Raw genomic sequence first — 72,089 nt, 5'->3', positions numbered from 1 at the left:
AATTCTTTGTTGCCACAATTATATTAGATTACAGGCTCTTTGGCTCGAGATCAGAAGAATTTGCACGGTGCCAGGCACAGACCCGATTCTTGTAAGACTGTATACCAAACATTGAATAGGCTCTAGAAACAATAAGACTACCACACGTGTTCGCTGATTTACTCTTTATATGAAAAGGTTTAATCTTCATAGCAAGAAAAAACACACATTTCAGACTTTTGAATTGATGATGTGTAAGAAAAAGCAACATTTAATATTGATCAGTGCATGGTGTTGGAGAGAAGGAAAAACAAAACCTAAAATATCACACCAACAGTTTGCTTTTGATATGATATGGCATGTATAACGTGCCTATGCACAGGTGTTTCAAGGTGCGAACGAGGCAACGAAGGGGAAAGAAAGGGAGGACAAAGACAGTGATCTTACTAGGCCTAGTGACATTGAGATCGCGCAAGAGCAGGGGAGAGGGGAGGGGAAAAGTGGCAGGGAACGGGGAGAAAAGGGCAAGTGCAGGACACGGCATCAAAACAAGTAGTGCAGCTGGCAGGTGGCAGACGACAAGTTCTGGGACAACCCTGAATGACATTCATTGTTAATGAGTGTAACACACCACGAAACAAGTTCAACCTTAGATGTGCCCCCACCCCGTTTAGTGTTAACTTAGGGAAGAGATTAGGAGAGACACCCTATCTGGCACTTGGCTATGAAAGCAAATGCAGTACAGGTAGCTTCAATTCCCACTTACCCCCTGCTCTTAGCTAAAGTTGGGTTAGTGTGGGATTAGATATTATAGGCTCCCCTGCATATCAGAACAAACCCCATAGCCGAATTTGATTTAGGCAACTACATTTATCCCTGGGTACTTTAGGAATAAAGGGAGTAACACCTTTTAGGTCAGTTTGGCACCTTGCCAGACCCTGCAAGCGAAACACAGCTAATTGTGTCTCTATTATTACTTCACTTGTAACTCTGGCAAACCCAGCAACCTTCTGGTCTGCCTGCAACCTGGGCTCCACTCAGTAGCAGGCCCCACCTTCCAGCTGACAGGATCTCAGGACACTGTCTTTGCAGACCCACAAATGCATCATCACTCTCCCTCTCTGCCAGCTGCCAACAGATATTGTCTCTGCTCACAATTCCGAGCTCAAGGTCCCAGCGAGGCTTGGCCCAAAGCCTTATGCCTGGGAGAAGCACAGCTGCCAAACGAGACAGCCCGGCTGTCTCACTTGATGCAAACAGAGTTGACAGAAGCTCATCACCTCCCTCCAAAGACCTTGGATTTATTTGTCTGATAAGCTCCAGAGCTCTTCAAAATCCAGCAACCAAAGCCCCAGGCCTTGTTAGAAGTCAGCGTTTATTAAACTTCAGCCCAGTTTTAAAGTTTCAGCCAGCCTAAGAAAATCCACAGCTCCAAATACCCCTCCTTCCAGCTGACAGCCACTAACATCCCTTCTCCACAATCTAACCCAGTTTGCTACATCACATATTGTTTCTGAAAATCTTTTCCAACCGATTTGATGATGCCAGCTGTTACCACTCTTACCTTTTCATGAAGTCACTTTCAACTTTATCATGTGGTGGAATGTTCGAGAATCTTCCAGGGCCTTCTAGCACCCATTTAACCCCCAGTTCACACCTCTTGGTTTTTGGCAAGCTACATTCTTGCCCATCATTTCTTCGAGAAATGAAATATCTCATCCTCTGTTCCTGCGCTCCTGCGCGAACAATGACCATGCGTATTTCCAAGGGTCTCATCATCTTGTTAAAGCACTGCAAACATGCTGCTCACCATTCAATTTCTGCTTTCCTTTTCTTAACCTAACCATAGCCAGCAATGATTTTAGTTCATGTGTAAGTGCACACAGTAAAAATCTAGCCCCTCCTACATCAGCTGTTTCGTTCAATATATCACCCTTATGCTACAGTTACCACCCTTACCAAATTTGCAGTTGAAACTAGGTGGATTTGATCCCAAGTACAAATCACGACAAAACACTGCTAAGGATTGTATTATGTCTCAGAGGGATGCTGTTTACCACTTCACTGGTTCTTTTCAGCACAGAGCTCTGCATTAAGATGGTGTTGCTTAAAAAAATACTCTGTCTCTAAACAAACATAATTGCTCTTTTTTTAATTGACAAATTTAATTATGCTTCTCTACCATCTGGATCCGTGGACAGATCCGTAATCTCGAATCTACCAGTCAGATTCTGCAACCGTGGCATGTGTATCACAGGTGCTCAAAATATCTCCATTTCAATGTTGCCATGTTTTATACATTTATTCAGTATTTTAATAAAACCCACTGAACAGATTTGTACCAACCAAAATGAGGAATGTGAGTCAGACCAAATTCCAGCTTCTCACACAAAGTTTGGACCTAATCTCCCATGCAGTTTTTGAGAGCAGAAATTACCAATGCGAGTTTAGAAATTAATGGAAATCCAAATCTTGACACCATCCCCTCCAACCATTTGGATCAGAGTCGACGTCCACACTGATCACTGTACAAAGCCCTCTGCTTAATATGAATGGGAAAGCAACCCAACTACTCGCATGGGAAAAAAAGAAGCACGGTAGGTAGTAAAACCTCAGCAGTCTCACTCCAATTAGTGGAACACAAAAGGGGAAGGTAGAGTGACTACAACAGACAGTAAACCCTCCAGACAAGTCACTCTTTGTCTTTGAGGAAAGTAGATCTATACCTTAACCCATACAGAACCAAACCAGATACCTAGGCTAGATATTACTTCAGATTCCATGGAACAGACTTCAACCATACAACAGCACACAGACACAAGCCAAATTAAACCATAGTCAGCAGGGTCCTGGCCTGATTGCACAGGGGTGATAACTGTATTTGTGTTAGGTTCACAATGTGAAACTGGTAATGGCATGCCTGGAGAGGGCAAAAAGGGGGAGTACCAAGCAAAGGCTAAGAAACAGGGTATTGGTCACACAATAACTGCAGGAAGGTTTTACGGAAAGGCCACAAAGTTAAGCAAAGTATAGAATGGTTAATTATATGGTCAGGAATGAAGGCTACACTGTAGCCCACGAGATGGCAACCATTAGGGGTCACGAGGCATGCCCATGGCATCACCTCTGGATGGACATGTTGGATATGTTGTTCTTAGCCCAGAAACGATGTAACATGCAGAAGGGGTGCAGCATTTTGGAGCACACCCTTCATAAGGGCTCTATGGGCCATAGAGCGGCCTCTCTTGCTGCCTTGCTATGATTCACAGCACACGGTTTGTCCTCTGTAGATTCATGCCATTTTAGGGGCAGCCTCATCCCTCTATTAGTGACTTCTGTGTACTATGCATTGTGAAACTGCACAAATTTATGCGGGTCTGTGGCGGCCTGCGTTCAGACTGGTGATGATCAGTGTGATGCCTTAGTTTTGTCAAATTTGACGTATCCCCAGATGTGGTTACTTCTCCCTTAGTGGGAGCTCCTTCCCATGAGGCCAGGGAGGCGAGGCTGCTACCCGATAGTAACCCTGGGGTTGGTACTCAGCCGGTGGATCTTATGGGGAGAGAAGCTCCCTATGGGATTAGTGATGACCTGGGGAGAACATTGTTTTGCCATAGCCCACCTAACTATACCACACCCTTCATCCTCCCTTCCACCAACATTCCTATATGTTTTTGGCATCCCACCAATATAGGAATACTGGGATGAGGAAGAGTGTGGACTCATAAAGGGACATGTATCCCTGAAGTATTGAGATAACAATTGATGCACTGGAAGACCTAAAGATCAGTACTCGGATGAGGTCGTATTGCAGAAGCATAAATATCACTCATGAGAACATGACTGAAAGAGTCTAGTTTTTCCTGAAATCTGATTGGGCAAAACCAATTCAAAACTGAAGAGGGAAACAAGAAAGGGGAGAGTGGCCCGCCCTGGAGGAACCATGACCGTGTGTAACACTCGGCTCGGTGAAGAACTGAAACAGCTGCAGGAAAGCTTACCAGGCAAGCGGTGGGGTTCTTACCTGGTCAGAAGTGGAAGGACCATCTGACCAAGCAAGGCAGAAAACGTCCTGCCAAGCAGAAGGACTGCACGGTCGCAGGAAGACACACCCGCTGAGAATCTGCAAGTGCAGTGGAGATGCTGCAGCAGACCAGAAGAACCTAAAGAGACCAGGGCTGCCGAAGTGGTTTAAAGAGGTACAAAAGGGCACTGGCAGATGCTGGAGCCATGGTACTGCAGCATTAGGGAAGCCCCTGGGAGAAAAGCTAACCACCCTAGCAAAAAGGAACTGCAATACCAGGAGGAGGAAATCTTGTGCGTCTGAGACACAAATCCTTCTATGAAGAATAACCTAAGTCATCTTCATAGATACAGTACCTGGTAGGATAGTGAACCAGGACTACTGCACCAAGCCAACAGGAATACACAGGTCTGGTACCTGCGCCCATAAGATTGGGAGCTCATGCGAATTGGGAACATTTTGAAAGGCAAAAGAAGCCTGAGGAAGGGAGGCAATCCCACTGGCAATATTGTACTGTGAATTGTGAAGTGTGAGAAGGGCTTCTGGGAAGGGAGTCATTCCACCCAGCCCCTTTGAACTGTGAAGCCAAGAGACCTCAGGATAAGGATATAATACCTCCTGTTGTCTTCCCTGGAGATTGTGTATTGTGAAATGTGATTAATCCTGCAGAGTCCTCACAAGGCCCCTAACTAAAATTTCTGCCTAGGTGTCCAGGGGAAGGCAGCCACTACCTGTACCTGACCCTGGGGTTGTATTAGAGCCTGGAGGATCACAAGAGAAGACAAGACAAGAGCCCCAAGGGAACAGGAAGGCTCAGTTGGGAGAAACGTGGCATTTGTCTTCCTCAGAGGGAGACATGTTAGTGATGCTAAAATATGTAATAGCTTTTGGTCTGCGTGAGGTTTCCCTTCCCAAAGCTATCCATTGTGTTGGTTGTGAAAACTGTCAGAATCAACCTAGGAAACTGACCATTAACACTTTGACAGAAGGCAAAGGTAATGAGAGATGTTGGGCTAATTGGGTGGGAGGTAAAGTCAAGTCCACCTCCTTGCACGTGGGTCAGAGCTTACGTGCTGCAGACAACATGTTTTAGAGGTAGGCATATGTTGTCCACCTGACAGTAGATAGCCAATGACAATCCCAGCCCATATAGAAGTATAACGTATCACAATCCCTTGTAGGTTTTTCTCATTTGCCACATCGTATGACTATTTTTTGAATATAAGGATGATTTTTTTTAAAATGCGTTGAGAGCTTGAGCGAACATCCATTGATGTCCGTAGTAACTCCCTGTTTTAGATAATTGTTAATAAAGCAGCACCTTTGCCATCTTCCTTAGTTGGTTTGATTATTTGGTGACTGAGTTATTCTGCATCCACATCCATTACATGCACAATATCCAAAGAGCCAAATGCTCACGTGGTAGCAGTGCGGATGGTTCAAAAAGATCCAAACTAGTTTGTCACCAGATTTTCGGACGATCGGGCATCCTTCATCATTAGCTGGAAGATCGTGGGGTTTCCCTGGAAAGCGGCTGATAGAAATAAACTTGCAGGAAGAACCGAGACGGTGGGCAGGTTACCCTTTGATGACATCCCTGCCCGGTTTCCACGGGCGCTCTGCGGATGAAAGGCGGAGTGGTCAGATTGGAGGAGGATTCGATACCAAAGACCTCAAGTCGATTAACGAATGAATGGTGAGTAGACTAAGGGGATGGGATTGTGATAATTTTAAAGTAACAGGAAATATTGTGTCAAGAAAAGGTAGCGTCTAGAGTCCTGGCTCAAGGGAGTTTCAGAAGGAGACGTTTCAAATCCCAACGGGGGTAGATCAGAAACATATAATGCATAAACAGGTTTCGATACGTGGATATAGGCGCAACATATCAGTTCTTTGGTAGTGGTTGTAGTGGATGGTGGATGGCATCTAGTGATGAATGGAGTAGTAGGTATTGTTTCTTGAGGGTATGGTCTTATATTTATTTGGACGACCATCAGGGCAAGTGTAGGTAAGGGTGTTGGGTCATTGGTGAGTTATAATTCTCTGACCAATGCCTTGTCTTCGGAATGTGGTTCAACTGGGTGCTTCAGGAAGAATCTGAACGTAACATTCGTGAATTGTCTCTTGAGGTGAGGAAGTGGGAAACCTAAAGAGTCTGAGGTTAACTGATTCCAATTTCTTTCTGTTTCTGCTATCTTACCAGTTTCTGGCATCTTTATACTGCATTTTCACCATGTAGTAGTTGCAAGTTAGTAAGGAGCAGGAAGTTATGGTAGGAGGAGATTGGAATGGTGATATTTACATTTTGATTTTTTTGGGCCACCATTTGTAGTTGGTTTGTTTTAGAATTTTCTAATTCCTCTATGATGTTGAATATGAACTCTTCTGAGAGTACTTTAGCCTACTAAGCTTGAAGAATAGACAGGTGAGATAGTTTATCAGGAGTCACCTTTTCGAAAGGGTTCACACAGGGCAGCAGTGCATGCAACTATGGTTGTATAGATTCCAGTTTAGAGGTGTTGCATGTGTCTGGGACTCTATTTATCTGTAAGGGATTAGTTTCGGTGAGACAGGCATGTTGAAGCAGATTAGGTAAGAGCATTAATTGGTGTGTCGTTTGTTCAGGAAAATTTAAATGAGCTAAAGTACACCCAGTTGTATGATCAAAGGTTATTGAAAGTCACTGAGGAGTTTCTTTACCATATAGAAGCACAAGACCACCGGCTGGAGAGTTTACATTGCTTGAGTGCTGTAAAGGTCATGTTTAAAAGTATTCTGATTAAATTAGTGTTCCATGCTCAGCAATATTTTGAGAAACTCTTAATATTTTCACAGATGCATATAAATTTGACGGACATGCTTAATTCATCAGGTGATTGGTGCTTTTCTTATGCAAATAATCATATTTGATTGGATGCCATTTTTTTTCATGTACAGTTACATTTTATTTTGGATTACTTACACGCCAATAAAATAGACTCACGATGGAATACAATATCTATCGAGTGCAGTTTTATTACATTTTATGGACTGCTAATTCGCCGACAAATACGGCTCTTGGGGGAATAACAAATCTACTTGATTTTACTGATAAAAAGCAGAGCAATTTTGTAGAAATTAATAAATGGTGCCATGGTTGCAGCAAAACAGGAAAAATCAGTAATGCATAACACTCATTTTCTGCTTCATTCCAACCACACTGGTCTGTATAACGAAGGGCCTCAGAGTTTGAAGACCAATGATAAATTATGTACTTAATAGTGTTGAAGATGACATGTTTTAGAGGTAGGCATAAGTTGCCCACCTGACAGTAGAGAGCCAATCGCATTCCCAGCCTGTATAGAAAGTATACTTAGATGTTCCCCTTTACCGCATCACTATCTCACATAGGTTTTTCTCATTTTCCACATAGTATGACGTCACCGCTGAAGTATTTTTGGCATATAAGGATATATTTATGAGAAATGCACTGAGAGCTCGAGCGAACATCCATTGATGTCCGTTGTAACTCCCTGTTTTAGATAATTGGTAATCAAACGGCACCTTTGCCATCTTCCTGCGTTGATTTGATTATTTGGTGTCAGATTTATTCTGCATCCCCATTCATTGCATGCACGATATCCAAAGGGCATATGCTCAGCAGTTTGACTGGTCTGTTACAAGCATTCACATGAGGGTAGTGCCATATATACAGTTGAACTACTGTAGGAAGTTTTTTTCTAAAGGTGAGATGTGGAGCATGTCAGTGGAGCAGTGGCACTTCTTACTTCAGAAGCTAGCAGCAGTTTTGCTTACCGGTAAGTCAGTTGAACGGTGGATAGCTTTGACATAGGTTATTTGATCCAATCTTGGGTGTTGCCCTAGACTCTGCTGAATGGCAGATTGCACCATAAGGATCTTGTTGTAGCTGCATGGGCACACATTTTTAGTGTGTGTATGTTTTTGTTCTCCTTATGCAATGAGAGCACTGCAAGATATTAGTCTATATGCACTCTGTGACGCAAGGAGTGTAGTATCCATTATCGAGCTAGCAGAGGTTGCCCATGGTCTTATCCTTTTTGCTGGAAGACCTGGGGAACACTGTTCCCTGTTCTTATTAGTTTTGTTAAGCTAACAAAAGGAATTTACAACAACAGTGTGAATCACAAGAGGAGTCCAGTAATGGGTGGAGTACCTAGGTTGATAATTGTATTTCGGTTGCATGTCCCAATGGCATATCTGTCATGACCTATTCAAGTGGTGTTCAGGTTGGCACCAATGGGATGGTTTCATTTGGGCCTCATGCAGCATTGTCAGATCGGCGGAGAAGGTGGAACATATAAGTGCAAGGAAAGTTTTGTCAATAGGCCTACTGTGGATTTCGTATCCTTGCATATCCTTCCCTATGTTTCGAGTTGTACAATAATCTGAGAAGTTAAAGGGGATATTGACAGGAGTTAAGACACATTTTCTTAGGCTAGCATTTAACATTGTCATTTATCTTAAGTAGTGGCTTATCTACCCTGCGGTGGTATCCAGAAAATAGGCTGCTTTATATCGAGTTTGTTTAGCTTTTCAAGTAGAGGAGTATCGTCCTTATTGCTGCTCAAGGCTGCTTTGAGTAGTTGCCTGTAATTGGTGAATTCTTCAGCTTTGTTTATTCAACATGTAATTCATTACTGCGACGGGGTGGCCCAGGACATACCCTATTGTGGTATTTTGTCTTTAGAAAGGATGCATAATTAAGTTGGATGTGGCTGGAAATAAGCAGAGGAACAATAGATGCTTGCAGAGAGTTTACCAGGAGAAGGGATTCTTCTATGTTTTGGCTTGCTGTCCTTAATGGGCAATTTAGTGTGACATTGCATCTGCTAGTCCTACAGGCTTACAGTTTCGTGGTGGCATTGGTTGGCCATCCAGGTGGCCAACCGATCACCCTTTGGTAAGCTTGGAATTTCTAGAATTAACTGTGCTACAGAAACCAGAGGATCTCTAGAATGAACGGTCCTACATTGTTTCTGAGGGCGGTGTGAGAAGCCTGTAGGGTCCTCACACTGAGATGGTGTTGATGGGGACCCAAACAGTTTGGATTACTTCATAGTGCCATCATGTGTTGGAATTTCTAAATGTAGAGGAACAGTTACATGCCTCTGCAGGAAGTCCCACCCTGCTACCTCATATCTGTTGGTAGCCTGAAATCGTGTTGTGTTTGACACCAACATTTATGCCAATACTGCTGCGTATATTCGAAAAATGATAACCATTGAGACAATCCTATCAAATGTATCCCCGAAGAGATGACAATCTGAGTGAGGAACTCCCTGAGGGAATATGAAAAGAGCTAACAGAGAGGCTAATGATGTCACAAGAGACATGTGTGATGTCCTGAGATACCCAGGACCCATGAAGAAGAAGAGGAGAATTGTGTTGCAGCAAGAAAAAGCTGAAATCGTGGAGCTGCATGGCGAGGCTTTCTGGCCCGGCATCAAAATTGGGGCAGCCAAGGTTGGCTATCTATTCTTGAGGGGAGTGAATGTGCAAAGGATGAATCATCTCGTGTTAAGGTGCAGAGAAAGAACATCAAGAGTGCCAAGTTTTAGCGATGTAAGACATTTAAAACCTGCAAAATGGACCAAATTGTGGTCTCCTGCCACGTGAGCCAAGGATGAAAATAAAGTCCAAGTTGGAGTCCTAGATCAACGATAGTAAGTGCCTGCACTCCCACATATTCACAGCGACCAGATACTTTGCAAGGCCAAGTTCAAAGACAATCTTCTTGGCAGAAGGCATGGGCAATGAGAGATGTTGGGCTAATTGGGTGGGGAGATAAGGTCAGGCCCACCTCCTTGCACCAGGGTCTGGGCTTACTTGCTGCTAAGTGAACCGAATGTTCCAGAAATGCACAAGCATGCCAACCAATTGTAGAGGTCCTTATAACGAAGGACCTTATAGTTTGAAGACCAATTGAAAACTGTGTACTTAATGATTTTAAGGATGACATGTTTTAGAGGTAGACATATATTGTCCACCTGACAGTGAGCAGTCAATCACAATCCTAGTTGCTATGTAATGTATACTTAAATGTTCCCCTTAACCCTATCACAATCCCTAGTAGATTTTTCATGATTTGCCAAGTAGTATGACATCATCTGCGATGTATTTTTTCAGTATAAAGTCTATGTTTTGTGAAAAGATTGCTGAGAGAAATTGAGTGAACGTCCGTTGATGTCCGTTGTAACTCCCTGTTTTAGATCATTGATAATAAAACAGTACTTTGCCATCTTCCTGAGTTGGTTCGGTTATATTTTTAACCAAGGGTTATTCTGGGAACCCATGCATTTCGCGCACGTTACTATAGGGCCATAAAGTCATAATCATGATGTTTTCCCTGGTTATGGGTGAGGGTGTGCTCACCTGTCCTGGAGGCCAACAAGCAGGGACAGTGGTCTGGTAACCTGAGTTGTCGATGGGGATATCTGTACAATATAATATCTGTCCCGCTTAGACCTGCAGGTTTTCCATGGCGATAAGTACATGTGGGCATGGCAGATATTTCCGGGTCATGGATAATGCTTGAGAATGAGCTCTGAGGTGGACCCGGCAATCCTACAAAAAGTGTTTGATCTTGATGAAAACATAATTTAAATAAATGCGGCCATTTAACAGCCTGATTGTCTTGCATCAAGTTTGTATGTATTGGTGTTGTAACCAAGGTCTAAGCGTTTGTGTCCCTATGGAGGCGACATTGAGACCTGCGAGGTGGCAACCATTAGGGGTCCCCATGCATGCTCATGGCATCACATCGGGTGGACTTGTTGCATTATCGGTGTGTCCTAGCCCAGGAAACAACATCACAGGCAGAAGGGGTGCAACATTTTGGAGCACACCCTTCACAAAGGCACAAAGGGTTAGAGAGTGGCCCCATCCCTTAGCTGTTGTTTTAGTATAATGAATATTGATGAAGTGTGAGGATAATTATTCGATATTTATATTAGTATGGTAAATATTGTGATAGCTAATACAATCAAAATGGTTGACAGTTTATTCACCCAATGAAGTATGGTGACTAGCGTGATGTGTAGCACTGTTTTCCAAACTGATGGTTTGACTAATATTATGGAATTGGTTACCATTATATTCATCCAATAGATGTATTGTAATTGTCACATTTATGGTCTGTTTTTAAAAGTGTTGCTGCTGGTGTTGATGGGGACCCAAAAGTTTGGATTGCAACATAGTGCCATAATGTGTTGGATTTTGTAATCACAATTGGGTCAAGGCAAGTACTTACTGGTCATGGACAATGTTTGAGGAGGACCTTTGAGGTGGTCCCTGTCAATACTACAAACATTGTTTGTGATGAAAATATAATTCAAATAAATGCGGCCCCTTAACATCCATATCTGTGCGCATCAACTTTGTATGTGTTGATGTTTTAACCAAGGGATACACATGTGTGCCTCCTATGCAAAAACACTAGATTCTGGAGATCATGGGTGTAATTATGGGGCGGAAAGGAGGTTTTGTCCCCCACAACTTCTGTGGCATGCCTTTCTGTCCCCCAACTTTTGGAAAGAGGGTAGGGGGGCCGCAACCATCAATTATGTAATTTGACAGCGTGAGCCCTGCTGGGGTGTCCAGCAAGGCTTGCACTGTCTCATTGCATAATGCAGAGATGCCTGACAGCCGCACTGCAACACATTCAGGTCTGGGATGTCCTGCGGGGCTCAGTCCTTCACCGTGGCTGGCCTGACTCAAAGTCGGGAGCCAGGGTGCTGAACTGGGTTTTGCAGGGACTGACGCCTGTGCTGTCACGCTAGCAGCAGCACTTCCGGGGGCCAGCGGCACAGAACATCACTTTCCGGCTTCGTGTTTGTCCAACACACAGAGAGGAACTAGGAAGCTCATTCAGCTTCCTTGTTTCTGTCTGGAGGTGCGTTAGTGCAAAGAGGTTAGGTCGGTGTAACATGAGACGTGGCCCATGCAGCATTTGAAAGCAGAGCAGAGGTACTTTAAAAAATAAATGTTTTTAATTGTGTTTGTGTATGTTTGTTGGGGAGCTCTGTCCAAGCAGTTTGAGGCAAAATACATGCAAACTTCCTAATTAGCGTATCGATTGCACCAACAGAAGTGACTTCACAGAAAAGGACATTACAAGGCGCATCATCAGTCTTCGATACTTGGAGGCACCATGGAAGTGACTTTAGAATAAGTTGCCATAAATAAGCCAAGTGACAAATAACTTTGTGTTGCAAAATACCTAAATTGCACTATTGTTGTATGTGGAACAACTCTGTAGTCATTAGGCTTTTCCATTAAAATAGCATGATACATTAACATAAACTTTGAAGTGAATCAGAATCACTTAGCTGCAGATAAGGCACAATGTGTTTAAATAATTTGCTCAGGATCACACACTTGGTTAAATGGTGAAACTGGGATGCGGACAATTCACACGGCCATGCACATCTTTCCAGGCTTAGTTGATATAGATATTTATTAAGGTTTCACTTTACATTTCATGTGCTTATTAATTATATAGTACATATAACATGTAATTATTTTTAGCAATGCATTGGAAGCAAACCACATTACATAATAAACTAGCCTTTCATAGTAAACTAACCATACACTATATACGTTGTCATAGAAATATGTTGAGCAGTGGGAGTATGGCTTTAGTTTCATTCTCCCCATCCTGCATGCAAAGCCACAATAGCATCATGCAGATTAATGTGAGCCTAACAAATCCTCCTTGGGTTTTAAAGCCATAGTCATTATTTCATAAAGCATGCAACATTATGCACCCATCTCACTTCTGATCACTCCCTCCCATTCCCATTTCTAAAGGGACAAAAGTACCCCCCCTCCGTCCCGTCAGTGCCTAATGGCTCACATTGTAATACTCTGTTGATACAGAGCAACGTGAGGACACTCCGATGCCCACAGCTCCTTGGGACATTGTCCTGGCAGTAGGACACCTCTACCAATCGGAACAGGTAAGGTGTCCTGCTGCCAGGACAATGAGCGTGTTGTGCAGGAATTGCTCAGTACACATTGTCCTGCCAGCGGGACACCTTTGCCGTTGGGCACCCTCTTTGAGGTGCCGAATGGGAGTGGTGTCCCAATGACAAATGTTCCAGTCTGGCTCTTAAAAGAGCTACGGGGGGGGCAGCTTGACCACCCCCTTGCGACTCTCCCACTCAGTACTCGTATTTGAACACAGGAAAACATACCTTAATTTGAATCAGTCAGAATCTTGTAGAAAAAATCTATCAGCACATAGACATATAAGGTGCTGTGCAGAACCCAAGTTTGGAGATATATGGCATTTAAACATCTATACCAGTTATACTTGGTCACCCACTGCACTGCATTAATCAATGGTTTCTGCCTTTGAATGAAAGAAAAAATCGGGCAAATTGCTGGTATTGCAGTGAATCTCGTCCTTTCGGCCATTGCTTTATAGTTCAGCTAGGTCAAGTCAAAGTAGCCCAAAATTTCAGGTATCATGGGGTGATAAAGTCTGGTCTGCTCAATGGACATTGTGCCACTGTTTCCATGTGTTAATGTTAATGTACATATATATGTTGTGTGCACACAGTGTATGTCAGTGGAGGTGCTGGGTGCATTTTTGTGTGAGTCAGAGTGTGTGCAAGCATATGTGTGTTGACTTTTGTGCCTGAATGAATGATAAATAATGCATTGTTTGTATGTTCTAGTGGAATTAAGTTTGTGAATGTTATGTTGTGTCACTGGGTGCATGGCAGGCCAGCTGAAGATGTTCAGGGGCCTAATTGAATTTTAAAGATAAGCCACGAGTTTTATGAAAGTTATAACAGAGTGTCATGCCTGCGCCATGGGCACATCCATTTATGCTCCATTTGGACTTTGCTGCTTAATGATTATTGTCAACTAACTACGCATACCATAATGCACCTGGCCGCAAGCATTGTTTCCTGGCCGTTCCTATTGGTTTTCTATGGAACTACACCCCCCAGAAGCCTTAGAGTCTGGTCCTGCTTCCACCAGCCCAGGAACAGAAAGGGAGGTGGCCGATTGCCTGCAGGTGTGATTCGCCAGGTGAAACCAATTAGCCTGCCTCTGTGCTGGGCTAGGCAGTATAAAGGCTGCTGCCTGCAGTGGCTCAGCCTCTTGCATTGAGAGTCCTTCCTCCACCTTTCGCGTCTGTCTTCGGATCCTTGTATGCTGTTTACCCTCACTCCTGCTTGGACCCTGCCTTGCAGCTTGTTACACCCTGCTGCCTACAGCCCTAGCCTTTTGGGCTCCCTGCCTTGTTGCTTGCTCCACCCTGCTGCCTCCAGCCATAGCCTTCCAGGCTCCCTGCCTCTCAGCCCTGCTCCTCTGGGCTCTCCACGCTGCAGCTGATCACGCTCTGCTGCCTTCCAGTCTCCGCCCTTGCCCTGCCGGGCTCTCCACATTGCAGCGGATCACGCTCTGCTGCCTTCCAGCCTTCGCCCTTGCCCTGCCGGGCTCTCCACATTGCAGCGGACCACGCTCTGCTGCCTTCCAGCCTCCGCCCTTGCCCTGCGGGCTCTCTACATTGCAGCTGATCACGCTCTGCTGCTTTCCAGCCTCAGCCCTTGTCTTCTGGGCTCCCTGCTCTGCAGCCTACCTCACACCGGCTGCCTTAGCCCTTGTCCTCAGGGCTCCCTGCTCTGCAGCCTACCTCACACCGGCTGCCTTAGCCCTTGTCCTCAGGGCTCCCTGCTCTGCAGCCTTCCTCACTCCGGCTGCCGTAGCCCTTGTCCTCTGGGCTCCCTGCTCTATAGCCTGCCTCTCTCCGGCTGCCTTTGCCCTTGTCCTCTGGGCTCCCTGCTCTACAGCCTACCTTTCTCCGGCTGCCAACAGCCCTTGTCCTCTGGGCTTCCTACTTGCAGCTTATCACACTCCGCTGCCTACCCCTTACCTTTTTCCCCGCTGGGTCCTCGGCCTAGCAGCCCTCTACAGTCCTCTGCAACCTTTTACATTCGGCGGCCCTGCCCCTCAGGGTTCACTCCTTACTGCCCGGCCCTTCTGGGATCCTTGCCGTGCAGTCTGCTTTACTCTGTTGCCCTAAGCCCTTTTCCTCTGATATTTCTACCTTACCGTCCCACTCCTGTGGGCTTACTCATTGCCTTCCTGCTCCACTGAGCTCTCCACCTACCCTTCTGTCCTCTGCCATCATATCCTGTTACTCGACTTTCCCTTCATATCCTTCTGCTAGTTTGCTATCATCTCCTTTCCTGGATTTGTCTGTTGTATCTTCTCTTGTACTGTTTGTAGACCCTTTTGTACAGAGCTTGTCTGCTGGTTCCCATCAGTCAACCTCTGCCCCTTCCCTTGTCTCGTTTCTACATCACAGACACCCATAGCTGCTGTTCCAAGTCATGAGCAAATAGCGTGGGCCTCTGTTATAGCAAACTGTGCAGAAGGCTAGAGTATTTCCAAGGTTCGTGGAATACTCTTTTCCTATATCTGCATACACCCCAAGAGGGTATTCATTCTGTATCCTTTCCCTTGCTACTCTTGCCCACTCTTCGCTCCCTTTCCTTTCCGCTGTGTGTGTTCCTATCTGTCCACTTTATTTGGCACACCACCCAAACCCTTTCTGGGTGTCCTGTGCCACTCTTAATAGAGTGCCATCCCTGACACAGTGTGTCAGCAATGGACTCTTGTGGTGTAGTAGTTTAGTATTATCCCTCAGGTATTCAGGTTGTTTGACCGATGTACAAAATCACAGCAGAATTAACCATAGTCATTTTTGCTGCGAATAAGTTTTTACCTCGGTACAAAAAACCAAACCCCCTTCAAACCGCCAGTACACCCATAAACCCCCCCACTTAACTTTTCTCCATCCGCTACCTCTCCTGTAGCGTCAGATCAATCCCTTTAACACAGGTCGGATCTGATGCTGCAGTGTCCCATGTCTTCTTTTTTTTTTGTTGAATCCCCTGCCACCAATGTTGAGGAAGCGGGGGACACCCCCGCAACCGCCAAAGTCAAAAATACCAAAAATGGGCTGAGGGGGCCACCCCTGCAGCCACTGCTCTTCATGTTCAGTATCTTCGGCTTCGAACTAATGGTGGTGACCTAATTCGGTCAAATCTACCATTCTACCACATTTTCTTTTAACAATTTGGCCGAAACGATCCCTACAGCCACCATCTGCCCTCCCGTCACTCCACCCCTTTCCTTCAGTTGTAATGACCCCCCCCCAACATTTTCAACAAAGTTTCTCCAGTGACTGGAGATTCAGGACAATGACACCAGTAGCAGTATCCAGTAACAAACGTAGCCCACAGAATTCTGCCTACAGCCCGGAGAAGCTACTACAGCATAGCACAACACTAGCGCGGGGTGATATCTAGGGTAGCTCGGGAGTCAAGTAAACACAAAAGAGGATTCACGAAGCAGAGTCAATTTACCAAGAACTACCAAGACCAGAAACACCAAACACCCCAAATGCCGTATTGCAAACAATAAGAGGAGAAACAATATAAACTGTCTTTTTATTCATCATGCATGCCCAAGAAGACATCCGCGCGCTTCTTGATCTGGAACTTGATATAGTTTCTGTTCTGTGTTAGTATTAAATCGCCCTTGCATTATGTTAGACTCGAGCACATGCCATTCAGCCTAGCCTGGCTGAAAGAACACACGGGTGCAAACTCTGACCAAAGCATGTCGATGGCTATGCAAACCCTGGCACAAAGACATATGGATTATTTTGTCTTGCATGCATACATCTGCAACAATATTCATTAAATCTACATGTTTCATGTCAATGTAACTGAATATGGGATGGAGGAATGAGGCCTGTTCTGTTTTTTTCAGAACAGAAGACCTTGCTCCTGCCCTTGAATCACAGTGTCTTGTGACTGAGCATTGAAGACCACGAGCCTCTTTATATTTTCACTGCTGGAAGTCTGCGATGAAGCTTCCCCCAGTGTGCCTGGCGTCTCGCTTCATCTCCCAACCTCTGCGCTCACATTATGGGCTGTAAAGCGCTTATGCTCAAAGCGTTGCACATTTCAATGGAAACCTAAGCAGAGGAAATATCACAATGGCCCATCGGCCCGTGGATCTGAGGCGGGCAAAGCAGCGCGCGCAGCTTCTGTCTCGAGAACATGGCAAGAGATCAAGCGGTGTAATCTCCCCTCGGGTTCTGGGTGCCTCCGTGCAGAATGCGTGAAATAGCGTCATCATCAAAGTGACGTCCAGAATAGCCCCGGAGCTGCCATTCTCTCAAGCACAGCTGGCGTATTCATAGGTCCCTCATGAACCTTTCTTCTTAATTGGGGAATGACGGATTTTTCCTGGAATACAGCTGTAATTCTAAAAATTGCAGGACGCTCCTGAGCCACTAGAAGTGCAGAAGAGCCTGCATAGTGAGTATCTGGAGCTCCGCGGCCCAGCAGAACAACTCTATTGTGGTCCACGGCTCCTCATATGCGATTTTACAACAATGAACATTCAATGTTGGAAACAGGCATTTACACACAGATATTTCTGAAGTCCCTGGTAGAGGTCTCTAAACGACGGTTGCGTATTGAGGTACCGCGTTAAGAGAGTTGCGAAGGAGAGGTCACGGACGAAGGGGAAGGAAGGGGAGGTGTTATTGGGACGAGGACTAATGGTGTAAGAGCAGTGGTCGAAGTGTATGAAAATAAGTAGTGGAACTATGTTCCCTGCCCCCCTGCACGCACTCCCCACAAACCCCTTCACCATGACCCCTAACTTGCACAATACATACCCCCAAACTGAAAGTGCAAGTTCCGGAACGGTTTCTTTGTAAAATAAAAGTATAGGAGCAGTAAAATTGAATGTAAAAACGTAGAGTAGCTCCGTTCCCAAACGCTCCCGCTCAATTCGACCACTGTGTAAGAGAGGAGCATAGAGATGGTTCTCTTTCTTACGGCTCTGTGTATTCTTGATCCACTCCAAGCCGCGACTGGGAGAAAAGGGGGAAATATGACAATGACCAACCTGTCGCATTTGCACAAGGTTACCATGAGTTGTAACATGGTGCAGCAGGCTGCCTTCACTCTCGGGAGGGTGGGGCCACTTAAGCTCACTATCTATGGACATAGAATGTCATCTTCTCCATAAAGTTATGTGCTAAGGCACACACTGAGAACGGTTGAAGGCACTTGGTATAAAAGAATTACATAAACCCAAACGCATTTAAATCACTAACACTCACATGTACAATAGGTGCAATACAGTAGGCTGTTAGCAACTCTTTAAAAGTGTGAAAGCAGTTAATAAAAGTTAACAAGACCCCTAGAAAAGTCCCTAAAAATTGCCCACATCAATGTTAACATTTGTAAATGTTGTCCAAATCAATTCAACCGGACAACGTCTCTAGGTCAGCTCTCATAATGGTAAAAATGTAGGTCGGCATTACTTAAAGGTGACGTGAGATGAAAAGGTTGCACCAGGAACGGTGACGTCTTAGGAATTCACCAACAAACATGTATGCCTAAATTCGGTGAACCAAAGCCCGAGTACAGAAGGTTGCACAGTAGAAACAAAAGCCCACTGAAGTAAATAGTTGGGGGTTAGGGAGGCCTTGAAGAGGGACTTCACTTGGACCTAGGGACACTATTGTTGTGGACTAGCAACACGATGGAGGTCAGAAGATCCAGGGAAGGATACCCAGGTGGATGGATTGTGTTATGGAGGACAAAAAAATCACTGGTACAGAGCTCACGTTTGGCATAATAATTGGGTCTGGTGTACTTCTAGTTCCTGGCTCCGGATCCGTAAAGAGAGACTTGAGCTGTTGCAGGATCAGTTAAACCAGATCACTTGCGAACAATTCAAAAAGTGCAGGAAAAGGTGTCACTGCGGTAACCAGGGAGAGGAAACTTTTAAATTTCCCAGGATGTTCCATTTAAAGTATAGGTACATTTAGTGCAGATTGCCTTTCCCCGGGGGTAGGAGGGGATTTAGGAGGAGGGGTGAGGGGGTAGGCCCCCAGAACACCCGCATACTCAGCACCTCTGGTGGTGACCGATTATACATGCCACAGGCAGCTCTAGTGGACTCATGACAGCTGAAGCCGCTTTGCCAGCAAAACAAAGCCTAACCAACCAAAAAGCCGGTCAATAGTTTACGGGACCACCCAAGTTAACAAAATCAACCCAACAAATGGAGTGTTTACCTACCTCTGAAGCTGCAAAGTGACTTTGCTGCACACTGTGCCAACATTAGCTTTGTGGAAATCTGAAGCAGGTGCTCCTTGTTCCGACTCGTGACAATTCCTCAGGATCTGGCTTCAGCCACTCAAGATATAATCACTGTTCTTGTCCTTCACCAAAGTTCAGTTAAAACAAGAATTGGCAAATCCAACAGTTTTGTCTTCTATAAGTATTATACACTGATATTATATGCTCACGTAATTGCAGAATTTTGAAGATGCTACCATTGATGGGCAGTTCATAACACTCTATTATAACAGTGCCTGGCAAATGGCTTTCCCATGCCTACACAAAAGCCAACAATGTAGGCATTGCCAATGCTTTTTTATAATAAGATCAATTTGATATACACAGGAACTGGCCACTGCCATAATTTATGGCTAGAGAAAGACTGTCATTAAATGTAAGTCGCATAGTGTTAATGACCTACGAGGCATTGATGGTATCCCTATACCAATTCTCCAAAGACATTCATGCAGTCATGGAGATGATGAGTGTTATCTCTCTGGTCCCATTGTGCTTCTACAAGGATTTGGGTTTCGTCTGCATACCACAAGCATCTGAAGCCAGAATGGTGAACCATTCTTGAAAATTGATGGAGATAAATTGTGGACGTGAACACAAAGAGCCCAGGGAACCACATGGTCATTCATTTGAGCAGCATGAAAGGCGTAAAGAATAAACCCCCAATGCAGGTCTCATCAGATAATTCCTACACTGAGCTAGTGCAGTGTCTGTAAGGGCAGCCTGTAGAATTCTATTCTTAAACACTGCAGAAATGCCTAACATCATCAGAGCAATATCAAGGCCACAATATGAAGTCTATAGAGGGTAATAACACCCACCATTAACACAAATTGTGTTCCACACGCTTCTTAAATTCTGCTTGCAAACAAAGTGAATCAGAAGATTTGATTGCCATTCAATGTTTCTGTGACATCAAATTCCAAATGTTTCACTTAGGCTAGTAATACGGATGTAGGGTAATACTTTTCTTGGACAGCAGGATCCTAGGGCGGGAAGCCTTAGGTTAGAGTGGCAATGTTCTTCAGTAGCCAAATCCACTAGTCATGAGACCAGGGAGTGGTTAAATGACTGAACATTCATGTCATTAAATGTTTTTGAAAGGATGTGTGAGAAACCTAGGGGTATTCTCCCATTAAGACCCCGAGAGCCCTCTATTCAGCTGGCCTGGGAGGGGCATCACTCTTGTATCCCAACCCTATGTGTGGATGAGCAAGGGAGCATCACCTGGGTAGGGGAATCCAGGGTTGCCTTTGTGATAATAACCCAGGCGAGGTGCAGTATTCTGACAGGGTGACAAAAGAGGAGGAGGAAGTCCTGAATGCCTTCATAGGATACTCTGACTCCCATTACCCTAATCCAGGTTTCCTGTTCCCTAATTCCAATCCCGTCATCAATGACTCAAGGGGGAGGAAGGAGAGTTGCTCAAGATGGGGAAGGAAGAAAAGACAACTTTAACAAAGCCAGGAGTCGGATGTTAATGTCCATTCATCCTCTATCAATTTAAACTCATGTTTTCAACCATCAGCAATATGGAAGAGGGCAACATCCCCTTGAGGGAAAACCACCCTACAGGAGTTCCCTATGTCCATTGTCAATTTGCTGATAGGAGAGCTGGAAATAGATTTATCCTGCAAAACCCTGCCAACACCCCCTCCCCATTTCCAACCAATACTGAGACGAGGAAGAGGCAACTCAGAGCTGTAAAGATTACCCTTAGAAACAAGATGGGAAGTGTAAGGGAAACTAGCTGTAGAAATACATTGTTGTCCCATTGATAGTCAGGCAGACTCAGGCATTTACTAATTACCACTCACACTTGACTCCACTTGACTGTTGTTTCAACTATAAAAGGTGTGGTTCTACACCAAGCATGCTGGGGACGTTGTTTTGACCAGAGAAGCCAAGGAGCAGCAGGATCGATGGCCCAGAAGAAAATGGCATGCCGAGACTCTGGCCCAGTGTTTGTGAGGGGCTGCAGCATGGCTATGGAGCCGTGTCTCCAAAGACCCAGAGCGAAGCACCCTGCAGTCTGCTTTTGGCGTTCAGAACATTGCTTGTTCCCTTGGGACCTGTGCCGGGCCCAAGGGTGTCTGGGGGCAGGTGGTGAGACCCTAACCTCAGGCTCGCACAACTAGAAGGGGCCACTTGTCGCTGCGCTGCTGCCTGGGTGAGTCTTGTGAGAGAGAGAGAGAGTCAGGAGCATGCGGCTGACTGAAGCAGAGCGGGCAGAAGGAATGCATAAAGCGGCACGAAGCAGAAAAGAGGAAAGACATGAAAGGAAACTTGTAAAGCAATTTAAATTGAAAGAAGAGAAAAAGATCAAGAGAAAGTAAGAGGAAGCAAGAAATGCAGATCATGCAAGGGTCTTGAAATGAAAGAACTGTGATACATAGGGCGCGAGCGACCTAAAACTAGAGAGAAGGGTGCAAGCAACCCAGCAGAGTGGCAAGGGAGCAAGTGTGCACGGAAAAGCTAGAAAAGGTGCCAGTGGGCATGGTAAGGTAAAGAAAGTGCAAGTGTGCACGTGAAAAATGGAGAAAGTGCCAAGTGGCACAAAAAGGGCATAGAATGTGCCGGTGTGCATGAAGGAAGTTAAAGAAGGTGGCAGTGGGCACAAGAAAGAGATGAAGGGGCAAGTGTGCAAGAGAAAAAAAGAAAGGTGTCGAGGCATGAGAAAGAAGTCAAGAAAGTAGAGGGAAACAAGAAGGGGTGCAGAAAACCCCTGAAGGTAAAGGGTTAAGAGTAGGAAATAAAGGAGAGGGGTTAAAGCTCTAAGAGTTCGTAATTATGGGGAGCAGAAGAACTTACTATTTTTTTTAAACCTCTGATACTACCCCTTGAAAGAACTGTATATGAAAGAAAGGTAAATCCTGACAAACTGAACAAGTGTTTTGAAACTTAAGAGGAGCCGGAGCTTAGAGAAGGGAACCCTGACAGGCCCATCAAAGTGGAATTTTGGTTATTTGGTGTGACTGAAGGAGTTGAAGCTTGAGGAAGGGAACCCCAAGGCATTAAGAACATTGACATTGTTTAACCTATGCAAGTCCTATGAAAAGACATTCGCTTTGGATTGGGCTCATTCTTTTTGAAGCTGACCAACCCACAGCTGGTGAGAAGACCACCTGAAACCAACCCTGGTTTCATATTTTGTTGAACCACCACTCTTTGCTTTTGAAAGACTTCCTAACACATTTTTGTCAAAGAGTGAGGGCAAGCATAGGTTTAGACACAGAAAGACTTTTATTTTGGACTTCCAGACTTGGACAGCCCTTTGACAAATCAGTTAAGGGAACCATCCCTTTAGCATTGGGGCCAGTTAGGCATTTCATCAACCCAGTAACTTTAGTAAATAATGGTTTTCAAAGGATTATCTTTGAGTCTGTGTCTCTATTGATGTCATGCCTCTCTCACAGATAATACACGAGGTTCAAGGGCCAACCAGCCAATAGATGAGATGACTCAATCTGCTGTGTCAGTGAATAATATACGCACCTCCGGATGGGATGAGCATGGGGAAAATAATAATAGAATGTTGTAATTACATCAAGTCTTTGTAAAGCATTTGATGCCTGATTCCTCCTACTTCCAAGTCCTGTAATGTGCCAATAAATGCTGTTTTTACCACATGTAATGGTGCTCTACTTTCAGACCTCTGAGGATTGAAGGGCTACATTCCATAGCCTTAGAGAGGTTTCAAGAGACTCATGGTCACAGCCATTTGAGAAAGAGTTACATTTACAGCCAAAATATATGGAAAACATAGTGTTATTGCTTTGCTGGTCCTTCATTTCATTTAATTCCATAGTGTCAAATTCCTTAGCTGGCGCTGATTGGCCAGATTTGCACAGTGGTCATTAGTCTTACCAGGTTCTGCAGAGGCTGATATGCAAAAGAAATTCTCTTGATATGGGAGGGGAGACAGCACCCGCCTGGTCCCAAGGCAGTATGAGTGTCCATATGCTGGTCTTTAATTGGGATCATTTGGAAGCAATGTATTCTATAGCAAACACTACAAGAGTTCCACGGTGTGTGATTTACTGTCTGAAAACCTGCCGAGACAGTATATGCGAAACACATATGTATCAATGTTGCAGAACAAAACCTTCATGAACCTGACCATAATAAGTCCCCATCGTCGCTTGCTGTTGGTCTCCTCAGTTGATTCTTTGATAATAAGCTTGATAGAGTTCAGAAAACATAATAGTTCAAGGGTTACAGGTGCTGCATAACAAAAGATCTACAAAATGATTGTGAGTGAGCTTATGGCAGCCTGCTGTGACACAAGTAAAATCTCATATGCTGATCTTCCACTGCCTGACCTTAGGCATAGATTGGAACACTGTTGGCAGATCTACTTTGTAGCTTTTCCCGTTGGTTGTTCCCAAAGAAAAACATATATAAGAGTGTTAACACAAACACATCCTTATAATCTGCTTGCCAATCACAGCTCACATCTTCATACCTTTTGGCGTGGCACAAGAATGTCCATATGTCTTCAGGATTAGCTGTAGTAATGCAAGTGACATCCAGGCATTATAGAAGTGCAAGAGATGTCTAAGAGCTAATAGGATGCCTGAAAATGCTGCATCTTGAGATCAAAAGGGAAATAAGGAAAATAGAGACTATATTTCATATTAGAGCCCAGGGAAGTGATGTGCCACTCCCCCATTGTCCAGTTTTTACATCATACAAGCCGTTTTAGCTTGCAAATACAATAAAAGGACTGGAAATTTTCCAATGAGAGGGGGAGCCGTGTGACTCCTACAGTACCACCACCAGCAGAGCTCTTGGCATGCCACCATTAAGTCCTGCCCAAGCCACACCTGACAGACGCAGCCCAGGACCAGTGAATCCCTTGCCCTCAACTCCCTTCTCCTTACCTTAATAAGGTGGAGGGTGGATGGCTCTGTCCTCTACCAAATCTTCACTCACTCACCTTGCCAAGATTTATCCGGCAGATGCGGCCCAGTTGCAAACGTATCCCTGCCTTTCCCTCCTCATCACACTTTAAGTGGTTGCTGGGAATTAGCCAGTTCCCAACAACAACTCAAAGCTGATTGCTTTTTTTATACCCTCCCTTTACCCAACGGGTGATGGTATGTTTATAGACCACACCCTCTAGCTGTACTGGGAATAATGGGCCTGTATATTTTATTGAATGCTTCACTACGCTCAGGCCTTTAACTCAGACTTTAGGGCCCATAAATCCTGGTATGACCCTGGTTAGACTATAGAGCTTGAATGGATGGACTGTCACTGGAGTTTATGGACAACAATGCTACAAACTACATCATACTACCACATCTCCTATGTTAACTTTATAAAGGGAGAAACACATATTTTTCACATAATCCTTTGTCCAAATTGGTGGACTCATTGATGGTGTATCCATTGGACAAGGCTTTCTTGGATTACTCTCATCCAATCCCCCCCGCCCCCGTGTTTCCAAATTGGCCTTTATAGTAACATCTATACTTCACATCTTAACCATTCCAGCACAACACAACTAGTGGCAAAGGTAATCTTTTAACCACAAAATCCACAGGTTTGTCATCCATATTACTGACAACAAGACAGGCATCATAAGAATCCTTGTATCTATTTTGTGATGGGCACACTTTTTATTTTTAACAATATTTTAATTCAGTATTCCTTTCAAAGAAGGGCACATTGTACATAATTAATCTTACTTTATTGAGAGTCCATCAGAACAAAACAACACATCACTGAGTCCAATAAGGTTTTCACTTTAGAATACACTCAATTATAATGCAAGCATGCCGAACTGCTGGTGTGGAGTCCAAGAAGAAGAAAGGCCAGCAAAATTGAATTTGGAGCATAGCTAAATGAGGACTCAAAAGAACCGTAGCAAAACCATTCAGGAGGATGTAGAGGAGGGGATAGTGAGTAAGCAAATAGAAATATGATTGCTAGGAATACAGGACTATAACTGACTTATAGTTAGCATGTCAGGATACATTAAATGTCCGGCATCCAAAGGCAGTCATGTGGAAGAGGGGACTGTCGTTGTGAATCATCAATCGGGGGTAGTGGAGGAAGTGCCTTCTTCCAGGAACTTTGATAGAGGGTACCATAAATCTGGGTCATTCAGAGTCTTTGGGTATAACTTTGACATTCACTGTTCTTCAGACTCCACTCACGTCAGGCCATAATCCACCATGACATTTCATTTACTTTCCTACTTTTTCAATTTCGAGTATTGACTTAGATGCCCTGGCAAGATGGAGGCTCAGCAATTTGGATTTAAACCAAAATCAATGTTTGGGATCATTATGGGGCTGGTCATGCATTAAAGCAGGAACGTGATGGAAACCTAGCATAGATTGTCATTAGTCAATTTACATTTAAACAATTTCAAGTAAGTCCATAGAGCCTAGGCACCAGCACAGAACATGATGTGTGTAAGGGCTTCAGATTTACTCACCAAGGGCAAGCTATTCCATATATGTTCCAATCTCAAGGAAACAAACTCAGCCCCAAGACTGATTCAACATCGGATTTGGAGAAACCCCCAAAAGAATTCAGAATATGCACCAATGGGCTGATTACAATTTCCCCTGGGTAGCATGAGCGGGTTGAGGAAGGTGAAAGCCTTAAGCCAGTAGGGGACATAAACGGTCTGCTGTAAATGTCTATATGAGCTCACTAACAGTCCAATTATTAAAAGCAAAATCAGTCAGTTTTCTCAGAGAAAGTTGAAGATATTGCTGAAAATATTCTGAGCACTTTTCTGTTCAGGATATCCAGAAAGTACTGTACTTTCATGTTTTTTTAAGGATCGAAATGCCTGACTTGAGTCAGGGCCTCATCACCCAAGCCTCTATACAAAGTGGCAGTGAAGTGAAGACTTTGTCCTACGGGAGAGATGGGAACAGATGTGGAATCACTTGAGTCCAGAAGAGAGGAAAGTAGGCTAATGCTGACTCAATTTCCAACTCGGATAAAGTCTAGTGTAAGTGCCTGTAGGAAACCAGGATGTTTGAATTAGGAGCTTGTGAACATAATAGTTGAAAGGAGATTAGAGAGAGTTGAATTACAGAGGCACTGGAGACAGAGATTGGACAGAGGAAATTGTTGGAGTAAGATAAAAGTTGTAGGTGGTTGTCAGGGAAAGTGGAAGTATAGTAGACCACACATGAAGGATATCCAAGTAAGACGAGCTTTATTTCTATCTTCTATATCATGTGTAAATAAACCCCAGCTGCTCCTTCTCCTTGCTCCCTCGCTCATTTACAACTGACTCTCCAGTTGTCTAGCAAAATTAATTTCCAACATAATAATCTAGAACACAGAATATAGTCAACTATAGACAGATTCTGGTGCAGGTAAACTACACCACAGATGAACACATAACAGCATTTTGATTGATAACAAATTACCAACACAACACACAACTCCCACCTTCTAACATGACACACATGAGTTCATAGCCAGGATGTTGGCTGTTATAGGGGGAGATAAAATCTAGAAATATTTGGTAAGGGATTAGGGGGGGATTTAGAGGAGATTACAAGATGTGGGTAGAGAAGCATCAGGATAAGATCAGCAAAGGACAAGAGGTGGAGTTTGGACAAACACCAAGACCATAGTGAGACCATTACGCCTTGTGTGGGCATGCTTGGCTCAGGGCGGGGTGAAGTCCTGATCTAAAGGGCTGAGCCCAAAGTGGGAAAAGGAATGAGAGGCTTGTGTGGCAATGAGGAGCAGGAAAAGAAGAGTGATAGCTATGTGAGACCTGGGGTAGGAGTCAGGACACTTTGTCAGGGAAATGTGGCAAACCCCAGCATGAAGCTTCTCACACAGGAGACCATCACAGGTGTCAAGAAAACCCCAATCTCAATGCTGAGCTAAGAGCTGAGATAATATAAAGAGATCATCAGACATTGCAGAAAATCCCTTAAGCCTGAGCATGGATGGTGGGGAGTAGATAGACCCTCACTATGTCTACACAGGGCCAGGAAACTCTTAAACCCTAGTCTGATCATCTTAAATAACTGAATGGTAGATAGGTATGAAGCACCCACACACAGGTTAGCGTCCTTTAGAGACCATGGGTAGAAGGTCTCTGAGCATGCATGAAACCCCTTCATTACCAAACATTACTCATTTTACAAAGAGTCATAGAGACTCTTCCCAATCCTAAATTACTAAACAATATAAATTACCAAACAAGCTTCCCCGTTGTTGCTTTAAACCTCTCAGAATTATACTCCTCTAATAAAGATGTATTTGTTTAAGATACGGTGCCCCGACTTGTGTTCTTAATCAGTGTCAGATTTGTGACAATATGTAGACTTGCCAGGAACTATGGGAAAGAATGAACCTCCATAGATACACCATCTCAAAACACAAAAAGGCAAAGACCAGTGACTCACCACATCACACAGAATGGGCACACACTGCAGGATGGCTCAATGATGGGCACACACTTCAGGATGGCTAAGCCTTTCAAATACCACACAGAGAAGAACATGAAGGTCTAATACTTCAAGATGCTTAACCAATGAAACAGAGGTCTGACCATAGAAATATAAATTGTGACATAATATGCCAACTTTGAGTCTGGCACTATCTAGTCGGTCACATCAACATGCCCAAATGAAACCGGTCAGTACCACCTCTGACCAACAGCTGTGAGACACTATTGTTCAAATCCATATTGTTGGGTGACAAAAGAAAGTTGCAATGTCAATATTGTATAGCTAAGCTAAAATGGTAAATGGTGGGCATTCATTATCCAAAATGAGGCACAATGGAGAACTTTTGACATGGCACCAATCAAACCTTGGTAACACATTTTATAAGAGCCACATTGCATACCGGTCACTAAGCATAGGGAACTGAGTCAAATCACTATACTCTCCTGTCAATGCACAGAGGCTTCAGAACATATTTACATACCTTGGACTTAAAGTTTTAGTTTGCACCAGAGAACGAAGTGAGCAGGAACGGTTGGGAGCAGTGTTCCACTACTTTTATTTTTTCTGTTTACCATTCCTCTACTTATTACCACCATATTCATCATTTGTTATAGAGTATTTGTCCATTCATGTCCCTGTGCAAGTGTAAAGTTGTAATAGGAGTCTTAGTTACTAGTCACTTACACTATTGCATGTCCCGGCTGCAACACCTTGTCACATGTTGCACTATGCTTCCACCTACCCTCTCCTCTACAGAGACCACAGTTCCACTACTTTTTTCGGAGCACTTCTACCACTGCTTTGCACAGTGATGCAAAGTGCCATTCAGAAGCCTAATTGAGTGTTGACATAACTCTAGGTAATTTCATGGGTGGGCCAGGGAGATGCTGACAAATACTAGCCAATAGTCTGAATGTGGTCATAGAAAGCAAAACAACACATCCCACTTCAAATGGTGTGTTTTATATTCTTACATTTCAAGTAAGCGTTACTTTAATGTTTTTTGCATTCTACTATTCTGGAATTAAACCAAGGACAGTCATATAAAATCCAGCAGGATGGGAGAATTGCAGATAATGAAGAAGTCCCAAATAAGGGAAAAACTGTTATGGTATTTGCAGAAGAGTAGCCGTAACTCCAAAACTCTGAACTAGCGGTGCAGTAAGCAATAGATCTTTCTGCCCTGAATGAAAAAAATCAATGTGCAGAGGAGGAAAAGTCTTTCAACCATAGGAGACCATCTGGAAGCTCTAAGTGCCAATCGAATGCTCCGGGGGAAGGCCATTTTTGTTACCATCTCTCCCCTTAGGGAGCTAGGGGACAAGGAGAAATTATCAGAGGAACATTAGAAGATGTATCAAGGCCAGATGATTACAAGTGAGGAGGAAGGAAAGAACTACATGAAACCAAATGACTCCCCCAAATATAATGATAGGCTTAGAGTAAGGGAAGTTGGTATAAACATGGAGAGGAGCCGGGGTAGAAGTTAAAGCCTAGAATGGGAGGAGCTGCCACAAAAGCCTGCTGAAGAGCGATATAATTCAACTTCTTCGGAGTCGAGCCAGCAGTCTCATGGCAGTGAAGTTGAAGAAAGTCGTCACAGAAGAATTCCAATAATAAGAGAAGATTTGACGCATTTGAAAAACACAGTGATGGGTATGCTTACTATATTGATGACACCGTTCTGCAAACTTTGTGAAACAATTCATTCCACCCTACACGATCAGGCTAACTTGATTGCCATGGTCCATACTAAAATGACAAGTCTTGCAGCCTTTGTGAACAGGGTGGAAAGGAGGCTAGACAGTGAGGATGAAACCTCCACCCAATGGCAGTCCCACCTCTGTGATCTCGCCAGGCAAGAGACAACTGACAAAACAGCCTTAATGGAAGCCATTATTGAAGATGGCAAATGTATGTAATCTTATTGGAAAGGAAAGCAATATCACAGCACTGGAAAGAAAAAAAAAACACCCCTGCTAACTGCTCAGGGCTGTGCGCCCCAGGAGGCCCCAAACCCAAGGCCAACTGTAGAAAAAGAATTGGAAAAAGATGGTCCGATGCCTGAAGCTGTGGTTAGCTAAGCTAGCACCTTCTCAATATTCAAGTTGGCGGCGGCCATGAGTGATCCTGAGGAAGGAACCAGAAATAGAAAAAAAGAGCAGTGCAGCAAGAGAAAAAAATCTAAAAACAAAGCAGGCATCAAAACAGAAATTAAATAGTTCAAGAGCATTCCTGCACAACATGAAAACTCCTTTAAGAGAGGAACCAAATCAAACATCAAAGAGGCCCAGAGTTGAGTTAAGAATCCTCAAAGGATACAGCTACAAGAGTTGACCTCCAAACCCCTGCTTTGTAGCAAAACTCACAGAATGAATTAATGGGGGGAGATTTGGCCACGGATGGATGTTTGAGGGCCCTCATAGAGATTCTAGATAGAGAAGGGGATGATGAATGGAACAACCTGAGCAGGGACGATTGGATTGAGATAGAGAGGCAACAAGCCCAAACTAACTCGAATCTGATAACCAAGAGTGATGGGCCAGTGAGAGACAAAAGTAATAAATCCATCTCTAATCCAATAAATTCCTCTTTTCAAACCCAAAACGTCTGGCTTTGGGGGTGAGTGAGGACCCACCTAACTGTGGCAAACAAGAGCCTCCCGAAACCTTTATGAAAGCGAATGCAAAAAGTCAGCCTAGCGGCGGGGAAGATGATGGGGCGGTAAACTCTGCCCACCAGTTGTGGCCGAACATTCTGAAAGTGTCTCTGGAAACAATTTTATCTGTCCAGGAAGCTCCAATACTGAATAGGTGTAAAATGTTGAAACTATTAAAATATATTCCAGCCTTAACGTACATAACAACTAAGGATATTCGGGTGGTGGAATTGTTTCTGTAAAAAGGAACAATTGGGTCATTCTTCACCTGGAATCACAGTTAATTAAAGAGGCCTTCTTGGAACACTGTAAAAAACTCTTACCTTTGAGCTACAAACTTGGTGATTACTACGAGGATCCACCCGGCATTGGGAATGGTGCAGAAGTTAGAAGGAAAAATCTCTCCATACCCCTGAATCAATCCAAGGGCAGGGCAAGATGGGAAGGGAAATGTCCCGCAGTACATCAGTCAAACTCTGCAATGAAAGATATTTCATCTGTTACATTTACTGTGGTAAATTGCCTACAAAAGAAAGTCAATAAATCAGCCTCCCACAATAGGGGCATGAATCAACTTGAAACAAATAACTAGAGTTGGTTGGTGGGTGCACTAGCAAAGCCAAACTCTAGTTAGACTGCTGAATATGAGTCCCACCAGACAACCTGGATGGGATCACGGAATTCTCAAGAGTTTAAATCTATGTTTGCAGAGGAATTGAAGGATTTGGGGGTCTATGATATGTTATGTCTCGAGGAGACATGGTTGAGGTTCAAACCCTCCTGTGAGGGGTATTCATCTTTCATAATCCTGCTTGTAAGGGGGAGCCGGGCTGCCCCTTCTCTAGTCTGTTAACTCTGATTAAGGTAGATAGGGGTTTTGTGATATATGACCATCTTATCCCAAATCCATATGTGCACAAATTAAAGCTGGGCAGGCAGACAGGGTCTTGCAAGCCAAACCTCTTGTTCATTAATGTTTATTGGAGTGTCAACAAAGTCCCCTTTGAGGAATTCACCAAGTCAATTCTGGCTGTGGTGGATGAAGTCCTGATGGAATGGACAAACCAGCAGATTGTTATTTGCGGTGATCTAAACATATGATTATTGTCGGTGGAGGGCGTTCCACTGTCAATATCGCAATTGGAGAGGAAGGCAAGAAAATGGTTAGTGAAATGAGGATACAGGAATTATGGATGCTGAATGGTCAGACTGAAGGTGACCTGTCTGGGGCCGATACATGGAGGAACATGGAGAAAGAGAGCCCAAAGTGCATGCCTCGACTATTGCTTTGTTTCTAGAGGCATTGGAGGAAAAGGTGGAGAGGTTTGAAGTGATCCAATAAGCTCACAGCAAACATTACCTTTTGGGCACTCCACTAAGGTTACCTTACCTCGCAGTTAAGAGGTGAAATATGCCCGTAGTTGACCTTAGTTGGGGGAAAAATAGGCTAAGGATTAAACATAGTGAAGTGGCCACCATCCCGAGCCAACTATATCTCGAGGCGACTGTTAGAAATCCTGAACTAGTGGAATATGTGTGGATTTTGAAAGCCTTTGATCAAGCGGGTAATACAGGAGGGAACATCCTTAAATATCCTAAACATGTGTATGACCAGAACTTATTAAGGGTAAGGAAATATTTCAGAAAGGAGATCAAGAGGTTGAAGCGCGAGAAAGGCCCTAGGATGCGGGTAGGATTGAGATGCAAACAAACCTATAAAAATAGGTTAAAAGCTATACAAGTGCTGAGAATGCAAAATGACGCTGAAAAGATGCTGAAGGCTGTTTGTGGGAAAACATCCCAGATATATGTGGGACCTTATAAATAATGGTGGCAATTTTAGGGAAATCCACATGATGGGGCAGATAACAGAAGATGGTTGGGTTAGTCATTCTCGAGGTCCATATCTAAGGGGCCTACAACAGGAAAGGGTTGGTCCTTTGAATTTGACCTGGCAGAGGCCAGGACTGGGCTGACTAAACTCATCTCTTCTAGGACTGCCAGCCAGGATGGCTACTCAATTTCCAATCTTAAAAGCGAACAATGACTCCTGGGCTACTTTAATTGTAGCATTATTTAAGCAAGTAATGATTAATAAACAGGTGCCCTGCTCATGGAGAGAGGCCTTAGTAGTCCCAATTTTCAAGAAGGGCGATAGAGGTGAGCCGAAGAACTACCACACAATCGCCCTTCTTGATTCATTGGGGACGCTCTTTGCTTCAGTAGTACTGCATGACCTGAATACCTTGGTGATCAGCAATGGTAGACTAGATCCAAGATAGTCAGGGTTTATGAAGGGGGTAGGGACTACCCTCAATCTGTTTATCCCTAATCTGTTGAAACAGAAGGCTGTAGAATCAAAGACCTGTATCTATATGGCATTTATAGATCTAGAACAGGCTTTTGATAGAGTTGACAGGCAACATTTGTGGGGCAAATTGAGGAGTTTGAACTGCCCGTCAGATGTGTTAGAGGCCATACAATTGCTTTACACTGGGACATTGATTCAAGTAAGGTAAACGGCTAATGGGATCTTGTCGCAGAAGATCTATACCTTCTGTGGGCTGAAGCAGGGATGCACCTTGGCACCACTATTATTCAGCATCTATATATCGGACCTGGTTAAATCACAGTCAGACATTGGAGCCTTACCCCCCCAAGTTTAACAATTTTGAGGTACCCTGGCTCATTTATGTGGACGGCATTGTCTTCTTAGCCATAGCTCTTCATCAAAGGCTTGATGCGTTCAATGATAACCTGAGAACAAATGGCATGAAAATAAATGTAAAGAAATCAAAGGTGTTACCTATGATGTCCACTGGTAAGATAAAGAAGGATTATTTTAGGTGGAAGGTTGATTTTCAATCCCTAGTCCATGTGGAATCCATTGTGTACTTGGGAACCATGATAAATAAGAACTTGAATGAAAGTGGCCGGTACGCATTCATAAGGGATAAACTGAAAAAAGCTCTCCACACAAGGGGTAGCCATTCACAGAAGATACGGCAGGTTCTCATTGAGTCCAACAACCTCCTTCTACAAACAGAAGGTGGTTCAAGTACTACCATATGGTGCAGAAACCTAATTTAACCTTGTGGATGTTTAGGCCCTAACGGAGGGCTACTTTTGGTGCAGGGTTTTGCGACTCCCAAATGCATTGCCAGTGGCTGTCATTTGCCATGAACTCCAATTGCAGTTGCTGGCATCCATAGTTCTATGGAAATCAATATCACTGTATCAGAAGTGTGTAACACCAGAAAGGGGTCAGCCCTATGCTATTTTACAAGCTTCGATCCACCCAGATGAAAAAGTGGCGCAAGAATGGAAACTGAAAATTGAAAAAGGTTTTACAACACCACAACATTGACATGGAGGGGTTGATTGGCAACCAACTTAAGTGAAAGAGGAATTGGAAACGGCAGACTGGATAGACAACATTGAAGCAAGAGGTTTCCTGCAAGTTATGATTGGGGGAAAGAGAGGAAAGGGTCGAATAATGTGCTGAAATATCTGCAGAAGTTCCCTTTGAGTCATTATAGAGACCATCTGCTGAGATGTCGCTTGAACATCATGCCAACAAAAGATGTCCAATTAAAGAGACATCCATTAAAAGTGGAGAATGTCTGCTATCGGTAATGTAAGGGTAAGACCCTGGTGGAATCACCAGCTCTAGCTACCTCGTCTATTGCATTAACTGAACTCAGAACCATGTACCCAGGGGAATAACCAAGTACAACAAGGTTGCTAACAGCCAAAGTGTATGGGATATGGTTTTGCTGGGAGAAAGAGTGGGACTTGTAGTTGCTGCTATGAAATGAATGGAGCTTATTTTAAGAGAGGGGAAGTAAACTCGAGTTATTGGATGTGAATATTCCTCTGTGTGCCCTCTGAGAGTGGTTTTCTCTCCTTTTATTGTATTCCCTTCGTTTTTATTAGTTGGATTGGACCATTCACAGCACAGTGCATAGGGTTGGGGTTTTTCTTTGATTTACCCTTCTTTTCTTTTAGGGGAAATATGGTGAAAATCTGAAAATGATACTTGCTTATGAGGTTCATGGGAGTTTCTTTTATGTAGCAAATGAGATGGGAATATGATGTCACAGGATTGGAACGAAATTGTTAAAGGTTTCTTTTTGCTTACTGTGTATGGTTGTTGAAACCAATAAAACTCTTATAAAAAATATTTTAAAAAATAAGTGAACCTATAATTTGCTCTAACATCTAGCAGGTCAATGAGAGTTCACTGGGGATGGTCACACCGTAAGAGAAGAGAACAAGTTTGAAAATTGGAACTGGATCACGGCCACACTTCCAGTTTGATCCAAGACATTATTCAGCCATCTGAATCCTTAATAAAAATCAGATTTGATTTTTGTAGTTGGAATTCTCTGGGCTTCTCTCCAATAATCTTCAGCCAGTGGGCATTACAACATACATAATCATATTCTTACAAGACATATGGTTGATAAGTCTTCCCGTATTTGATGGATTTTCAATCTTCTTAAAAAAGCAAAAAAACGGCTGAAAGGGAGGCCTTGGGGGGGCCTAATAATTGGAGTAAAGAACACCTGGGGCCTGATAATTAAAGAGTGGGTCACAAATAATGACTTTATTCTGGTCATTAGTATAGAAAAGGGAGATTTCCTCCTCTTTCTAATCAGTATCTACTGGAATCAATTAAAAACAAAGGAGGAAAAGCTTTTTGAAGCACTGAATACATTTGTGACACAATGGTCTAAGGCTAGAAGTCTAGACAGGATAATCATTGCTGGAGATTTGAAATGCCGGTGCCTGGATATTGATAACATTTTAGAGCATAAGGTAAACCCTATTACAAATAGCCATGTAAACAGTTGTGGGATGGCATGGGCACAGCAGATGGGAAATTGGAATTTAAGTAAACTGAACGGTAATAACATGGGGCATATTCCTGCCAAGCCTATTTGGAGGCGATGCAGTAGTTGGTCAAATATAGATCATACATATGTCTCCAAGACTTGGTATGACAACATAGGCTCACTAGCAATAGTAGAAACTATGTAAAGTGACCATGCCCATCTCATAATGATGATGAAGCCATCTTTGCAGACATCCTCCCAGTCAGCCAGCTCCACAAATCTGAAAGTAAGTTCCCAGGGGAATAGACAAAGTACATTCTATATATCTAGTGTGGTTAGGATTAAAAGATTGTATCACCTGATTACCATCAAAAGGACATTTCCATGGAAGAATTGTTCCTCACCGATAACCATAATGTGACTGTGAAAGGGCTCATCAAATACCATCTCTTATGAAAAAGTTGCATAGTTATAATGAGGAAGTTGCAAATAGGAAACGACTCTTCGGAAAGAAGTGTTGCAAATAACAGGGACGTTCCATGGGATGTAGCCAGCGAATCCATAAGACAATGCAAACAAAGTCCTAAGAAATTGATTAAATACCTGCAGAGAAGCCTTACAAAACTGATAGATTATGCTGCCATTAATAATCTAAGGATAGATATCAAAAAGATGGATAACGCATCCAAATTGTTGAAATACTGAGCTAAAAACGTCATGGTTAGTCATTAGAATGAAATTGTACCTAGGAGTTGAACATACATGTACAAGTATTGACGTTTTCCCTTTTTGAGAACACAAGAGTGTTGTGAATACTATTGCATACAGAATTTATAAGTACTTTGCCATATAAGTAATTATGTGTTTTTTTTTTAATTTTTCTTTAGATGTGATATCATTTGTTGAATATACCCCTTAAGAAGAGATGATTATCTCGAAACCCGTTGGGCCACCTATGAACTTTTGAAAAATAAAAACACTAAGGAAGAAATATCCTCACTTTATGTGTTGAAGTCTATCATTGGATACCACAAAATGATTATGTGTCTACCATATAATTGAACTATTGTTATCATTTCTTTACAAACTCAGAGAGAGTATATACAAATTTACCCAAAAATGCACCTTACAGGTTTGGCTCATTTTTGAGCTTGTGAAAGTTTGCAGGGGACGGGAGTTCCTCCATTAGGAACTTATCTTGTTTATGTATATTTTACAACCCATATGCCAGGGTTGAATGTATCTCCCCTGCACCTTAGGATCATTGAAAGCATTGTTGTGCTACTAAATACTTTTCTTTAAATTAAGGCACTGCACAAAATAGGAGTGCAAGGTGAATATATCTGTTGATTCTTGTAAAGGAATGGATACAGAGTAACAGAGTGGTCCTGTAGGGCGAAATCGCAGATTCAAAAGTCTCTGTGAAATGTTCTGAGTTGATTGGGAATCAAAGCCAAGATAGCAATCACGATCCTGAAAGATAGTTGAATGAATAAAAGTCAAAGTATGTGAACTTTGAATATGCCAAGAGGGCAAAATATATGAACTTTGAAAGGCAAACCAAAGAGAATAAGACACTACAATTACCAAGAGGCATTGGTGTTGTAAGGGGAGGAAGATTGTGGATTGTAGAATTATTGAGAAAGAATTCGAGGTGGTCATGCAGAGGTCCATGTAAAATCCTTGCAGTTTCAAAATTCTTCGACTGTGAAAAGGACAGCTGAGACAAAACGTGGTAAAGGGAACCCCCATGAAGTGAGAGACAGGCTCAACCCTGGCAGAGGGTAGCCTGTGCACAACTGTGTGATAAAGTGATAGGTGAAAGACAGGCTTAAGCCCAACAGAGGGAAGCCTGTACAGTAAAGGTCAAATGTGGAACTGTATTTTTATAACAAGGCAGACAAAGCCTAAGGTAGTTATTGAACTACCAGAAGCTTAAAGCCCAATCCTGAACTGTTAAATTGTACCAGTAAGCCAAAGTTTGCAAGACTGAAAGAACTGTGCCATCCACCGATACTTTTTATGAAATTCTATAGACCCTGTGGTGCTGAACATGGGGAATAGTGTTGTTATTTAAAGCCATTCTGATATTTCTTTTGAGACAATATTTACCTTTTGAATTCCCTTAACATATTTGTCATTTTGAGAAGGAGGGCAAAGCTAGGTTTTCTTAGTATAGGCCTTTTTTATGTTGAGTAGACTGACTGGGACTGTTATGTTATATATTTGATGGTCCAGATTATTCCCATTCTAGAGTTACGGCCATTTAGGAATTCTACCAACCAAATTACAAAATAAAGGTTTTTGAAACTTGTATACACTGTGTCTACGATTGATACCATACTTTCCTTACAGCACCATAAAGAAATATAAAAAGGAATCTGTATTATAAGAAAGACACTCGTTATAGTCTATCTTTGTCATTTTTATCAAGGTGTATATTGTTAAGTTGTGTGTCCTATGGGGAGGAATGTGTGACGAAATTGAGGATGTCATCCCTTCTCCCCCAGGGGGAGCTCTTTCCCATGGTGGCAGGACGGTGCATCCACAGGTGCAATAATCCCCCTTGGGGTGGTGTAATGGAAGAAGATTGCATGGGAGAGGAAGACCCTTATGGGATTAGGGATGACCACCCTGAGAATGCGGTATACCTCTGCTATAGTGCACCGGACCTCTGTGCCAAAGCAAAACCCTTCTCCCATCATTCCCTCCATTGCTACATCTAACTAGAACACCAATTTGATTTCTGTATACTTACAATGCAAGTACTGTGAAGAATAAGATGACAAGGAGTACGAAGATCCTTCCAGTGAACTGGAGTGAACGGTTTAGTTTCTCACAACACTTGGTTGGTCAAAGGCAATACAAAATAGTGAAGGGAAACCAATTTGGGAATATCCATCATCTGAGGAGTAAACCCGGAAGATGATGTCCCAACAAGCAGGGAGATTAACCGCAAGATGCTGTGGACAGAGATAAGTGGGAGCACAAAGGTGGTCCAGGATGAAAGGACTATGCCAATCACTGCCCAAGTAACCCTCTAGGAATCCCAAATTCCAGGGAGTTGCCAGAGTGCAAAACCACAGCTTAAGAACGAAGCAGAGACCAGCTAAGCAATAGTACGGTGAGGGGAGATACCCAAAAACTACTGGAAGCTAAATCCGTAGTCCAAGAAGGAAGCAGTAAGCAGCAGAGCTGCTGCCATTCAAAATATGCATCTGAACACTGCCGAAGACTCACAGCAGAGCACCACAGGTTTGGGAGACACGATTGTGACTAATTAACTTCCGGGGCAACAGTTGTCCCAGGATGAATATCTTTTTTCTAAACCATCAATCAGCCCCACACCCTATAGTATACCAGGAGGGATTTGAACAGATTAGAAACACAAGTAAATTATCAACCTCCTTGTCCAATTTTGGTAACGTAGACATGGATCGTTGGTTAGTTGCAACACAGCGAAAGTACAATTGTTACCCAATGATAAAAGGTACTGTCCAGTCAAGGTTGTATGAAAATATCTACTTTATTATTACTACAACAGAATGTTCTAGCACACTACAAATACAACCCAACCTGTAAAGAAACAAAGAGTACAGACAGTTTCACAAAGGAAAGGGATGCACTCTGAATACTGACAGGAGGGTAGTCAGTAAAACGATCAGTTTTAACTGTTCAATGTTATTTGGTTTCAGCACTAACGGAGCAGGTGTCGTAAATGTCAGTAGGGGCCTTCAGAGAAGGACCAGGGGGACAGACGACAATGTAGCTGGTGCTTGAGATGTTCTTGATGCTCGACAGCATTGTGTCGGTTCCAGGACGCTTTGCAGCTCCTGCGACAGAGTTTGAGAAGGGAGACAGCTGCGGGTGTCAGGAGGCAGGCAGTTCAGCAAGCAAAGCTGGACGGATGGCTGCAGGCTGGCTTACACAGTGGCTCGGGGTCAAGCATCGTCTCTGTTCAGGTTTGTGGAACTGGAACGCTGGTTGAGGCGTCTCAGGCGGCTTTAGTGACTGCAGCGTGACAAAACTCGGTGGTGCAGCCGGTCGTGGTTCAAGGACTCGACTGTCTCAAATGTCCTTAAAAGATGGATGCTGGTTAATGTTTGTTGTGGCACTCCGCCTAGCTTCTTTGCAGGGCTTGTGTCGTCTTTTACGAAGGATGCACCAAGGCTGAGGAGAGTTTTTGATGGCAACAGCATTGTCCTTTGTTCAGAGACTCTCTGGCACTTCCGACCTAGGAAACTTGCTGGCAGAACCTAGCAGGGCACGCTGTGTACTGGTGGGGTACCAGTTCTGGAGCTGCTGGACAGTTCCCCTGAGTACGGTATCTCTCTCTGTTCCCTTGGAGATGTTCAGGAGAGGGATCTTGATTCCCTCTTGGAAAACCTGGCCTTCCTTCACTGGCGACAGCTGTAAGGCATACTGTACCTTCAGTCAGGGTTCAAATTAGTTCTCCTTCTTAATCAGATGATCTGCTAAATCAGGGGCTCAGCCCTCTTTTGAGGCCAATGGCCCCCAGTGATTGGTGCAGGTTAAACCTACCTTAAGGAACCTATCCTGGGTCCCCACCACCAATCTTCTGTAATGCGTGAGGACCTATCCATGGTGCTTTGCTACAGGACAGGTAAGAGGTAACAACATGCACTCCTAAATCTCACACATCTTCCTGTTTGTTGTAGGTCAAAGTGTCTCTTTGGTTAACTGAGCCCTCTGTGGCTCTTGATCAAAGCGCAGGTTTCTCTTGAGGTTTGTGGTGAGAACATACCTTTGTCTACTTCAAATCACATACTTCGTCCCTATGAAAGGGAGTTTTCCTACTGTAAACAGTTGTCCCAGACATGGCACTCACTGCCCTTTGTACAGAGGGGTGGGAGCTAGCTTCAAGGTGACACATTGCATATCAAAGTGGGGTTAGTTTAAGTTCTGTGACCAGGCCCATTTGCAGGCCTGCCTCAATTAACTCTCATCGGTATGCGCCGCCACCACTCAGAACTTAGACAGTAGAACAGGGCAGATCCATGGAGCCATTGATATTTAATTAGGCTGGCCATGGGAGGAGGAAGGTGTTTCTCTTCTCCTCTGGATGTTTTTGTGCACCCCTTTCTGTCACCTGTCAAATGTGACAGGGAGGACTGTGCATGTAGGCTATCCCCCCTGAGTACACTGGACTATGTGTTGGTTGTGCTGCAAGCATTAGAAAATGTGGGTGGGTTAACCCCACACATTTTCTGAGGTTGATCTCCCATCATTCCATTTCCTATAAAATCAAAAATGCCCAGGCAAGTGCACACTCCCCATGCGGATGGTTGAATCCCTCACAGCGATCCATCAAAACAGGTACGCGGGCACACCGAGAGGTTCTAAAAGTCAGGGAGGAAGTGGGGATCAGTTGCAGAGCACAAGATAAGAAGGCCTGGGACCCTGAGAAAAACAGTGAAAGAAATGGGTGTATGCTTTGCAGGAGAATAAGCCAAGCAGGCAAGAGCCATTATCTGGGACCCACAGCCATATAAGAGCCAGAGAATAAGAGGATCTGGACCCTGAGAGAAACGGACATTTCAGAGGAAAACATATGCTTGACAGTAGAGTAAACCCAAGCTATTATGAAATCGCATTGCGAGTGGCCTGCACCCATATGAACGCACGAGAGCAAGAGAAACAGAGAGACACAAGGAAAACACCTATGCTTGGCAAGAGATTACAACAAGCTGGTATAATACTTCAGTGTGAGTCTGGGACCTGCACCTATTTGAAAGGCTAAGGAGTTCAGTCAAGAAAGCACGGAAAAACTGAGAACTTTAGTACACCTTTGGAAAAGCTCAGAAAACCTAGGGACGGGAGACAAGTCCCCTGGCTGAGTGAACGCTCGGTTTACTTTTTGAGTCATTTTTTCATGTACATGAAACCACATAAGGAGATGTGATCCTACTTTGTAAACTGAAACAAGAAGGGATCCAGGGGAAAGGACCTAATCCCTGGTTATTCAAATACTACTTTGTGGAAAAGGAACACTTGCTCAATTTGTTTTACAATCTGAGAAAGTGGGAACTTTCTGTTGACAAGAACTCTCAAGATCACTTCAGTTGTGAATCTAGAATGCTTGCACATTCGGTTTATGTTATTAGTGTGATAGGGTCAGGTCAGAAGCACGTTTTTTGGACTCAAAAGTGACATACTATTTGACAGCCTGGTGTTTACATTAGATTCCTTTGAGGAAGGGAAACCCCTCTTAGCTTTAGGGTGAGAAATGTTGTTTTTCCAACCATGTTATTGGTTAATAGAAGTCTATAACCAAAACTGCCACCGTTGTGTCCGAGGTTTACTTCTGCACCCTTACAGAAGGCAAACATGCAGTGCTTGGAGTCGGAACCATGCATTACAATACAGCTTTGATCATGGTCAAGCATCATGGTGTGGTTTCTTGTTTTCCATGGAGGGGAAACCTAAGCAATCCACCCTTGGAGGTGTAGGAATTCAATGCAGAGCATCCTTAAGTGCCAGGCTATTATGCAAGTCTATGCAAATGTGGCAGAGATTATAATGGTATCTCTTGTGTTTCAGTTCAGTCATGGGGAACAAAACAATTGGTGTGTGTGTGTGTGCAGCATATTTCTGGAAACATAGAATGTTAGGGCGATCATGTACCTTTCCACAACACTGTCCATCCCCTCTACTATCCCCACTTAACCATTGCTTGTTGCTACTCGTTTCACTCCCTGACTACCCTCTGATGATGTGTAAGGGACTTCAACGAATTCACGCTATCATCTCACTGTAATATTTTCAGTAAGAATAATAGACGTTATCAAAACTTGGATTTTGGGTTATTATACAACTCGACTAACATGGCCGGCGGTCAAAACTTTATTTGCATGTGAAAACCTGGAGCTGGCGCCAATAAGACATAGCGGTCATACGTTTTTGCAATAGAAAAAGAAAATTACTATTCGAAGAAGTCTTTAAAATAAATAGGTCAGTGCAGCCGGCAGTGAAGGCAGCATCTATCTGGGTAATTGTCTGCTGTGGGGCGCCTGAGAGATGAATGATGGCCAAAAACTAATAGCTTGACCTTCACTCCTGGGCATGCGTTTTCCAATGGCCAGTACGTGTTTAATGAACACAGCAATACACGCAGGTGATGTCCCGCTGGTGCGCCTCACGGAAAAAGCCTGCTGCTGCTGGCGGCATGACTCACGCCGAGACAGACACCCGAGCGGGGGAGATGTGCGGGTGGGGGTGGGCAACACACCTCCAAGCGCTTCACTCGTTTCCTGGGCAGTGCATCTGCTAGTGGCCCCCTCATTCTTAGATTGTGACAGAAACGGCAGGGGGTGGGGTCAGATTCTCTAGCGTTTTCTCTGTTGCTAAAAGTTGTGCAGGTAATTTGAAATGTATAAACGGGCTTTGTCTCAGCTTGTATCATCTAACAACATTTGCACTCGGGCAAACACGAATTGGGTGGTTTCCTTATCTACTATAACCGATGCATTGCATACAGGAAATGCGGTTAATACATTTCTATTCATGTTTTTTGCATGTATTTGGCATTTACTCCAAAGCGCTGAAGAGAAAGTTACAGTACAATCAAAATGACGATTGCTTCAATTGCAAACAGTTTCAAAGTAGAGATATTACGCAGCAAACGCTAAGCAGATATGTTGCTTCATTGAAAGCATGTTTAGACGTTCTGTCTCCATTGGCTGTATGAAGCAGCAGCAGCATTGGTGCTAAATTCATGATCTCTAATTAATTGTTTGCACATGGGACACGTTTTGATACTCTGATCCCGGGTTGTTTATTGTGACAGGTTTGTGTGATGGGGTAGATGCATCATTTGGGGTGTCAAGGGTCATGCTCATTACTGGTATGACTTTACATGTTTTAAACTATAATTGGAAGTGCTTTTATCAAGGAATAGCGCCCATGATGCCCCTTCAGCCGTGGATCGCATGTCTTGATGATGCTTGCAGTTGCATAGAAGATGCATTCCTCAGCCAATGTGTCTGCATGACCCAGGTCACGTGCTATTGATTAATATACGGTGCCTGCATAGGTTCACGCTGGAGAGTATCCTAAGTGTACTGTGGGTATATGACCTACCTCTTCAGCAGCCGTGAGGCTATAAATAGCTGCACCTGAAATTACAATGTGTCACGGAGCAGAGGCATGCATTATTATGATGCTTGATATGGCGCAGCCCGGTGTGTGTGTGTGATTCAGATGAGTGTTTTTCATAGATTAGGAATTCCATAAACAAAAGCCGTCTTTCACCATGACAGTGGCCCATTGCAGAAACCGTTGTGTGCCCTTAACAGTGAAAGCAGTCGGAGAACAACCAAGTGAAAGCAGTCGGAGAACAACCAAGTGTATAATTTAATACCTTGCGTCCTCTTAACACAAACTACAGCTCTCTTATTCGATGGAAGCCGTGTTTCATTGAGCAGTTACTACTGTATCTTTCCTGGCAGTGACAGTGTGTGACTAATCAACTTCCCGGGTACCAGTGTTCCAGGGATGAATATCGGTTTCTAAACCATCAATCAACCCCGCACCTCTAGTACACCAGAAGGGATCCAAACAGATTGGAAACACGAGCAAATTATAAACCACCTTGTCCAATTTTGTTAAAGTGGACGCAACGGCAGTCTTATCTCCTTTAGGTCGTGGATTGTTGGTTAGTTGCAACACAGCGAAAATACAATTCTTACCCAATGAAAAAAGGAACTGTCAAGTCAAGGTTGCATAACCATATCTACTTTGTTATCACAACAGCCAGTTCTAGCAAACTACGAAATACAACCCACCCTGCAAGGGAATGCAGAAGACAGACAATTTCAAGAAGGAAAAGCGATGAACTCTGTTACTCTGGATGCTGACAGGAGGGCAGTTGGTAAAGTAATTAATTACAATAGCTCAAGGATACTTGGTTTCAGCACAGAGGCAGCAATGGATCGTAAAATGTCACTAGGGGCTTTCTGAGAAGGACTGGAGGGACACAACGACAATAAACCTTGTGCCTTTAGAAGTTATTGGTGCTCGACAGGGCTGAGTAGATTTCAAGGAAATGTGCAGCTCCTGCGACAGAGTTCAACACAGGAGAAAACTGCGGGTATCAGGAGGCAGGCAGTTCGGTGATCGAGGCTAAACGGTTGGATGCAAGCTGGCCTAGACAGCGGCTCAGGGTCAGGAATCGTTGTCTCAGTGCTGGGTGCAGGTCTGAAGCACTGGTCAAGGTGTTTCGGACGACATTAGCGACTATGGCGCACAACAGTCAGCTGTGCAGGCGGTTGTAGCTCGAGGGGCTCGAATGGCTTGAAAATGGGCTTTAAGGTGGACGCTGGTTGATGCTTGTCGATGCACACCTCCTAGCTTCTTCACTGGGCTTGTCGTCCTTTAAGGTGGACAGTCCAAATCTGAGGAGAGTGTTGCAGGCACTGGCCTTGTCCTGAGTTTAGTTCATAGACCATTTGGCACTTCCCATCTAGGAAGCTTGCTTGCAGAGCCTAGCAGGGCACGCTGTGTGCTGGCTGGGCACCGGTTCTGGAGCTGCTGGAAGGTCCTCTGGATTCAGTATCACCTTCTATTAACTGGAAGATGATTAGGGGAGGGATCTTGCTTCCCTCTTTGGAAATCCTGGCCTTCCTTCATTGGCAGAATCTGTAAGGCAGACTGTACCTTCAGCTAGGGTCCAAATGAGTTCTTCATGTTACTCTTGCAAAGTCTTCAGATAATCTGCCCAAAAGAGGGACACAGACCTCTTTTAAAGGCAAACGGATCATAGTGATTGGTGTAGGCCAAGCCTACTTTAATGAAATAATCCTGGGTTCCCACCAACAATGTCCTGTGTGCGTGAGTGGTTTGCAACAGAAAAGGTAAAGGGTTGAAAACATGTAATACTAAGTCCCACCCATCTTCCTGTCTGTTGTGTATCAAATGGTCTCTCTGGTTAATTTAACTCTCTGTGGTTCCTGATTAAAGCAGCATTTTTCCCTTCAAGCTGTGGCAAGTCCAGAATTTTGGTCTCTGCCAAACCACACACTCACACTCAGAATGGGTTCTCCCTGCGGGTAAGACTACTGTAAATACAGTGTGGGATATAATGACCCACTCAACAGCATTCACCATATCACCAAGCTGCATTTGCCCAAGAAACAGCAACCTGGCTGTGCTGGCTCCTGTGCACCCAGGACCTCAAATTTGTGTTTTGGCAGCAACAACAACAAAAAATGGCTACACCATCCTGCCTAGCACACTTCAGGCAAAATGGAACAAGGGGACACACTGAAAAAGTGCCAGTGTTTTCTGAAACCTATAAATGGCAGCACTGCATTGCTACAAAAGCCAAAATACCCTTAAAAATGAAAGATGTTCACACTTACAATATGCTGCTTTGACGCTAATTTCATCTGTTCATTCTGAAACCATTGTGATTCAAAAGGCCCTGTCATGCCCAGGATATTTCACTGTGCTTCACCAAAACCAGGCATAATTCTTGGGTGACGGGCCCAGTCAGACCAACTCTGAGGGAAATAAAGAAGCAATTTAATTTTCATTCGCGTGGGAACACACATTTATTTTCCTTCCAAATATATCCAGGCACAGCTCTCTGAGCTAGACCAAGTGTAAATGTATCTATACTTTAGATAAAACCCCTGCATTCAAGGAAATGACTATAGCTGCAAAGACAGTGTGGGCAATCTGAGGAAGCTGACAAATCAAATTTAAAGAAAGAAATGCTAGCAGTTGTAACACATGTGGAAAACCTGGCTTTACTGACTGTTTGAAAATAAATTGTTAATGAAAGCATGCTTACTTAGCAATATAAAGGGTTTCTGTTAGTGGTGATAATACACACAGAGGCTATCTTCTTTCACAGGTTTGTTTAATTCAGGACCCAAAATAAGAAATTAAAGAGTTTAAAAAACATGGGCTGGATTTGCAAGCTCTCAGAAAAAAACAATCTTTTACAGTTGCCAGCTATGAAACTTCCCCAAGGAAGGGAGACGCACCATAAACCCAGGACACGCAAGTGAAAATTGCCAACTTGAAAAACTTTGTATGGACCAGGACAAAGCAAGTTCACATGCTCGTCAGACATTCATCTATGCTCCAGGCTGGGACAATGGAAGTCCTGGGACACTGACCTGTCAAGTGTAAGGGGCAATACAACCTTCAATTAAGATGGGAAACCCCTCTTGCCTTGAAGGAAATGACAGTTGCTTGCAGTTGAAGGAAGAAAAAAAAAGGATCTAGTAACAAAGGTACTGCCTTTTGGTGCCAAAGACTATTTATAAAGAAACTTTAAAGACTTTTATTTCTGCAGCAAGAATTAGTAGAAATCTAAAAAGTGTGCAATTTTGAATCTAATTTTATGTGCTTTCTTTTAAAACTTGGTAGCACTCATTGCCACACAGGGAACAGAAGTTACAAAATATAACAGATTGCAATTGAAGAAATGTATGTTTTTGGCAAAATCGGATTTTCAGTAAAGTTAATGTGGGAGTTTCTGGACATTGTAAAATTCACCTCATAAACCTGACATAATTCCCTTAGAAATCCAACCAACTGAGAGTGAGGCAGAGACTAGCACCCTTGTCCAATCCCTTTGCTAGGGATGTGTTTAATTAAGCCTGCCCCAGTCGTATACTGTGATGATATCATTTTGCACTATAAATAAGTGTCCCTGACAAGATCGTGGACACAGTCTTCCTGATTCCTGCGCTGCGTTCCTGTACCCGTCATCTTCCAGACTCTAGACCCCAACTACAAGGCCGAGCATTGCAGACCCTACTCCAGGGTCCACTGCAAAACCCAAGCATTGCTGATACTGCTCCAGCAAGGCCTACTTTACACTATCAAAACCCACTAATCTTCCATTAACCAGGGGAAAACTGTGGTACTTTTGGCATCTGATCCAGTTTGGCTTCCTGCCACTCACTGCATGCTGCTGCCATCCTGCTACCCTGATGACCTATATTATCTAGTAACCAGAATTGCCAGTCCAGAAGTGCTGCCCGGTAACCAGTCCATGCCCAGCTGCTCCTGTTCCGCTGATTTTGTCTGGCTGTCCTTTGTTAGACTAGATCCGTGTGGTGACCAGAACCGCTGACTGTCCAAAATCCAAAACTAAAAAGTGGACTGTGAGTATCAATAGGAACCATAGAAAACCATAGTATACCTTGCCTTGTCCTTAATTCCCCTCGCTAAGTCATCCTATCCTTATCCTGATAACTTGTGATCTTGTCAGAATTATTCTTGAAATCCAGCCATTGATTTCTAGTGCTAGCACCAGCTCTCTTAGTAATTTCGTCATGTAAAATCCTAAACTATTAATCCTATTTCGAGTGATCGGACTGGTTCTGCCAAGGTGGGCACTGGGGAATTAGGGTTGAATTTGCGAAATCAACTCCGGAGCTTACTGTGTCTCTCTTTGGTATCCTAGCCTGAATGCTCTAGTGTAGAGGAAAACTGTCCTTGTCAAAACTGATTTCCTTTCCTTTTTCTCTGCTCCATTTTACTCAAAACATACCTTTCTAGATCTTCCATAACTCACTCAACTTACCAGCTAGAGACTTCCATATTGTACCTATTATCTATAGCTACACCCCAACACAAAAACTGCATCGCGATTTACACTATTTCACCATTTCTTTTAATTTCAGACGGGATTTGCAAAGTTTGCCAAATTCCCAACATGTAATTTGCTGAAACAGGTTTTAAAACCTGCAACTAATTTTGGAACTGTATGCTCTTGGTTATACATTGCCTGTGATTGTTAGTACATTTGCATTGTTGCTGTAGTGGGGAGTAATATTTGTTTCAAGGTTTTTACACACATTCATTCATTTATTGATCCATTTCCGAGTGTCATTTTCAGCATTGCCAGGGTTTAAAAATCCGTTTTTCTCTCTTATTTGGTGAGGGAAGGTCCGGTTTCAATTCTGTTTTCCAACTAACCTGAAATTCATACTGATATACAGACCACCAACCTACGATGCAACTTTCATAGATGCTTTCACTGAAGCAATCACCACCCTAGCCATGAAGCACAATCATCTGATCATCCTTGGAAATTTCAACATCTGGTTCGACGAAGTAACCACAACCACAAAAAAATCCCTAACCGCCCAACTAGCAGCCATGAACCTACAACAACTAGTCAAAGGAGCAACCGACTCAGCAGGGCACACACTTTACGCAATCTTCGCCAACAAGGATCTCATCACCACGGCACCCCCAATTCAGATACTTTGAAGCGACCACCTCATCATTCCATTCATAATCACAACGACCGCTCCAACAAAGAAGCAACAAGAAAAACGACCCATCATGATGAAAAGAAATTGGAGAACCATAAAAAACTCCAACCTAACCGAACTCCTAGAACTCAGCAAACCACAAGCATCAACCATGGAAGAAGCAGATCTAGACAAAAAAGTTGACCTACTTCATACCTGGATCGCAACAACCCTAGACGACATGGCCAAAGAAAAGCCCTTCACCCCATCACGTAAGAAAACCACAGCAAAGTGGTTCACCCCACTACTCAACGCCATGAAAAGAAAAAACTGAAAACTAGAATCTGAATGGAGGACCAACAACACCTCCGCAAACAAACTTAAAATCCTACAACAGATCCGCTCATATAAAAAGGAAATACAAAAAGTGAAGAGAAAACATTACGACAACCGAACCTTCAGAGCACCAAACGCCCAGAAAGAACTATTCAAAATCATAAACGAAATAAAAAACCACCGGGCTGCAACAACACGCTAATTCCTTCGATGAAACTCTGCGAGGATCTTGGAGACCACTTCAAAAACAAAATAACCTCCATCCAACACACCATTCAAAACAGACCAAGCGATCACAGCGCAAACCCCTACTAGACCAGGCACAAGTTGGTTTCAGACCCATGAGAGGAACAGAATCAGCTCTCCTCTCAATATGGGACGACCTAAAAACAAATGCAGACTCGGACAACAGTACCGCCCTGATTCTCCTTGTTCTGTCTGCAGCTTTTGACACTTTCAACCACAGCATCCTCATAAAGAGATTAGAAGGACTAGGGATAACAGACACTGCCCTACTATGGATCAAATCCTTCCTAACAAACAGAACAGAAACAATATGGATGAAACCTTTTAAATCCAAACCCAGAGAATCCACGTGCGGAGTACCACAAAGTTCATCCTTCTCCCCGCTGCTATTCAACATCTACATGTACCTACTAATAAAACTCATCAAAAAACATGGCCTCACATGCTACAACTACGCCGACGATACTCAAATAATCTTCAACATACAAGATACCAGAGAAGAAAACACCACACTAGAGAATTGCCTTCATGACATATTCAACTGGATGAACCTCAACCATCTCAAAATCAACCCAGGCAAAACAGAGTTAATGATCGTTTCAAAAAAGGGAGGAGACATAAACTACATCCCCTGGCCAAGAGAGCTCAGCACCACACCAGAACCATCATCAACTGTAAAAAACCTAGGGGTCCTGATGGATAACAATCTCACCCTAGAGCCACAAGTAAACTCGGTAATCAAGAAATGTTTCTTCCTCCTGCAAGCAGCAAAAAGGATTCTACCGTTCCTGTCGTTCGCCAACAAAACACTTACTATCATCGCTCTGATCATGTCCAGAGTAGACTATGCCAACAGCCTATACCTGGGCATGCCCGAACGACTTCTAAAAAAACTTCAACGCATACAAAATGCAGCAGCCAGACTCCTCCTCAAGCTACCCCAAAGAGAACACATCACACCCGTGCTAAAAATATTACACTGGCTACCACTAAAACAACGAATAAAGTTCAAGTCCATGTGCATCACGCACAGAGCAATACACAAACAAGACGCAGAATTGCTAAGCGACAAACTACGGTCTACATCAACCGACAAGAACACTAAGATCAAGCACCGACATACGCCTGGAACCAAAACCCTACAGCAGAATAAAACTTGGAGGATCCTTTTTCTCCCTCCAGGCACCCAAAACCTGGAATGATCTACCTAAGAATATACGGAACACAACAAACCACCCAGCATTCAGGAAACACCTCAAATCATGGCTCTTCACAGGGTAACCACAACGGAGACGCACCAGAATGCGCAGACATTAAAACAACGATGAAAATAACTCCAATCCCAGCCACTCTCAATCTGGACAAACACTCAAACCAAAGAACTAACCACCCGACAGAGCATAAGATATCATGGAAAATGGCCACAAAAGGAAGGCTCCAGAGACTGAGCACATACCTAGACACACACGAAAGCCCTCAAGTGACTCGCCCACTTGCACGTACCGGACGCACCATATCCAGACCGGTTGATGCATTTAGATAGAATTGAGAATATTAGCATGGCCACGCTTGGATGGAGTTGTGGACATTGGCCTGCTTTGCATCTAGAGGGGACTTTGAATGCTAGCATGCCCGCCCTTAGATGGAGTTGTGGATATTAGCATGTCTACATTTGGACAGAATTGAGAATGTCAGCCTGCATCGCATCTAGATTGGACCATGAGTGTTGGCATGCCCACACCTAGGTGAAAGCTGAATGCCAACATACCCACACCTAGATAGATTTGTGAAATATTTGCATGCGTCGCATCTAGATAGGACTTCGAGCGTTGGCATGCCCGCACCTATGCGAAACCTGAAGACTAGCACAGGCCACACCTAGAATTGTGTGTCATTGGCCTGCATTGCATCTAGATGGTATTGATTGAAGGATAGCAAGCCCGCGCCTAGATGAAACTTGAATATTGGCGTGTGCCACACTTGGAATTGTGAACACCAGCCTACGCAGCATCCAGATAGGGTTGCGAATGATAGCATGCCCACACCTGGACAGATTTCTAGATGCTAGCTTGCGCCGCATCTGGACGGGACTGTGAATGTTGGCTTGCCCACACCCAGATAGAATTCTAGACATTGGCCACACTCCAGATAGAGTTGTGGGGGTCAACTGGTGCCACACTGGGACAGAACTGCAAATGCTAGCATGCCAAAGGTCAGGTAACCCACTAACCAATATAAGCTCAAACTCTGCATACTTATCTCACTCAAACTCACACAACCATCTCTCGCACAACAAGCCGCATGCACTTCACAACACTGCAACAACACATAAGCCGGACCAACAGCACACGTGGCCTATCACAGACCTGATACCCGCACCAAAGCTCAGCATCTGGTGTATACCGAGTTGAAGCTGCCAACAGAACACCACTCCTCTCACTATCCTACTCTCTCTTCACCCTACTCCCTCTTACTTACCCACCCCACCCCACCTTATCATTTACAGATCCGCTAGAGCGCCTGGGGACCAATTTCGTTGGTGACGGTGCGCGGTACAAATACCTTTAACATTTAACATTCGTCATTCCTGATTACCTGCTGCTTCAGTTTATCCACTTAGAATTGATTATTTGTGGGTTGAGGGAACCTTGCAGGGGGAAATTCTAACTTAAGTGCTATCTTACCTGAATGAAAAAAAATGCTCCTATTCCCTGGTGTCTTGTAGAGGCGTCAATAGAAAGTTAAACTGAGTGCATTGCTTATATTCTTAGTGTTCTTATCACCCCACTGGTGATTGCTGCCCCATATTAAATTTTGTTATGATATCTTTTAATTTTCAAATAAATAAATATTATATTTTATCAACCAGACTGGTTCATGGTCCATTGTGACCTAGGGTATTTGAAAAGGGGGTGTGATATGAGTGGTGTACCATCTCAATATTGAATCTAACATAAAAGTATAAGCATTTCAATTGTGCGCTGCATACTGGGCCGAGACTATAGTGTGCGTCACCTGATTGAAATTCTTAACAACAGGTCACTGCCCTTGATACTGAGGGGCTGGAGCTGGCTTCAGGTTGACCCATTGCATACCAAAGGTTTTTGGGGTTTTCCTGTCTTTTGTTTCACCTCTGCAGCCAGGCCTTATGTGGGCCTGTTTGAAGTATACTCTATTAGTATATTAATTATGTTAATTGCTACCACCATGTGCAGAGGGTTAACAGACAGTCAGGGCGGATTCACTGAGCCTTTGATAGTAATTTAGGCTGGCCAAGGCAGGAGGAATGTATTGGCCGTCCCCCCTTCTGAGATTTATTGTGTACTCCATCTGTCAGATTCCAACTTAATATGACAGGGAGGACTGCACCTGTATGCTGTACACCGGTCTACGTATATGTCGTGAGGTGAGCATAGGAAAATGTGTGTGGATTAGGCCTACACATTTTTTGCAGGTTGATCTACCATCATTCAATTTCATTTAAAATACTAAAAAAGCCCTGGCGAGAGCACACACACAGTGTGGATGGTTGTCTTCCTCACACAGTGTTCATTCATTATGTCTCTGGTAGATACACATAAGATGAGCATTGGCAATGGCAACCATTTGGGATTTTATGTAGGCCTGAGAAAGACACTTGTAAGGCACTGCCACTGTTTATTAACAGTCCATTGATGGTAGCAGCTGCAAACTGGTGCGAGTACCCGAACATCTAATAGCGTACCAGGAAAATGCCCAATATCATACACATGCCAACATTGTTATGATATGATAGCTTATTTATAACACGCTTAATACCCAGAAGTTTCTAAACACAGACCTGGGGTTTGAACCTGTGTTGCTTCCAAGGCGAGCATGTTGCCCCTGGGCTATCCTCCCGAGATGATGGCTTTGCCAATGCTTGTATTTAACAGGACTTCAGGGAAATACATGCATAGTCAATTGAAATCGAGTGGCTGAAGGGAGCCCTGGTTAAGACATTTTTATTACATCAGTAGCTGCTTTACACCTCCAATTAAATCATTAACTCTCAGAAGACTGCTTTGAAAAAACATTGGTGGGCACCGTTTGATGGTAAGGCCTGTTTAAAGGCAGCACAAATAATTTCCAATGAGGAGGTGTTTAGAGCAGGGTTGGGCAAGAACTGGGTGGGAATGGCCTTAGGGATTAGCATGGCCATGACAAAAAAAACATAACCGATTGTCACCAAATGGTAACCCTAGAGTGCACTCCTTGGGGGACACAAGATCCCAATCAATTTATGGTCTAAAATGAGAGAAGCTACCAACAAGTGGACTTCTCTTAATAGACCAGGAAAAGTACATAGTTTACATTAACACATGTGTGTAAGTTTGTCAAATGATAAGATAAGGAACAATTTCAATATACCAAAAGTATATAACCATATACGTGTAGAAAATAAGATGGAGACGATTATCCTTTGAGGAATAATCTCAGAGTTTATAATCATATATGTTAAAACTAAATCAATCGGTGTTATCCAAAGTATATTAAGGTGGTTCATTCCACATTAATCAAAAAAGTGCTTAAACATAGTTTGTCAAATACATTTGTTGTTACAGTAATCACACAATTCCAATAATCACACTATTCCAATTATTGGAATATTGCAATAAATGAGATAATCCAACAGGCAGCTTTTAGATCAGTGATGCAGACGCATTTCGGATTTAAACAAATCCATCTTCAGGGCAGGGGGCAAATTGTTTCTTAATATGTTCAATGTATGGCTTCTATATTCCTATGATTGCCTAAACAATAATAACTAAACTAATTGGGTTCTGTTACTCCAAAATGAATACCAGTTTTGTATTTCATAAAACCTTAAAGGTACTGACCTTAAATCACTATGCATAAGGGTCAAAAGAAGTGTTTCAATCTTACCTATACAATAAAGAATAATGAATAGAAATATCAACATTGTAATGAGCATTAGGCGCTAAGTGACTCACCCGGTCAGGGTTTGCACATCAGGTGCTGGGTGACGAAAATGCTGTCCAGCCACTAAGACACTGTATTGTTTGGTGAAAGCAAAGAAAACCAAGGTATTAGAATGTTAGGTCGAGGATCCAAAGTAACCAGTCCCTACATAACTCGCTGGGTTGTGCACAGTTCATATCGAATATCGTGCTGATAGTAAATTATAAAAGTGCAAATTCCCCTTCATGAACATTGCTGGAGATATTCCTGTGTCATGCGTTATGCCAATCAGGGCATACAGTTCATAGTTCTCCTGATGCATCTCTAAGCCTCAAGGATCTCTCGTCTGTGCGCTCGTGAACCAGTCTACGGCATGCAGGGAGGCGAGCGATCGAATCTTGCATATTAAACCACAGTGGCCCTCATTACGACCCTGGCGGATTTTTTCCGCCATCGACGGACTTTCCGGCCATGGCGTAAAGTCAGTTTACGCCATGGCGGATGGTGGACTTACCGCCCCATTCCGAGGTCGGCGGGGCGGTAAGTCCCCATTGACCCATTTACCCTTCCCCATTCCCATTTCGGCCCCATAGGGTATAATGGGAGTGGGGAAGGAGTTAATTACGCCACCGTAAATTACGGTGGCGTAATTAACACCAAGGTCCCATAGCGCCATGGATTTTTACGCCCGCAAAAAGCGGGCGGAAAAATGACCATGGCGCTATGGGAACTCGTAGTTGGCGGTAAGGGGTCGGCGCAGCTAATGCTGGCGCAAACCCCTTACCGCCAGGGTCCTAATGAGGCCCAGTGTGTTGTTCTCATGGTGAATTCCGCCGTGACATTGAACTAAACTTTACTTCTATCTAAAGACTGAAATCGAGTGTACCTACCCGATGACGAACAGTAAGGGGTCGGAGCCTTGTGCTTGCATGACGCAAAGCCCGATCCCCAGTGCCACGTAGCAGGTACCTCCATCTTGGTGCGGGAACCTGGTGTAACCCACTACTGTGGCATACAGTAGGACGATAACGTAGCTTGTATAGAGAATACCACTAAGTAAAGAATGCGCATCGTAACTCATATAATCTAACTGGGAATTAATTTCGAAATAACGCAAAACAGAGAAAAAGATCATAAAAATGTATTATCGAATTGTGCAAAAACATTGTAACTATCAGCTTATCACAATAATGTGGACCGGATGATGAGAGCTACTTGTGGATACTTAAAGGTCAAGCAGGATATGGGGCAAAATCGTAGAAACAAATCTGTGAGGTGCCCCATCCCTACCCATAATATAATATAATCTCGGCACACTTGAGAGTGGAGCCAACCAATTCTGGTTTGTACCTCAGAGTAGTTAATGGAGCTAAGCCCCTATGTAGACAATCTGTGTAGGAGGAGTCCGTGTCTAAAAGCATGGTGGTTTCCACAAGTATCCAAATTTTATTTTATTGTATTTTTTATTTATTTTTATGGCACTCCCAACCCTGAGGTTTCTGGGTGCAGGACAGTTTAGCAGTTACAAACGGGTGCAATGAATCAAAATTAGAAGTAAGGAAAGGTAGGTGCAATAAGCAAAATTACAGTTTAAGTTCTCCAATATTTACAAGCAGGTACGATAAGACAGATTACATTGACATTTTCCAATAATTGCAAGTTCTTAACATCAGGGATCGTATATAGAAAGAATAGATATCTGTTTCACTATCATGAGTAAAGGTAATACCTACAAGTCTACCTAATGGTCAAGGGAGTGCAGCCAGGCTTTTGCATCCATCTTAAAGTTTGGAAAAGATGGTGTAGCTCTAAGGAAGTCGGTCATTGAGTTCCATAGTGGAGCTGCCATGACTGGAAATCTGGTTCCTCCTGCTTTTGAGTTTGAATTTAGGGATCCTGATGCTGTTGGTTTGCGCCATTCTGATAGGGCGTTCTGAAGTGTTTCTGGTAAATCTCTGGACTAGGTAGTGAGGTGCTGTGTTCAAAAGGCATTTAAGTGAGGTTTAAAGATTTAAGCTTTATTATATCTTTTATAGGGAGCCAGTTGGTGGCTCACATAGCGTGAGAGAAATGGTGGCCTTTCGGGATACCTAGGGCAGTCCTTAAGGCATTATTCTGGAGTGTTTGTAGCTTGTTAATGTTGAGTTTGCTAGTACTGAGATAGCGATCATTACAATAGTCCAATTTGGATAATATTAAGGCACAAGCTAACGTAATGCAACGTTCGGTTGAGAGGAACGGTTTACATGCGTAGATCAGTTTGCATGTGTAGCTGGTGGTAGAGGCTGTGGCACTGACTTGATTATTAAGGTTCTTAGTTGAATCCAGATAAAATCCTAAGCTTTTTATCTATTTTGAGACTTTAATGTTTAGACCATCAATTATGAAAGAGTTGTACTGGAGGGAGAGTTTATTCAGTCTCTTGGTTGACCCAATGAGTAAGAGCTTGGTCACACAGGCCATGCGTGGCAATACAAGTTTGTAGGATCAAGTAGATTTTATTGATCAAGGCTAGGTCTGTGTTGTAATCTCCTTGGATAGCGATCAGGATCTGGGTATCGTCAGCAGAATTAGTGTATGAGACACCCAGCATGTCAAGAATATTGAACAAATGCTTAGTAAATATGTTATACATAGTTGGAGAGATGTAGGATCCCCGCGGCACTCCACAAGTAATGGGTACTGGGTCCGCAGCTGCGGTCGGAGAGAATACTCTCATAGAGAGGTTGTCTAGGAATGATTTGATCCATGTTGTGGCCTCCTTCGAGAAATGGGCAGCAGACTTGAGGTGGCTGCACAAGACTCTATGGTCAACCAAGACAAACGCAGCAGATAAGTCCAACAGGAGAATGGGGACTTCTCCTTTGGCCTTTTGTTCATCCATTTGGTTCTTTAGGTTGATGAGAGCAGTCTCTGTCCCATATTTAGGACGAAGGCCGGATTGACAAGTACCTAGTAGGTTGTTCTCCTCCAGATAAGATTGAATCTTAAGATAAGCAGCCTTATCTAAAACTTTTAGGAGAGAAGGTATGGTTGTTATGGGCCTGTAGGTCGTGGGTACACTTGGGTCTAGGTTGGTCTTTTTTAGAAGAGGTAGAACCCAGGCATTTTTAAGATTAGTTGTAACTGAGCAAGACTTGAATGAGGAGTATTAATGAAAGGAGCTAGGTCACTAGCTGCTTCTTTAATTATAGGTGTTGGACAGGAGTCCCCTAAGCATCCGGAAGGTTTGAGAGATGAGATGATCTTTTATGTTTCTGCTATGGAGATAGGTTTGAAGTTAAATTGTTTTTTTGGTTTAGTTTGTTTGTTGGCAGCTTCCTGAAGTATAGTTTCTTGTGCCACTAGTGCATTTCTATGAATCAGGTTTTTTTACAATTACAATTTTCTCTTGAAGCATAGTGATTCTGTTACAGAGGTCATTTTGTATGTTAGTGCACCATGTTTGGTTTTTGATACACGTATCAGTCTGGATGATAGGGGATTCTAGTTCCCTTAGGATAGAGAATAGTTCCCTTGTATTGGAGTTTGCTTTTTCAATTCGTGTGTTAAAGGTGGCTTTTTGTGTTTGGATGATTTCCTTTTTATATCTATCTGCCGGACTGGTTAGGTTGGTTTTGTTCAAAACAGACGGATTGTGTCTCTATTGAGCTTCCGCATGTCTTTTTTCATTGTGTAAGGCTTTCAAGCTAGGAGTGAAGCAAGTGTTCAGATGGGAACAAGGTTTTTCTTTGCTAAGTATGAGTGGTGCAATAGAGTTGATAGCTTTATTAGTAGTAGAGTTAAACAGATCAACTAGCACGGTGTGGTATAAGGGGAGAATTACCATGTTAGTGAAGGGTTGGATAAGGGGCAGGATGTTACTGGCTGTTATATTTCCTTTATTTCTTTGTAAGGCTGGCAGGGCCATTACTTTGGCTGAGTTGTTTAATGGATCATCTTGTATGGAAAACAAGATCAGGTGGTGATCTGTCCATGTACAAGGTTCAATTGCAATCCAATCAAGAGTGCGTCCTTTTATGTGAGTAGGTGCATTACTTCTAAGAGTAAGGCCAGCTTCAGTGATAGCGTTGGCTAGTATACTTTACTTTTACTTTAATCAATTTGCATTGCACAGGCTTGAACCCAGAAGCGTGAGGGCGCAGACAAAGACAGAGACAAAACAAAGTACGACATCAGCAACATAAAACATAAAATTATAAAATTAGAGAGAATGGGGATAAACGTGGTTACATGAAGACAGTCAGCTAATGATAACCACGATCAGGATACCCATGAGCCGAGAAGGGTTCTAATAGGATAGCCAATGAGCAGTAAGAAGGAACAACATGAAATAAAACGCCTTACAGTATGAAATTACAATACAAGGCTCCTCTAGGTATGTATTTATAGCGTCTTAAAAAAGCCAGGAAAGAGCTAACCCCACAGCGGACTATGACACAGTCACAGTTAGGTTGACTACACCAGTCACTTAGTTCCAGTCTGGGTGGAATCATCCAATCAGCCATTCTGACTACCACTGTTACGGTCCTCTGTCGTAGCCAAGCAAGGACTTAAAAGCGTAGGGCTTGTTTGTATTCTTTTCCTTCCAGCTTTGGGATGTTAGTAATAACAATGTTCTTTTGGTCCATAATGAAATCAAAAGTACTCAGGTCAATTAATTTAGGCAACTGTGACTTTTTTTCTGTTGAGGACACCATTGGGGTAACTTCTTGGATTTAACAGTAACCGCTGCAAGTTGTTTAACTGCATGTTGGCCAGGTGTAGGTGCCAATGGAGATAATTCTAGTAATGGGTTTATGAGGTCAACCTTGAGGTGATTGATTCTTCCTTCAGTGACTGATATGGGACCCTTGGCTCCTAAGAAGTACTCGCTGGGAGGACCAGTTTGCGTATCCTGATCTATTGTAACCCTTTGCAGAGTGGCTTGGCAAGCATTGTCTACTTTAGTGGGCAATGACGATGCAGCCAAACTAAAGGGCACAACTGTCTGCGGGACCAGGATTGCTTTAGATTGCCATAAATCGAGGTCCCAGTCTTTCAAAGCGTCCACCAGAATGCCCAGAACAAAAGGGCTGCAGCATAGAAGGTGTTCTTTGGCGATACTAGCCATGAGAAGGGGCCATTGTTCAAGTTGGGTAGCTACATCAGGGGAAGAGGATAACACCCCAGAGTGCCGCACCTTGGTTACCTCCATGCCCTCTTGCAGACCCGTGTCACCCAAGTCCCCAAACAGTGGATTGAATCCCCACTCCCTCCATGCTTTTCGCTTGATGCCATGGCAACAAGCAGTGACTTGTGTGAGGAACTTACAATGGGCACTATACACGAAATATGGGTGATCAAATCACAGGGTAGTTGGTTACATCCATCACAAGGGAGCTTTCATGGTGGCTTACTGTAGGCCAACAAAGATTTAGGCAGGAAGAGCTTACCGGACTATGTTCCGACCGTTAACTGGTTCCCAGGCTTCAGGCCACAGTGCCTCTGCGTTGCATGGGAGCACCACCCGAAGGCTGTGGGGCAATTGGTGGCCCCCAATGAAAAAATAGAACCAATGCGGAGTGCCGTGGAAGGCCGCGGCAGGCCCCGCTAGAGCCGTAGGAGCTGAATCTGCTCAAAGCTGCAACCGACGGCTTGCAAAGCACCTGGGAGATTAGAGGAAAGGACCTAACTCAGACGTCAGGCTGCACAGCAAAAGAGGGTTGCCACCGCCTCCGACGTCCTCCTTCTATAGACACATTGGCATTGTTTGGGTCATTTAAGCCTAGGTTGATGTCTCCAAGCATAATAACTTGTGATCCTGGTTTAGTGTTGGTATTAAGTAGGTCTGTTATATCTTCTTCAAATGATGCAGTGGACCCCGGAGACCTATACACTAGATGCATGGTGATAGCACGAGATGCTGAAAAGTGTAATTTAACAGAAAGGAGTTCAGCAGAGATTAGAGGCGGGCGTTGCATGGCTCTTAGTCCTGTCGGGGGGGAAATTCTGCCAGGGCAGGGAGGCCCCAACTCCTCCTGTATATCCCAAAAGAGATAGAGTATGAGACACACGCAAGAAGCAAGGTGACTCTGCTGTTTATTAGACAAAAACGGCAGGGATGGGTCAAGGAGCGTACGCGGCCGTCCTGACACACACACAATCGTAGGGCTCGCAGGCCCTTTTTACCTTAGTATGACGCGCTACTTGCGTCACCTTGGAAAGTTAGCAAAAACCTATCGCCACTCTTAATTGGTTGCTCGAGTGGTAGGGTTAGTATAGCATGCGTATAGAGAACAATATTAGTGGACAAGGGTTAGTCAGGTGATATATCTGGGTTGTCCCTACAATTAGATACATGAGAATTGTTACATGAAGACCCCTGATGATTGGTTAATGTTAATGGCGTCAGTGATAGGAGCCCCATGTTCTGATTGGTGCGCCCGTGAGCTTCCCAGCCTGGGACCATCGCTGTTCCCAGCTCTCGGTGTACCTGTCATTTGCAACAATGTTTCACTAAGAGTACGTGCAGACAATGTGAGGACTTATTCATAAGCTGAAAGGCCGACTACTCCCACTGTCGCAGATGTCCATTGAGCCTTTTAATTGTATCTGCCTATGTCTTGTAACGAGGGATCCAGACGCCTTCTTTCTCCTGGGCTTGGCATCCTGTCAGGTTTGGCTTGGTCACGTGAGGTGGGACCGTATTTGAGGCAGAATTCTGCACAATTAATATTGTTTTTCCCGTGTGTGCCTGGTTTAATTTGCAGGTGTGACTTTAACGTTGGTGTGCGGCGTGCGAGGTTGCAACATCGTGCCCTTGATGGTCTGCTTTCGGAATGTGGGTTTGCAACATTGCGACCTTGGCTGTTTGCTTTCGTCGGGCTCATTCTGCAGGATCAGCAACCTGACTCTTGTTCTTTTAACGTCCATGGAAGCTCTTGCTTGCGGCCTACTTAGGCCTGGTGTATAGGTGGAACCGTTTGGTGCACAGGCGCTTTAGGTTACAGTACCATATTGTCTTATGACCAGTATTGTGTCTTCATTATATTTCTCATTGTGGCACCTGGGTTTAGGAGAAGCGTAAGCAAGCTTTTTAGATGAGTTCATGATGCGTCTTGCGTTTCTGCATTTTGAAAGTCTATGTGGAAAATAATAAAGATGCACGTCCGTGAGTATGTCTGTCGCCTACGTCATAGCACTGAGTATATTCTTCGTGTAGATTGGTGCGGGAGTGTCCAGTGTGTATATTTGTACCGGTGTGCTGACCGTTGGCTAGGTCGTCATGGCATCTCTAACGACGTGTAGGTTTTAGTCTAATTGATCTGCGCCGCAGGTGTTGGCATGGCCAGGGCGGGCTGCTGGGCAGGCAGATGGACACATCCGTATGTTCCTGTACCAGGGTATTTGGTCGTCTGGTAGATGGGCAAACTCTTCTCGTGGCAGGTGCCTGGGCCATGACCCTTTAGGCCAAGCGCGAGAGGTGAAGGACGGGAGCCTGGTCTTCCATTCTCCCACTTCAGTCCCCCCTCTGGTCGACTTGTCGACCACAAACATATCCTTTTCATTATCTCCTCTTACTCTCCATATCTTAGTTATTCCTCCTAAATGTTCATAGTGGTTCACATGATCTTCAAATGACCAATACATATATTCACAGGTTCCTCCAGGAGTACAGTATACCCATTTCCCTATTTAGCTCCTGGGGTTTCTTGGGTTCTCGATCTTCACCGATGGTGGGTCCAGATGGTTGGTGATGATCTGGTTGCGCAACTTCTCTCTCTCTTGTATTATTATGCCTGTGTGTTGGCCGTCATCTGCTGGCATCAAGGGGTGCATACCGACCATTTCAAGCAACTCGTCAGTGGTGCATGCCTTCCGGGCCTTCCAAAATCTTATTATGATCAGTGTAGCTCCAGCCAAAATAGTACAACCAACTATAATTTTCAGTCCATCTGACAGCCAAGATGGCATCCATGACCATAATAGTGAAAACCAGCTCTCATCCTTATTCACACCTTTACTTTCATCCATCATTTTGGAGTGCATCTGGGCCAATTGTGAAACTGCTTCTGTCAGTGTACCATTGTCAGCATCGTTGGCAGGAATGAACGTGCAGCATGTTTGTCCTATCTTTGCGCAAACTCCTCCTTCCATGGCTGTGAGGAGGTCCAATACATATCTGTTCTGGAGTGCTACCATCCTTACAGCTCGCAGCTCCTCTTTTATTGCGTTGAATCCATTTACTGTAGAATTGATGGTCATCATTAGTTCCCATCTAGTTATCTGGAGCCATTTTGCGTTTGCGTAAGCCTGCAGTCCCGGATGTATTATTGAGGAGAAGAACATTGCTGCTCTGCTGAATAATCTGTGTTCTGGCGGAATTGAAGTGAGTGCCGTTTCCGACCTTCCCCATAGGTAATTTCCTGTCAGAGGTTCTCCTGGTCTTTTCCTTCTATTTAGGACAGTATCATTGCCGTTGGTCCTGTTCCCTTGTTCCTCCTGAGGTGGTGCAGATCTCTTCTTTCTCTTGTCCCCTTCATCCATTTTGGGTAAGTTCGCCACATTCACATGCTTCTGGGGTACCACTAGTGATGGTACATTGACGTGTACCATTGTGCACACACCATTCCACAGGGGAGGCAGTGTATGGTATGCCTTTTCTCCACAGGCCCAATAATGGTCCATTATTACTGCTGTTCCTGCTCCCCCCTCAGGTAACTCCATCACGCTTGCACAGTTGGTGTTGTATCCTACGTCCACCTCTCCTTTATGTTGGTAGCATACCTTAGGCGCAGTCAGCGGCAGTATTGTTATTGGGTCTTCATCCGTCTCTATCCACGTGAGCATGGGTACGTACTTGATCCATGTCGTCCAACATCTGTGGTTGTGTGCCTCGATAGTTGAGATAGTTTCTTTTGTTACCATGTTGCTGCCAATCACTCCTATCTCCCAATTGTTGTCCAGGTACACCTTCCCTGTTATCGTCACCAATGGCCTCTCCCAACATCCGGGTTTACCAGGAACTTCAGTGGCGTACCAATCACATGGTAAATACTGCAGTGTTACTTTCTTTGTTTCCCCTTTTGCAGGACCACTTGTTATGTATTTGAATGCTTCAGCATGTAGACTGCTCTTGTGGTAACTCAAATAGGTCTTGAGGAAGTTGTTTTCATATGGGTATGAGTCTCGTGTTTTCCACACCATATGCACCACTGTCCCTTGGAATCTTCCTTTCGTTTGGAACAGTGCCAAGTATATTATGCATTGTGCTGTCTTTTCATCTATTTCTGTGACAACAAATGTTCGAAAAGCGCTCATGGCGTATGGTATTAATGAGCAAACGTAGCAGCTGTCCTCTGTTGTCTGCTTACCAATGCGGGTCATGTGTTGGTACCATATGTTGTTTGAGACGTGTGCTGAATCTTGTATATAATTATCAATACCTTTATTATCTGAGTATGTGCTGTGTTGAACTCTATTTTGCTTGTGTGCAATTTTACTAGTATCACCTGACGTAACACCTGTTGCAGCTGGGGATGGGGGTGTATTAGGTTTGGGTACAGCAATAATATTGAAAGCATAGCTGTACTGCCATACAGAGGCAGCCAAGAACCCGGTGATCATCAAGATCCCTATTATTTTTATTACATATGCTAATTTCACCGGCATTTTGCTCTTACCTTGCTGCAGTCCTGGCAGCGTATTCTTGCGACGTTAAAGTTGCCCGCCTGAAAATTCTCAATATGCTGGTTATTAAATGTTAGTTGTTGTTTTTTAAGCTCTCCCTATCAAATAGTCATTCAGTGCCCAGGCGAAGAGCTGTTCCCACGCTACTCTAAGCGATCTATCTCTTAGGACAGGCAAGTATGGGTGGAGGTGGGGCATTGAGTATTCTATGGCCAAGAGGAATGCTGTGTAGTAGACACGTACCCTTCTCCTTTTCAGGTACGTTGGCCTTTTTATTTCATATACAAATTGGTGTGACAATTCTTCTGGGTAGTTATCGTCTGAGGGTACCATCTACTCCTGGGCAGTGAATTTGTTAGTTATCTATTTTCTTAGCAGTACAATAATACGCAGTTCCTGCATGTGCGAGAGAAAAGAAAAGAGAGCATTCACGTGTTTACATGTGTACGTGTGCAAGGCAATGTCGTTCAGTTCAGTTATTACTGCTGTGGGGGTAGGGGTCAATGGGCAGGGGGTTTGGGCTCAACTGGCGGAAATATCTTTACTCTTTGAGCGTGTGACCATGGGGTGGGCAGTATGGGGATCACCCCTTTCTTCTTCAGTTATTGTATCTGGGGAATCTGGGGAGTGACAGGGTATGGAAACACTTGGGTCGTTGGCTGTGGTAGAACTTTCTTCCTCCGTTGGTGATGTTGTTGCTGTTCTCCCAATGGACCTGTCGGTCGCGCTGGGGCGGGTCTGGAGTTTGTAGATCTTTACATCGTGTAGGTGGTTCCAGGCACGCTTGTCCTGTAGCTTTACTGCTCTCGTTGATACCTCCTCTACCAGATGGGGGCCAGTAAATCGGGACTATTCCATTTCCTGTTGAAATTGCGAAGTAGTACGTGGTCACCTTTAGCAATTTTACACAGTCCTTCCTTTTCCAATTCTTTATCCGCGTCTTCTTGTTGATTGCTGTTAGACCCGCCCCGTGTGCGCTCGAGCTGATGAGACACAAACACTACACTAGTAATCAAAGAAGACACATATTGGTACATTTCATCACCAAGAACACTCGCTGTGCTTTCGTGGTCGGTAAATACTCTTGATGTTGGCGTTAGGGGAAGGCGCATTTGACGTCCGGTAACCACCATGTGTGGGGTGAGGTGGTGGTCGGACCCTGGTCTATTCCTTAGCTCAAATAGGGCTAATGGAAGGCAATATAACCAACTCTTCTTTGTTGTTTGCTGTATCTTTGCAATTGCCTCCTTTAATAGGCCATTCAGGCGTTCACATATACCGTTGGCCTGTGGGTGGTATGCACATGCAAATTTATGCTTTATGTTCAGCAAGGATGTGATGTGCTGGAACATTTCGTTTGCGAAATGTGGGCCATTGTCTGACCTTAACACCTCGCACACTCCCCACCTGGGGAAGACCTCCCTCACTAGGAATTTAGCTGCTCTAAATGCATCTGGGTGTGAACAGGGCCCTGCTTCAATCCACCTAGAGAATGGGCATACTACTACAATCATATACCTATTTCCTTGACATATGTTGATCATATCAACATAGTCAATATGGAGATGCCGGAAAGGTCCCTCTGGCCGGGGTATAGTACCTCTTATCACCTTTAGGGTATGGCCGGCCGTAAACTGTTGACATGTGAGACAATTGCTGATAAAATTTGACACATGAGAATTTAACTTGGGGCAGAACCAATCTTCTCTAATTCGTGCTGCAATTACTTCCTTGCCTGTGTGGGCTGGATGATGTAGTTGGCTCAGGGCGGTGTTCAAAAGTGCCAATGGTATTACAACCTTTCCAGTGCCACCCTGGCGCCATAATGCGTCCGTTGGTGACATTGTGCATCCTCTTTTTACCCATATTTCTTTTTCGGCCATTGGTGCAGCCGCTTGTAGCTCCATAATCTGTGTGGCTGGGAGATGGGTGTACCCTTCTCTTATCAACATCTCCTTAGCCATTCCCCTCCCTCTCCCTCTCTGTGACTCTGGGGGGTTCCATATCTCACCAAAGTATGCAGCATACTTCGCATGTGCGTCTGCTGCTGCATTCCCCTTCGAGACGTGGTCTTCACCATTGGTGTGTGCGGTGCATTTTACTAGGGCTAATTCTTGGGGGTCATTTATTACTTCAATTAGTTCAGCCAATAAGAGGGCATGTTGCACTGGAGTGCCATCAGCTCTCCTAAACCCTCTTCTTCTCCATTTCATAAGCCCTGAGTGGACAGTGGATGTAACATATGCGCTGTCGGAGTATATGGTCACTCGTTTGTCAAAGCTTTCCTTCAACGCCAAGATCAGTGCAACTAATTCCGCTGCTTGAGCAGAGTAATGCTGTGGTAATTGTACACATTTCATTGCCACACACACCGGTACCTCCATAATTTTTACCACTGCTGCCCCACTTCTCCTTATCCCATCCCTTTGATCGATAGTTGATGACCCATCAATAAACAAGAGCTCACCTCCCTCTAGTGCGTTTTCTTTAACCTTTCTAGTACATCAGTTATTTGCGTACAGTCATGAGCATAATCTCCCTCCTCAATCACTTCTGCTAGGAACCTTGCAGGGTTGACCGTGCTACATCTAACAATTGATAGTTCAGCTCTGGATAAAATGATCTCATAACCTGATGCCCTCTGCGTGGTTAGGGTGGACTTAGGTTTATTCAATATTGCAAATAGTGCATGTTCCACAAACAGTGTAGTTGGGCACCCCATGGTGATTGCTGATGCTTTTTCCACTGCAAAAGCAGCTGCAGCGAGACCTTGTTCGCAAGGGAAGTGACCTAACATCACAGGATCTAAGTGGCCGCTGTAAAATGCTACTGGTTTGTAGCCCATGCTTGTTTTTTGAGCCAACACTGCTTTCATTACTGCTGAGTCGCAATGTGAAAATATAAAAAATTGTCGCTCATAGTCTGGGGATGCCAGTACTGGAGCAGTTGATATCGCATCTTTCAATTCATCAAAAGCTTCTTTCATTTCCATCGTCCACCCCAGCTTTTTCTCCCCTTTATTAGCTTCCCTTAACGCCTCAAGCAGGGGTCCTATGTACAAACTGTAATCAAATACCCATTCTCTACAGTAGTTGCACAGCCCCAGGAATTGCTGTAGTTCCCTCACAGTTTGTGGCATTGGAGTGCTTGAAATGGCCTGTGCTCTTTGTGGTGCAATCTTTCTTCCATGTTGGGATATAAGTTGACCAATGTAAAGTACCTGTTCTTGGCAGTACTGTATCTTTTCCATGTCTACCTTGTAACCTTTTTCAGCCAATATTGTCAACACCTTTAAGGAGTCCTCTCTGCATTTTCTTTCGTTTGTACTGCAAATTATTATGTCATCCACATACTGCAACACTGTGCTTTCCACTTCAATGTTACCCAAATCCATCTGTATTACTCTATTGAAAATTGAGGGTGATTCGCAATACCCTTGTGGCAATCTGGTATGCTTCCACTTTGTGTTTCTGTAAGTGAAGCTCGTCAGATCTTGTGAGTCTGGGTGCAATGGTATTGAGAAAAAAGCATTTTTAAGGTCGATCACAGTAAATCGTGATGCTTCTGCTGGAATGCCACACAATATTGAGGCCGGGTTTGCTGCTACGGGATATTCTGCTTCTACTATGTTGTTCAAGGGCCTGAGAGCCTATATGAAGCGCCAAGACCCCCCTTTAGCCTTGCGCACTGGGTACACAGCCGTGTTACATGGTGATTCTGAGGGGACCAATATGCCATTATTTATAAGGGCCGTTATGGTTTCATATATGCCCTCATCTGCCTCTTTTGACAGTGGGTACTGTTTCACTCTGGGGAGTATTGCACCTTTTTTCAATGTTATCCTTACTCCCCCTATGCTTTTTATGCACCCCACGCCATAGGGGCTAGTAGTCCACAATGATTTGGGTACCTTTGACATATCCTCCTTAAAGAAGGGGACTGGGGTGCATGCGGGTGCCTCAAGTGCCATTGCAATTTTCTGTGCTACTTGTTTGTAAGCCACTCTTAGCCATATTTCTACACTCATCATAAACACCATTTCACCTTCCTCCTTTTCATCTGAGAACAGCTCCTCATCTGACACCTGGGTGAGCCTACATCCTTCTGCTAATGCTATCACGGCCCTCCATGCTCTTCCTTCTCTGTCTTGGGCATGTACAGCAATGTAATCAGCTGTTGCAATAATGCTCTCAATGTCCATTAAAACCACCTTTCCTTATGGTTCATTAACAGGTGTTTCTGGTCTGAACAGATAGGCTGCTGGCCTCCTCCATATTTTCCCTTCTATCCCTGGCATCCATGCAAATGCCATATCTGTTCCATACTGGAATAGTTCGCCATCTACTGGCTCCACCCTAATCGCTGTCTGTCCACAGTATGCTTGCATAATCTGTCGTGCTGTGAGCATGTTAATCCCTGGAGTAGAGCAAATTATGCCATCCTCAGTAAAGGAGATCGTCATATTCAACCTGTTCATTATGTCTCTCCCCAGTATATTTACTGGTGAGGCACTATAATATAGAAGTGGAACTGACAGATCATAATCTCCAATGGATAAGGGAATGTTATCAGTAAAGGGAACCAACCCTCTAGCCCCAGAGAATCCTTGGGTGTTCATGGCTTCACCTGACATCTTAAATTTACCTTCCCTTATGCAAGACCGGGTCGCCCCGGTGTCAACAAGGAATGATAATTTTTTGTCACCTATCGTTACCTCTATGCGTGGCTCCTCCGCACTATTAGGTGTTACTGACAGGATGGGACACACCAAGGCCGTCTGTGGGCTGTCCTATTGAGGGTACAATGATTGGCCATTTCCTGTGTAAGGGTTGTGTCCCAAGACCGTCACCCTACCCAGTTGTGTTTGTTGTGCTTGGGGTTGTTGTGTTATCGCTACCTGTTGTTGTGGCAGTGAATATGTCTGTGGCTGTTGTTGTGTTATTTGTTGTTGTTGGTCATTTCCTTGTTGCAACGTCTGCTGTTGCTGTAGGCCCTGCTGTTCCTGTGAGGGCCTTGGTTGTCCCTGTTCACTCCATGATGGTGTTCCTGGTCTATCTCTACACGTGCGTGACATGTGCCCTAATAGTCCACAACTCCAACACACCGGTGGTTCCCTACTCTGCCATGGGAAGCTCCCTGTGTTGTCCTGGTATACTGGTTGCCCTGTGGGGTAGGAATTTCTAAGTCCTCCCACCTGCTGTTGGGTGTTATATCCGTATCCTCTCCCTCTCATAAATCCTCCTCTCCCCCTGTTATAATTATAATACCCAGCTCCTTGCATTGGGTGTCCTCCTCCCATGTTGGTTGTGTATGGTTGCAGTGGCGGCGCCTGTTGTGTTACAGTCTGTGAAGGTGGTATTTGGGCGGAATCTTGTGCAGCCACTACTTGTGTGGGGCTTTGGGTCATTGTTGTAGGCGTAGTTATTAGTGCCCCTTCCATTGTGTATTTAGTAAGCTTTTTCTGTACTAGTTTAGCCTCTTCCGTTTTCCTGTCCTCTTCCTTTTGTTTCATTTTTCCTTGCCATGTCCTGCAATGATGCACTATAGTCAGTTGTATTTCTGGCCATGGTTTTGCTTCCATTCCCACTACTTTCTTTAGTTGTTTCTGAACTCCTTCTGGGAGCCCTTGTACTAGTATATGATAAAATATTGCTGGTGTTTTATCCCATTGCTCTCTAGTTTCCATGCGCCACTTCTCTTGGATCTCCTGGATATAATCAACAGGATCTTCATTCTCACGCATCTTGCGGGAGGTAATTGCTCCTATGTCTGATGTGTCTGGGTACTGCACCCTCAGGGCCTGCCATAGTGCATGTCTACAGTTTGCGAATGGTGCCCCATCATGCGATGTGTTTGTTATTGTTACCCCATGGAATCCCGCTCTCTTCCAAATGTCATCCGCTCTATCCCCTAATATTGATATTAAAAGGCCCTTTACATCTCCTACTGCCAGTTTCTGTCGTGCGGTGTGTTTTTCCATTTCATATATCCACTTACCCGCACCTCCACTTAATGATGGGAGCCTGCATTTTATATTTTCTTTATCTGTATGCTTCCAAGGGACATACTGTGGTCTAACCCCTCCTCTCTCCAAAAGTGGCATTAAGTTATGTATCGTTTCACCCTTTGTGTTCCATAATATTGAGTCCTTACACCCTTCCTCCTCCTCCCTTTCCTCTACATCTTCAAGTTCGTCCGTATTTTCCCTTCTCGTAACTCTTTCTTCTCCATCTTTTCCCCTTCTTCCATCATTTCCTGTATTTAATGTGGGCATGTGTATTCGTCTGTCCTGCCTGCGACTAGGGAGGTCTCTAAGCCGACATGCATAGGGTGTCAGTTCGTCTGTGAAGGGCGCAAGTTTTATTTTGCGTAACGAGCGTGAGGTGGTTGAGCATGTAGGGTGCGATGTGGCAGGGCGTGATGGGGATGGGGATGGTGCGGCCTCATGTGTCTGTCTTTCCGCTATTCCTTGCTCTCCCTCCTCACTTCTCTCCAGCTCATTCTTTCTCCTACTGATCCATGGTGAGTCTGTGTTGGTCCGGGTGATGTATAGTTTATCTAAGCTTTCCCTTTCACTGTTTCTCCTTCCTTCTCCACTCCTTCTTCTTCCTCACTACAAAATTCAGTCATAAACGGCACCCCCCACTCTGTCTTTTTCCCCTTGATTGTTACTGTTTGTAAGTCTATTAGGTCCAGTTCTCCTTTTTCTCCTTTATTACCCGCTCCCCTTTGTGCTGATGTTGTTGCTACTTCTGTGTTTCTATATACATCCCCCCATCCTTCACTCTCCCTTCTCCTATTTTCTCTTTCTCCTTCATTTCTCTCCTCCATCTCCCTACTATTTTCCTCCCTTTTCCTTTTTAATTTCTCCATCACTTCACTGCTCATCTGTTCCAATATTCTTTCATCCTCTTTCTTCCTTTCCCATTTCACCCTTTCACTTTCTACTATACTCTCTATCACCCTCCCTTCTTCATATTTCTTAGTTGTTTCTGATAGTAATCTCCTCTTCCACATTGCCATTTCTTTTTCCTTTTCTTCTTCTTCCCTTTTCTTTTCTCGCAACACTACTCTTGATACCCTTTCTGCTGCTGCTTTTACCCTTTCAGCTTCCCTCCTTTGCTCCTCATTCCGTTCCCTTATTTTTTCCAATTCGTTCTTACCCTCTTTCCTTTTCCTCGCTCTCTCTCTCTCCTCCCGCTCGAGCTGTTTGATCAATTCATTCTGCTCATCCCTCAGCTTTGCTAGTCGTTCCTCCAAAATCTCTTCCTTTTGTAGTAATAGCTCTTCCCCCCTCATTTCACTCTCCCTGGCATTATCCTCGTCTGTTTTCTTTACTACCTCCTTCTCTTCTCCTGTTAATGAACCTCGTAGTTTTAATAATATCTGTGCAGCTACTCACTCATCATTTCCTATTTCCACAGTCTGGTCTTCTCCAGTCCTCCCCTCCCCTGCTGGTGGAGGGCTGTATGCCGGGTTCGAGTATCCCTCAGCCGCCCTTAACTGTCCTCTTTCTATTTCTCCTAATTCTCTTAAAGGGTACAACCCCCCTCCCTCTGTTTTCACTCCCCTTGCTATGGGTATCTCGTTGCTCGGTTCCTTTTTTATGTCATCTGATGTATTATTCTTTTCTCCTCCCTCTCGTCCGTTCCCCGTGTTCTTTGGGTCCTTACTCCCCTTTTTCCCATCCTCTCCTTCCTCCTTAATCTCTTTCTCTTCCGGTATTTCCCCCATAGTGAACATTGCATTTGGTCCTGGTCGGGACCCTTGGAACATCCTCCATAAGTTAAACACCTCCACATGGTTTGCCAACTTCTTCCCCTTGTATGTATTGTGCAGATGGTTTAGCAGTGAAAGTTGGGCATATGGATCGAAGCTGCCATTAGGCGGCCACGGTGTTAGCATTTTGTTATCCGTCCCCTGGGTCCATTCTATGCTGTACTTAATCAGTTTCTCCCTATGGGGTGGCAGTGTTGTGCATATGTGTTGTAGTGGGGTAGTGAGGGTGTTCCCCCACCCTCCCGATCCTGTCCCGTATGACATAGTAGCGCTCCACTTGTTACCCTTCCCCTATCTGGTAGCAGTTTACCTCACTGGCAGTTTACAATATACAACCTTATATCGTTTACCTGGCCCCGTAAGTCTGGGGACTTACGATAGTCCGCTAAGGAAAATTATAAAAAAATAGGGTATTTTACATTTGTATATTTTCTTCAGTCTTCCTTTCTTTATACAACACCTTTACGGCCCCCTGCGGCCGAGGCGCACGTAGCCCCCTGCGGCTGCATACCCCTTATGACGCTCTTATACAGTCGTCCTATTTTCACGTGCTCCTCCCCCTTCTACACTTGCCCTGGCCGGCGTTCTCCGTGCGCAGCCACGTCCCCCGTTTCGCCTTTCCCCGATCAACTCATTTACCGTTTATCTCCGTTTCCACTCCCTTACCACAGTTCTCTTCCCCACCACTCTCAAAACGAAGATGCCTTGTGCTCGCGATATCCTA

The sequence above is a fragment of the Ambystoma mexicanum genome, chromosome 6p (genome assembly GCF_040938575.1).
Source record: "Ambystoma mexicanum isolate Mex_15411 chromosome 6p, UKY_AmexF1_1, whole genome shotgun sequence".
NCBI classification, from domain to species: Eukaryota; Metazoa; Chordata; class Amphibia; order Caudata; family Ambystomatidae; genus Ambystoma; species Ambystoma mexicanum.
The sequence above is the reverse complement of the archived record's forward strand: the minus strand, read 5'-3'. Positions refer to the sequence as shown.